The sequence below is a fragment of the Patiria miniata genome, unplaced genomic scaffold (genome assembly GCF_015706575.1).
Source record: "Patiria miniata isolate m_02_andy unplaced genomic scaffold, ASM1570657v1 HiC_scaffold_7, whole genome shotgun sequence".
NCBI classification, from domain to species: Eukaryota; Metazoa; Echinodermata; class Asteroidea; order Valvatida; family Asterinidae; genus Patiria; species Patiria miniata.
Genome location: NW_024037074.1, coordinates 5,195,875 through 5,263,691, shown reverse-complemented (window position 1 = coordinate 5,263,691; position 67,817 = coordinate 5,195,875). Strand labels below are relative to the sequence as shown.

Below are 67,817 nucleotides of genomic sequence, written 5' to 3'. Positions count from 1 at the left end.
CATTCATTTGGATGGAAAAACGAATTATGAAATCGCACTTTCCATATTGACCATTTGCGCCAAACATTACCGTGTGAGCCGGAACTTTCATTGAAATTGCCGTGTAAAAATAAAATCTACTTGATAAATCGTAATTGTTTTTATCATATCTTTATGGGGGGAAAATGGTACGGACTTCTACACACGATCGTACCCAGAAAGTTCAGACTTTTACTGAAACAGTGGCCTATAAAAAGAAATGATTAAGCTTGCCGCACCTTACCGCAAATTATTTTTAAAGGTCGGGGTACAGAGGCGAAACGAGAAAATTTTGTACAACACTGCGACCAGACTAGTCTACTACCACATGTTATTGTACGCAAATGGGAATGGTGCCAGACTTATGTAGTCTGGCACGTGGTAACAGTTATAATGCTTGCACGCACTTGGAAAGCCGAAGCGCAGGCTAGGCGAAAATGCTACGTACGTGAGTACGTATAATGCAACCATTTCCAGTTCATTCGTGCGTATACATTGTATGCGTTCGTTTCACGGAACCCACTGCAGCAGAATCTCGAGGGTTTGATACGGTAAACAAATAAAATTAATTAGAATAGAAAACACATCAAAATAGGCGGCCTCGAGCCGGCCTCGACCGATTCGCCGAGGCCGGAAGGCTCCGAGGCCGAGGCCAAGGCCGAGGCATTGAACCTCCGAGGCCAAGGCCGAGGCCGAGGCCATGAAAATCGGCCTCGAGGCCGGCCTCGAGGCCGAGGCCGGCCTCGAGACCTCCAACACTGGTGTTTTATTTTTAAAGTTTTTCCACGATTTAAGAAGAGTTATTGAGTGCTTTCTTTTTGGATGTTTTGACAGGGACTGAATAATCAAGCGTCATTATGGAGAGTTGGATACCACGATCAACCGACAGGTACGGTGGAGAATTTCATCAGGAAGGTCCGAGCTCTTGAAAGTGAAGGTAAGACATGGAAACCAACAACACTATTTGGATTAAAAGTACAAATACGGGGAAAGGTTGTGAATATCTTTTTTTTTACATTCGTATAGTTGTTTTGGGATTTTCTTTCTGTCTGTAGTTTTCGAAGTGGTCGGCATGTCACTGGTCATGTGCTCATGTGAAGCCAAGATTTTTGCTATACGAAATAGTCGGAGGTCGACTGTTCGTTCAATCAAATGGTCAGTAGGTTGGTTGGTCAGTCGGTCAGTCAGTTGGACATTCGGTTGGTTGCGTCATTGTGCGTTGATTCGTGTTACAGTTTGTTAGTTTATCATAATAAATGTCATTCCTGTTTGTCTAGAATGCGTCCAAGACATAGATCTTGTCTTTGTCTTGGATAGTTCAGGGAGTGTGGGATCTACTGACTTTGAGCAGACCAAGAACTTCGTATCAAATGTCGTGGACAACTTCAACATCAGTGCGCACGAGACCCGCGTTGGTATCATCAAGTATTCCACTAGTTCAGCTTTGAACAGATACACCGACAAAACACAGCTGGTTTATGTTGACATCTTTTAGTCACCATTGACTAAAGCATTGACTCTGCCAATCACTCGTAACATGTATTTCCAGAAACCCCTTTAAAGATCAGACACTTGAATTGCCGGGCCCATAAATCTATAGATTTCTGATTGAGGTACTTTGCTTGAATATTGCAGTGTGTTTATAATTAACAGTATCATCGCATCCGTGTTCATCTTCACCTTGCCAGAATGGTGGGACTTGTTACACGAGTTCGTCTGGGGATCAAATCTACTGCAATTGTTCTGAAGGCTTTCGAGGAATTGCATGTGAAACAAACAGTATGCTTTTTTCTTCATTTTTTTAATCAATTAACAGAAATACAATTTCCTTACTGATATAGGTAGTTTGGTCCTGTATTCAAACATTTCGTGAAGGGTTGGGTTTGGAAGAGAGAAATTCATTTCCCACCAATTTTGTATTGAAGTACAAGTTCATTTTAACCGTAAATCAAATGGCGAGGATCTGAAAGTCAGTTATATAAAATAAATATTGAGTGACTTTAAATTGTGCAATGGGTGGAATATTATCGCTTTATTAATATTGAAATCTGGACTTTTCCATTTCACTAGTGAAATAAAAAGTCCAGATTTACCTTGCGATAATATTCATCCCATTCCACTCTGAGTCACTCAGTATTTGTATAATAAATAATGACAACAAAAATAACCTAGCAATTAAACACAGAAGCCTGCGCAAGAACTAAAGGACAGACACATTTGGTTTCGAACCTTACAATGTTAAAAACCATCTTGTTTTCAGTGTACACTTGCCACATCGAATCAACCGGTAAATCGAATGAGTGTGGGGTTCAAACAGAGTGTGAAGTTGGTGACATCTTAGAATTCCTGGCACAGGTAGGCCATAGACCTTTCCTCTTCATCATTACCTACGTAAAATTGAAATCGAAAATCTTGAGCGCATGGAAATGACTCAAGGTAGTTTAGATAATAGCGACATAAACATAGTTTATGCAATGCATGGATTATGACCGACAAAGCGATTTTTCTCGAGATGCCACATGGAATTTGTCACCTATATTTATACGAAGAAAGAAAACAGTTCCATCAAACGACAGCTAGTACAGTTCGCAATTTGCCTGCACAACCGGTTAGGGTTGGGGTTGGGGTTTGTTCAAAGAATGATACAACGCGTCATGAACTTAGAGGGTACTTAAGCTCTGTGAGCAGGCTACCTGTATACTGGAGCCAGGTATTACATGCAAAAGTAAAATCCTGTAATGAGAATCAGAAATTGTTTGGATGGTAAGCATATGTGGCGATTTACTAAAAAATTACTTAATATTTACTTAATAGGCATCATCTTCATTTTCTTTAAGCGTAGGTTGTGGTACATGAAACCAATGCTCTTAAAGTGTCCGCTACGCTGAAGAACGCGACATCGAGCTTAATCAACGAAGACATTGAAGGGAATGAGCTCTCTCTGACGGCAACAGTTCTGGAGAATATAGCAAATGTAACCAATCCAAGTCTCCAGGCACAATGTCAAGATATGAAGATCCATATTCCTCATTCTCACTGATCGTTATAAATTGTCTCAATAGTGCACGCGCCATTCGCTGGGGCGGATTTCAAAGCAAACGAGCTTTAGATTCTTTTTTAAATTAAAGTGTGTTTGCATCTTGGACGTTAGAAACAATAAGTTTTGTTCTGACAATTTGTGTACAAAAGGTGAGCGTAAACGTCGTCAAGACTGTCGACAACGTTCTCAATCTGCCTAACGAAATCTTCGAAAAGAGTGATGATGATGCTGCTGGAAGGATCCTCCAAACCTTCGAGACACAGCTGACGTACATCCAGGAAAACCTGACGATTGACAACCTGTCGAACCTAGCTGTTGATGTCGTCGTACTTGGCCCAGATTTAGACACCGATTCCGGCATAAGCTACGCTAGCATCCCTAGAGGCGGGTTCCTCGATGACACACTGCAGAACAATGAGGGTCAGTTGAGTTCGGTGACCGAACCACGGGATGACGCCGAAGCATTCATTGGTCTTCCCGGAGAAGCTCTGAAATTGGATGATGAACAAGGTGAAGAAAAACATGCAACGAAGTATTTTTGTAAGAAATGCAAAGAGGGAAACAGGGACAGTTATGTCAGGAACTAAGGCGAATTGAATTGTTTTTAAATCAAAGTATGTGACAATTAATTTGTTTCATGCAGGTTCCAGGATAAATTTGCCTGTTGTTTTCGCCGTGTACCAGACCTCAAAACTGTTTCAGTTAGCCACACCCGAGTCGCTAAGCTTTCCTGACGGGAGACAACTGTTAGTGAACAGTCGCATCGTATCAGCTATCGTCGGAGACCGAGATCAAATCATTGAAAACCTGATGAGCCCTGTTGTAGCGTCTTTCATTTCTCTGGACGTTAGTGACATCGAAAACATTCGGACACAAATATGAAAATTTAAAAGAAAGCTTAAAATTTATTCCATCCAAGCCAAAAGCATACCAAAAATTTGATTCGAAATTGTTGAATGAGGTAAATATTTTTTTGTCACGAGTTTCTTGGACCCGATCCCCTTGTTTCGTTTACTGCCCATGTAAGTCTTTTTTGTTTGTTTTTACAAATACAAATTGAACAAGGTCGCATTTTGATGGTACTCAAGATATTTTTCATTTGTTTTAGACATCACTGACAGGTGAGTCAATCTGTGTCTTCTGGGACACTGCTGCCAGCAACTGGTCCACTGAGGGATGTTCTCAGTCCACGGTCAACCCTGGTCAACGTCCCGTGGCCTGTGACTGCAATCACTTGACTAACTTCGCTATTCTACTGGTGAGTCTAAAGGTGTAATTGATTTAAATTACATTCTTCTGTTTGTGGGGGTGTGCAAACCTGAGTTTTTTGTGTGGCTGTTTATTGCATGCTGTCTGTTTTTGTTTTGTTTTCTCAGAGTTATTATGGTGATATTGACAATTTTGCGTTGGATATCATCAGCAAGGTCGGCTGTGCAGTATCGATCGGGGCGCTGCTTCTGACTATTATGGCTTGCTTGGTGCATGGGTGAGAATTGTGTTATGATGGTTATGGCCAAGTTTCGCCAGTCATGTTATTTAAAGTACCAGATATTGAATAACGTGCGTTAAAAAAGTCTGTTTTCCTCAAGTTTAGGGATCATAAGAGGAATTTTACGTAGGAAAATTATTCTGTGCAACTTTCTACCCCTATTTGACACCCCTTTTTGATTTACACCCCTTTTTGATTTTTCATTAACATTAAAAAATGTTACGTGTTTTTCCTGACGACTGAGGGCGTTGTTGCTTTGTTATTTCAGGGAAACATTGTTCAGTTTAGTGGTCTTTTGTCCAAACTGCGACGAATTGTTGCAACTACAACCGCAACTACAACCGCAAGAAATCCAAAATGCTGTCAGCTTTTGGTGCAGAAGTAGCTTTAAGATGCAGATTTCTGCCTGAATTGAAATGAAATCACGCTTTTGCTTTTGAATATGTAAATTTGCATTAAGAAACCACAAAAGCAAAATACCCTTGAAAATGGCAAAACGAAAATTGAAAATAAGGTTGAGTGGGACACAAAGGTGCATTTTCAAGGAATACATTAAAAAATTATATTGCATGGGCCCTTTAACTTGTTAGGATTCTTGTCAACCGCATGTTTAAAAAAATAACGATTCTGCTTTCGATGAAACAGTGAGCTTAGAAACAACCCGGCGAAGAAGTCCGTGATCAACCTGTGCGTATCCCTGCTAGCCTTGTATGCCGTCTTTCTGGCCGGTATAGAACAGGCTCAGTCCCCGGTCACCTGTGTCATCATGGGCGCTCTGATCCACTACTTCTTTCTGACCTCCGTCTGCTGGGCCTCGGCCGAGGCGCTGAATCTTTTCTACCTGCTTGTCATCACGCGCAGGGGACTGATGACTGGATATCTGTTGAAGATGCTGCTGTTCTGTTGGGGTTAGTTTTAGATTTCCTCATCAATGACATGTACATCAGTCGCCCTCTTAAAAGTATTGTTGAAGGTTAGGCCTTGGGGTCGGCGAGTCAATAGAGTGAGACCATTCTGAACTCACTCTTCATCAGAAGTGTAGAATTGCAACAAATCTTGGGTGGAGTTCCATGCCTATACAGGTCCAATACAAAATTGCTGTACGAAACAAAATCGACATTACAGCTTTAAATGTAGACACTTTGTAGAGCGTTTTTGTTCTTCATTTTCTGGAAACCTAAGTCGTGAAACGTTTTCGAGGTGCGTTTGAAACTAACTGCTATAAAAGCTTTCAGTTATCAACGTGAAGACGGACTTTATTAAGAGGTGAACTTGCAGCTGTAATATACTCAGTAGAAACTCACAAACTTAAAGGTATTTCTAGTGGTTTATAAGGTTTGCCAATGGTGATCGTGGCCTGCACGTTCGTGGTGCCGTATTTGGTCACTGGACAGTGGGAACTCGAGGACGAATAGTAAGTATAAAAGGGTCCTTATGAGATGGATTTTTCTTAGGAACATGTTTTGTGCAGGTATTTCCTCTAGAATGTGGAAACTATTTAAAATCCCTTTTTTGGTTAATTTTATTAAAAAGTACCCTTCTTTACACTTTTTTTGTTTTTGTGGACAACTGAGGGCGCTATTTCTGTGATGTCATTTCAGCAAGGCACTGTTCAGTTTAGGGGTTTTCTGTTCAAATTGTTAACCAAAAGTTTGCTCACTGAAAGTATTTGTGAGAAAAGTTTGCTCATTGGCTTGCTCCCATACACTGACAGATTTACAAGGAATCGTCAAAGAGGAGATTTATATCAGCGAAACCGAAAAATCCTGGCAACTTTTGATGCTGAAATAAAGCTCTGTAACAGTGAGACCTTTACCTGAGATGACGTCACACTTTAGGTCACGAATACGGAAATTCGCGATGTCGCGCAGAACGCACCTGGGGCGTTGCGTTTTGAATTTAGAACTATAAAATTCTGACTCGCCGGTAGTGTTGCGCATGCCTACGTGAGGATTGTGAACGTTCAACCAATAAAACGGTAAGAGGCACTGGATTTTAAGGAGTCAACATTTTATTGTGACACTGGAAAAGTTTTTAAGACCAGCTAGCCATGTCTTTTATCATCCGTTTAATACCGGCCACATGACGGGCTCTCGACCAATAGGAATAGCTAAACTGTCTCAGGTATTTTATGAATTATAGATAATAATTGTTTCTCTTTTGTTTCTCTTTTTCGTTCGAACGCAGATTTTTTTTTCGTTCGAACGCAGATTTTTTTCGTTCGAACGCAGATTTTTTTCGTTCGAACGCAGATTTTTTTTTCGTTCGAACGCAGATTTTTTTCGTTCGAACGCAGATTTTTTTCGTTCGAACGCAGATTTTTTTTCGTTCGAACGCAGATTTTTTTCGTTCGAACGAAATTTTTTTTCGTTCGAACGCAGATTTTTTTCGTTCGAACGCAGATTTTTTTCGTTCGAACGCAGATTTTTTTTCGTTCGAACGCAGATTTTTTTCGTTCGAACGAAGATTTTTTTCGTTCGAATGCAGATTTTTTTCGTTCGAACGCAGATTTTTTTTCGTTCGAACGCAGATTTTTTTCGTTCGAACGCAGATTTTTTTCTTTCTAACGAAGATGTTTTCAATTTTTTTTTCATCTATGTCCCTTTAAAAGCTCCGTACTGTAGAGATCAAGACTGACTACTGTATAGACGAGTTTTACATTGTTGTTAATGAGAGCATGTTCTTACTCGACCTTACTTCAGTCAGATTTGCAAAAACGCCCTGTGAAGCATAACCTGCGAGAATTAAATATTGGATGGTTAACTTGATATTAACTTGAAGTTAATGTGATCGTCTTAAAGAGTTAGATATGTCACACATTGTATCCGCAAACTTATCCCAGTGTAATAATCTTCCAAAGAAGAGTGATTAAAACACACTGACCTGCCTTGCTTCATTATCTAGCTGCTTCTTAACACCTGGCAACGCACTCTACTTTTGCGTCCTCCTCCCAGTTGGCATGATGCTGCTCTTCAACGTCTTCATCTTCATCCTCCTCGTGCGTCGTCTCGTCTGTCAGCGCATCGAGTCCTCAGTAACCCGCCGTGAGACCCACCTAGATGCCTCCATCCGTCACGGTAGACTCATGCTGCCCATAAGTCTACTGCTGGGGGCGACTTGGTTAGTGGGTTTCCTGGCGGTTGAGGATGCAACCTACTTCTTCCAGTGGATCTTTGCCGTACTCAACTCACTGCTTGGCCTGGCTATCTTCCTGCTCTTCATTGTTGGGAAGAAGACGGGGAGGAAAGGGCTTGGGAAGCTGATCTGCGTCGATCAGATCAGGAAGATGACAAGCACCCAGTCATCATCTGCAATCCGTGGAAGCACGCCCCATGGCGTTGATGTCGCATCAACATAACTGATACAAATGACAAGATATACACATTGAGACGATTGGATATTTGTAAGACCAGCCCCCTCAAAAACAAAATTTACATTTTGTCGAGATCACTATGCAAAGCTTCAAATTGGCAGAAATTGAAAAGGCCTTTTTATTAATGTGATGTATGAATTGTACACTGATATAACTCTGTCTGCAGGTTGACTAGATTATGTTACGTAATCCTATATATAGAGTTCTTTTCTTTCGCGTAATTATTTACCATTTTCATTTAATTGGAGTTAGACCAGTCGAACTATATATCGTAAGTTCGGATATGCCTACAGTTATAGTGGTAACTATAGTAGTAATATTTTATACCCTCTAGCGTTGATATAATGCTTCTGTATTGGTATATTATCCAATCTTTTTTTTGTAAAATTTTAACAGCTTTTATGTTAATGAACAAGTTAACTCTACCAATTATGTTTGAGAGAAAGTATAAAGGAGCTTAAACTTGCTTAAAGTTATATTTTTTTATAAACTTAGTTTTTTCCCCCGGCATTCTCCGTGGTCTATTACACAAGGACGGATACAGAACACAATTTTTTTTTGGGGGGGGGGGGGGGGCAAACAATTTTGGTCCCCAAAAAGTGTGTCCAAAAAAATGACGGCGTGGGGTTCGGTGCCCGCTTAAGGGCCCTGAAAAAAATTCGGGTCAGTGACCTGTCTATCGATTCCCGTAAAAAGCAAAATCAGATCTTATAACAGTTTATGTTATAATGCTTTTCAAAGATTAAATCTAGAAATCTTCGGTTGCTTGTAACTACCCAAAAGCTCGAGAGCTATGTTAATTGTGCTATTTGAAGCAAAATTCTCGATTATCATGTCGTCCACTTTGAAAACGACAGACAAATAGAAATTCCTAAAACAACAACGAATGTAAAAAAAAAAGAGTTATCCACAACCTTTCAATGTTTGTACTTTTAATCTTAAAAGTGGAGATTGGTTTCAATGTCTTACCTTCACTTTCAAGAATGTCGACCTTTCTGATGAAATTCTCCACCGTATCTGTCGGTTGGTCGTGGTATCTATCTCTCCATAATGTCGCGTGATTATTCAGTCAAAACATCCAGAAAGAAAGCACTCAATAGTTTTTCTTAAATTGTGGAAAGATTAAAATAAAACAACACAAACTAGACTTGTGTTTGTGGACACACACATAGCTGTTTCGACTGTTTTAGTAACAACTGCCATGCAGGAGTTTCATCCAAGTCCAATGTAAATGTACATGAGTATTCTTCAGATGGTGGTTTATTTGTTGATCTTGTTTGCTTGGAGTTCATGCATACAATCATGACTGGTCGTCAGCCAATTGCAAATATTCTTCATGTTGCGGTCAGGCGCGGATATCCGGGAAGGGGGGGGGGGTATGTAGGGTTTGACTTAGCAGTAGTATCAAAGTATGTCCGTACTGTTGTTGTTATTGCTTTATGATACGTGGGCATTATTTCATAACGGTACCACCGCATATAAGTGATGTTTCTTTCAATTGCATTTTATACTAATTAAATACGAGAATATCCAGACAAATGATAGGGGTAGGAATAGGGATTGAAGGATGTAAAGTATTATGATAAAAGCATTGTCGACGTGATCACAGAACACTGTTTGGTAATTTTTGTAAGATCGAGTATACCGTCAAGATATTAATTAGTCTTATTGATTAAACAGCAGTGTTGGAGGTCTCGAGGCCGGCCTCGGCCTCGAGGCCGGCCTCGAGGCCGATTTTCATGGCCTCGGCCTCGGCCTTGGCCTCGGAGGTTCAATGCCTCGGCCTTGGCCTCGGCCTCGGAGCCTTCCGGCCTCGGCGAATCGGTCGAGGCCGGCTCGAGGCCGCCTATTTTGATGTGTTTTCTATTCTAATTAATTTTATTTGTTTACCGTATCAAACCCTCGAGATTCTGCTGCAGTGGGTTCCGTGAAACGAACGCATACAATGTATACGCACGAATGAACTGGAAATGGTTGCATTATACGTACTCACGTACGTAGCATTTTCGCCTAGCCTGCGCTTCGGCTTTCCAAGTGCGTGCAAGCATTATAACTGTTACCACGTGCCAGACTACATAAGTCTGGCACCATTCCCATTTGCGTACAATAACATGTGGTAGTAGACTAGTCTGGTCGCAGTGTTGTACAAAATTTTCTCGTTTCGCCTCTGTACCCCGACCTTTAAAAATAATTTGCGGTAAGGTGCGGCAAGCTTAATCATTTCTTTTTATAGGCCACTGTTTCAGTAAAAGTCTGAACTTTCTGGGTACGATCGTGTGTAGAAGTCCGTACCATTTTCCCCCCATAAAGATATGATAAAAACAATTACGATTTATCAAGTAGATTTTATTTTTACACGGCAATTTCAATGAAAGTTCCGGCTCACACGGTAATGTTTGGCGCAAATGGTCAATATGGAAAGTGCGATTTCATAATTCGTTTTTCCATCCAAATGAATGCAAAGTTCTGAATGAATGTTTTAATAATAAGAGTCAGTATTCCTCGTGGTACCAGGATACTTTTTTGTATTTTTAGAGCCATGTTGATACTTATTACATGTATAAGCACGGTTTGAAATTGACTAATTTTGCGTGGTTACAGATATACGGCCAAAACCTCTGGAATCCCTACCTCTTGCCATGATCTTAAAATTCTTCGAAGCCATTGGATTCAAATCGGATGATCCGAGAATTCATGGTCATTTTGATGAACTGAGTGAGTGATATCATGCACGCATGTTCCGTGTTACTTGGAGCGGGATTGGCCATTGCCAGACTTTGACTGGTACCGCTGTATTAACGGTGATAATGCGTGGACACTTATCCCGTTGTACGAGCGGGATTGGAACTATGCTTTGCCCGTGCGTAACGGCGGGCCATCTGGCATTGTCTGGTCGCATCGCGGTGTTTGCTCGGGCGCGCGCCTGGACAGTGCGAAAGTCGGGGGGGGGGGGGTCGTAACTTTTTGGTTATGAGTGGTAAAAACCTGACTCAAAAATCAAGTTGTTGTTTATTTAATGGGGATTCCTATGATATTAAGCATTTTGATAGGTTTTTAAAATGATATTAATAAGACATGCTAAAAGTAAACGATGTAAATCTTACAGAATAGAAACTCAAAAGTTGGCCATTTAAATTGTTGTATCTCCAAAGGGCAAACACCTATGAGACTGATTCAAACGCCATTGATTTGTTATGTAATTTGCTTTCAGTGATACAAAACTTGAGATTTCTTTCTTTAAAAAATTAAACTCCCTACAACAGGAAACCCATTGCAAGCTGTACATTTTTTAAGCCAGGTACTGCAAAACTCAGTGAATTCAACTGAAAAGATGTTAAAACTCCAACATAATCTTAGCCTTGTTTTAGTGATTTATATTTTATTATGTGTTTTGATAGCTTGCCTCGGCCTCGGCCTTGGCCTCGGAGGTGGTGGCCTCGGCCTTGGCCTTGGCCTCGTGGTTGTGGCCTCGGCCTCGGCCTTGGCCTCGGAGGTTGTGGCCTCGGCCTTGGCCTCGGCCTCGGAGGTTGTGGCCTCGACTACAACACTGTTAAACAGACTTCTTTTCGAGTGTAACAGCGCTCAATATAATGAACACGAATTGTAACAGATGAGAGAATTAAAAGGGAGAGCCTTGATTCGTGATAAAACTCACTACAAGGTAGACCCAGGTTAAGTGACATTAAACAGCCGTCTGATTGAAACTCCCTCATAACCGGTTGTTTAAGTATAGGGCTTGGCAAGGACTTCGTACTTTTCAAGATGCACGATTCAATTTGCGAAGGAGGACGGTGTAACAATGATATTAAGAAGGTGCCCGGTCAAACTTTCACAATGCGATGGTACAGGATTCATATTGCGAAGAAGCAAGGTGCAAGGTTGACATCAAGCATGATCAATGGTGTACATTGAGAAGATCGAACGTGAACATTAACAAGATGGCACATTCACATTAAGCAGGAAGTACTTCCACAATGCGATATAAAGGTACGTGCAACGTGCATATTGCGAAGGTACAACGTGAACATTAGGAAGTTGAAAGGTTCATATTAAGAACGTCAATATTAAAATGTCGTTCCAGGGCCACCGTAGACAGAGCTTTTGAAGTGCTCAGTGAATACACCTAAAATGTATTTTTAAATCTGATACATGTACATGTACATCTATATAGTAATGATCAAGGAGATCACAAACTAGGAGTCCCTATTTTCTACGAATCATTCATTATATATCATGGTTCATTGGCTCTGTCACTAACATTATTATTTCTTCTCATATAATAATTTTGGAACTGCACAGAGCCATCCCTTTACTATAATACGCCGAAGGAGATGACGAACCGAAAAGTGTACGAATGGAAATCGTTTTTTTTTTTTTTTTGTGATAGCGATTAATTATCCCTTGAGAATTGTGTGAATCGTTATTAGCTTACCCCGCGTAGCAAAATGTAGTTACAAAAATTATTGAGTTTTCAAAAAAAATCCGAGATAATGATACATTTGCGCTTTTCAAAGCTCTAAGGATATAAGTATATTACTGAAAGAGTGTTCCATCATCTATTTTGAAGAACGTATTCATTTTTTAACTAAACATAATATTTACAATACAGTGGTGTTACACATCTTACATAAAAAAAAATCATTGAAATTAATTAAGGCAAGGAATTTGGTCACGGTGTCCAAAATGTTGTTGTGATCAATTGACAATTGCGCCGTCATGCAAGGAGTTGAGGCCCGGCCAGGCTTCGGAGTACCTGCACAACTAAATATTTTGAAATTGACCTCATAGTTTAGAAGTTATCTTCAAAACAGTCTGACGCACTTTTTCTGGGGGGCATACTGTATATACGGGGCTGTATCGTATTAAAGTCCAAACGCCTGAAAAGTCCGACGCCTCATAAGTCTGACATTTCGGACTTATTAGGCGTCGGATTTATGAGGCATTGGAGTTGGCTAATCGACCTTATATCTCCGACGCCTCATAAGTCCGACGCCTCATAATTCCGACAACGGACAAATGACGTTTCGGACTTATGAGGCGTCGGACTTATGAGGCGTTGGACTTATGGGCCTTTATGTGGTTTGGAGATGAGATTAATTGTGTTTGACTAATTATAAGGCGTTGGACCATGAGGCTTCGAACTTTTGCGCGGACCCCGTCTAAGTATATACATTATTTGGAGGCTTATCTATACGATTGCAAATGTATTTGCTTATGCAGACATGATGTTTTGTACAAAGATCATAAGAATCCAATCGTATCTGGCTGGGTTGTGAAAATATTTCAAGCTGAATGCCAGTAGCTTTTTGAGGTTGTCGTGGACATATTATGGGAGGGCGTCATTTGTTTTGGTAAACTCTTACACAACTCCAAAAATGCTTTCTATTTTGTCTGCTGTATCACAACATTTTGATTTGGGACCCACTCAATGTTGTGCTTTAACGGCTGACTGACAAGTGGTTTCTTTATAAACAAGTTTTGCTTTGGACTGTTGTTTGTATGGATATTATAGGGTGTAGATATTTTACGTGTGTTAATATATTCCACAAAACAATCCCGCTTTTATCCCTTTATTGGCGCTAAAAAGAACAATCAAATTCAAGAACCAGAAGACATCAATGAAGCGATGTTTATGCACGGTACTACACTGTTGGTGTAGTTTGTGATCAAAGTCTACAGTTCGACCTAGATTGTAGGTCTTTTTTTGTGTGCCAATTTAGTAAAACGGCAATAACTGTCAATAATTAGTACAATTTGTAGAATTTTCTTTTGTACTTTACGTTGCCAGGTATTCTTGGCGTTTTAAAGCACAATATAATATGGCCAAATCCTCTTGTGTACAGCCGTTGTGCAAGTCCTCGTCCATTACAACTATACACGCGAACATTTTGAAACTATAGATGTTTACAGTTGTAACTCCGGAGGCCCGTTTCGGACCCGACATTCCCCCTCCCCCCGCCCGTATTAATGATTGACACCTTCATGTACGCAGTGTGCTGCCTGGAGGTTTGAACTAGGGAATTTGGGATCATAATGGCCATACCAGGCTCTGCCCCCCCCCCTCCCCCAAAGAAGATGCGTAGCCATACGTGAGAATGGGTCATTTGTACACTGTTAGGTAATATAGTGTGCACAAATTATTGTAGGATTTTATCAGCGCTCGATCCCCATCGAAAATGTGGTACGAGCCCTCAGGCTCCCCCACCCGCCTTCGGAGGCTTAGTGTCCAGGGAAAAAACAACCGATCTACATTTCAGCACGCCTCCCTGCAAACATTTCTGATCCACCCCAGCTGGCTCCCCTAAAATACTAAAATATAACCTTTATAGAACCGCGCCTGGGCCATACAATAGTAATTAGTATGCTTTCTACATGTGTTTCAGAGTCCTCTTTATTGTTTAACTTGTCATATCATTACCCACATTCATGAGCAAACAGAGATATTACACTCTATTATATTATGATTCTGTGATTTATTTACAGTAACGAACAGTGCGATAATTTCTTGTAAGACAATAAAGGGATCCCCGTCCCCCAATTAATATACAGTTCATTGCCTCCTGTGTGTCACTCCAGTAAACATTGTGTTATATTTCCAACAACAATGGGCCCAGTCGTCCTGCCTCAACGGCGGATCCGGGGGGGGGGGCAACGGTGGCCATGCCCCCCCCCTTAAAATGAAACAAAAAAACGAACCCCATTTTTTTTTAAAAGTGACGTTTATTTAGCTCCACTGCGCATGTCTGTCATCACGCGAGAAGCCAGGTGCGAGTAAGCTGGGGGAAGTAATCAAACGCACTCAAGACTTCACCCAAATCAAACAGCGCCCTCCTACTGAGTCTGCCATACCTTAAAAAGGCTCGTTGCTTTGTGAAATTAGGTTTGCCATCCCTTTCCATTCAGCAGGCATCTTGTAGGTTTTCCTTGGCGCTTGGTGATAGGGCTGATCCCAGTGTTGTAGTCGAGACCGGATAGTCCGAGACCGAGACCAAGACCGAGACCTGCAGATTCGAGACCGAGACCGAAATGGTCCGAGACCGAGACCGAGACCGAGACCGCTGATAATAAATAACAATAGTCGAAATAAAAAAACAAGACACGTTATTTTAGTTGAAAAATGTAACCTTTCTATTTACAAAGAATACAGACCAGTGGCAATGTTTACAAATTGATACATGACACCTTACTTGAGCAAAAAGTAGTTACACTTAAGAAATATGGGCTTTGACACGTTGTCTACACCCAATCGTGACAAAAGTAATAAGTTAAAGGTAGATGTTTCATCTGTTATAGGAACTCGGATCCTAAACTACACAGTCATCACCCCCTTGGTTTCAGCTTTGACTTCTAACGGATATTTAAAGATGCAATTTTAATTTTACATTGTGCCTCTTTTTTCCTAAAATAAATATAGGACTTAACTTCTAACAAGAATTGTGTACTTGATTTTAAAAAATGGGAGCTAGAAAATGTTGAATTAATTTTTAAGTTTTTGTCATAGAATGTGGACTTGTATACATGTAGACCCACAAGTTGCGAGGTGGTAGCCAGAATGTGCCAATATGGATTTTTAATTTTTTTCTGAACGGGATTTTTAATTTTTGAGGAATAATAGGGTACTTTAAAATGAGCAGCCAGAAAATGGGGTCTCATCATACACTCTCATGGCAACAGTGAGTGGTAACTGGTAAGAGTGTGTGAGTTCAAAGCTGGAAAATCAGGTAGAAAAATTTACTTTTTCTTCAAAATACTGTCCCAAATTAAAGAGAACATTGTGTGGGGTCGAAAATATAACTAATTTGAAGCACCTCATTCATTATCAGAATACAAAATGCAAGTGATTACGCCCACAGGGGTGGGCTAAACTACACAATCCCCGAAAATGGTTGACCCTTATTGCATAAATTGTTACAAGTTTATACTTTGCTTTATGTGGCCGACTCAACAATAAATGCCGAACTTGTTCCAAATCGTTCAGTGACTGGTACTGCTGCAGTTTTACATGTACTTTGGGGACTTTCCAACGTGCAGTCGAGTCCAAACCGACCGCGATATATAACAAGCTTGATCTACGGGCTAGCAAATGTTTTAAATAACAACGGTACTGAACGAAGTGAACACAAAGTAATCGATCGAGCTGTAAAAGCTACATATTGCCGGTCTCGACCCGAGACCAGCCAAAATATCGAGACCAAAGGGGACCGAGACCGAGACCAAGACCGAGACCACAGCTTCCGAGACCGAGACCGAGACCAGCAAAAAGTGGTCTCGAGACCGGTCTCGAGACCTACAACACTGGCTGATCCCAAAATGTACCCCACCTTCTAAAATAATGTGCGGATTTGTGTCAATCATAGCTCATGCACCAATTGGATATTCACGTTCCCAATTTGTGATCTGATAGACCGTGCCTTGATGAACTTTTTCGCAGAATCCGCGAGTGAGGTGTTATCAAGCGAATATTGACTGTATTGACACGGAGAACAGCTTATCCAGGGAGCATGGGCGTCGCTATGATTTTTTTCTAGAGAGAGCAAAGCACATAATTTCCCCAAATCCCTGTACTTTTCCAGCATATTCTCAATTTCATGGTCATTTTTTTAGAGGGTGGGCAGGGGGACATTTGCCCACCCAACCCATTTAATTAACAGCAATATGACTTCGCACATCTTTTTTTCTTCTTCTATTTGTTTTTTTAATTTGGGGGGAGGGGGTTCCAGCGTCCCACCTCCTCGCCCCCCCCCCCCACCGCCCATGCAAGGAAGAGTTGCATATTCCTAAATAGAAGTCCTCATTGGAACACCTCGAAAGATGTCAGTTTTGTTGTATATCGTCACACATAGCATTCAATACTAATATTCTAGTCCATTTGATTAAGTTCGCCATAATTGATACGAATCGTACCAGTTTTCCTCTCACATGTTAATACAGAAATTTTCCGTAAAGTAATTTTCCGAACAGTGTAGGAACCAGTATATTTCTCGTTGACTCCAAGTAAAATGTAAATGGGCCCCTGCAAAGACAAAAAACATAGAACATTAATTTTTAGACGAGCGCATATGTTGCATAAAATCTAGGGACGAGGCTCCGTCAAACTCAATTTTTTAAAGTCTTTCGATGCTGATCCTGTTCTGAGTAGCTTGCACGTGCAGCACCTGAAATGCTGTGTTTGGCAAAAACAGTTGAGGACAAATTATCAATTATCAACTCGCTCAAACATTTATAGTAGTCCTTCCCGATTGTGCAAAAAAGTCCTTGGGACGAGAACATTAATATTTTATGTTGTTAAACCCGAAGTGCAATGATAAGTGAATGTCACTTGAAAAACGGATATATTTCAAAATAATCCAAACATTATTTGAATATTTGTTTGACGACGCTTGAACAATGATGCCTCGATGTCATCAAACCAAAAGTTAAATGCCAATCAATAAAAACAAAAACAAAATAGTACCTTCTAAGAACACATTATATTTTTAGTGGCTTTGGTCAGATGATAATTTCCTTGACTCAGCCAATTGACAACCAACCGGTTCTTAACCCCATGCGTACGGGAAGCGGTCATGGCCGCGGCCGCTAATCCTCATTGGAACGCAGTTGCCAGCTGTGGTATGCCGTGGCACACGGTTAGTGGGTAGTTCCACAGCTGCTGCTTTTGTGCAGTCCCGCTACCACACAAAGGCTGTGCAGTCATGCGGGCCACTTGCTCTATGTGTGGAGGAATGTCCCCATTACACCCCGTCCTTAAGGGGTTAAAAAGAGATTATTCCACAATTTACCGCAAACCTCGCTAGTATAATTATACACTTTACCGCCATGCAAAGTTTCCAATCTTATTCAGCCATTTTAATTAATCAGATATCTATAGAAACGAAGCAGAATTTGTGGATGAGGCGTCATTAAGCGTAACATACTATTCACCGCTAGGTACAGTAAAACTATGTTCAATGGGCGTTCTATTTTCTCCCCAAATAGAACTGTCCATACAATATTTGAAGAATTGCATAATGAATTTAGCAAAACCATAAAGTATAGGTAGCACATATCATACATTTCTTTTTGAGTTTGTGAGGTTCCGAGAAGAACCATGGAATGTTCAACAATTCGGAGAGTATAGGTCTACACTGTCCGACACTTGGTGCTACCTTAAACTTTATGTTATGGAAATCTTCATGGGATCAATTTGGAAGATGGGCAGATCTAGCCTTCAGGAATCGGGAGGGGGTTGAGTGAACGGCAGACCCTGTCAGAGGGTTGCGGGGCATGCCCCATGTAAAAAAAATTAAAAATCGCTAGATTAAATTAAAGCACATGTAGCATTTAAAACAAATATTTCAGCCCATTTGTTATTTCTTCCCGCCATAATTGATTACAGTCGTACCTCACCATATTGTTATGCCGACAGGTAAACGTAGCCATGAACCATACCCATGCAGAACAGAAAAACCTATAAAAACGTTATTTTTAGATAAGCATATGTTGCATAAACTCCAACGACGCTATCGATGTCAATATTGATGTCTACTGAGTAGCTGCAGCGCAGTAAATATATTGACAAGCTTTCTTTGGGAGCAGGATATCTAGGTAATTAATATTCATGAGAATAAAGTTGGAAAAAAAGAAATTATATGAAAACCTTTTCAGCCAGGATTTTTCATTGGAAAATTATCCCCGATGCTGCAAGAAGTCTGTCGTCATCGTAACAAGTACAACATATTTTATGTAGTTTTACTGAAAGTACAATGCTAAATGAATATAACTTGGGGAAAAAAGAAGCATTTTACAATAATCAAAACATTACTATTCAAATGGTCAGTGAGTGACGCTTAACACAAAGTTTATGGTGACGTCATCACTCGTGAGGCAGCTCTTAGCGTCACGTAGAAATTAAAAATTAAAAAAGGACAATATATTTTTCAGATTTTCGGTCGGTTTACCCACAAACATACTTTGACAGTAACAAAATATACTCTGCAAGGTGTGTAAATGATGACATCATCAGACGCAGAGTTAGTCAGGGGAGAATATGAAACTGATCATCTTTCACTTGTTTAATCGCAATCCATTTTCAATGCCCAGCAAAACAATTGCTAATATCATCACAATATGGTGATATAGGCATCCGAATATTGTGACGTCATCAAACCAAAGATAATTTCCAATACAAGATAATTTCCAATATTTTTCCTGTTGCAGCCTTTGGTCAATTGATAAAATACTTAAACTGAGACATTTGCATTTGATTTGTTTAATTAATCAAATACATCTAGAAAATAAGCAGAATTTGTGGGTGAGGCCTCACAAAACGAACACAGACTGCTGTGATGCGAGGAACAGTAAAACTGTGATCCAGGTAGCGTTCTATTTTCCCAAATGTTCATGGGATCACCAATATAGAAGGCTACTTTCAATCACATGTTACATTCAGTACAATATTGTACTCCATTGTTAAGTGTGTTTAATTTTTGTGGTTGGCCATAACCGATTGCAATTGTACGTTACCAGTTTTCTCTCATCTTAATGCAGCAAATTAATATTTTGTACAGAGTAGCGACAAACCATTTTCATAACCTCAGAGCAGAATTTTATTACGCCCATGCAAAGACTGAGAAAAAGGCAATAAATCATGTATTTTTAGATAAACATATGTTGCATAAACTCTAAGGGCATTAGAGACTCCCTCAAACTCTAAAAGTCTGCTGACACTGACTCTATTTTTGAGTGTCCATAATGTGAGCGAAAGATATATGCGCTTTAACCCTAAAGGGGCCGGGTTATTTTGACCATTTCTCAGCCGGGGGGGGGGCGGATTCGGCCCCCCCCCTAAGATCTCGGCTATCGAGTGACGAAAAATTTTGAAACTATGCACATGCATAGAGCAACTCTTCCTAAACATACCCAAGAAATTTCATGACTATAGGTCAAAGGGTTTTGGAATTATGGCTAATTAATTATTCATATGTACGAATGGCAATTCTGCTCTGTGTACACGACGTATATGGGGAAATTCAGTTTTCACGGCGCATAGCGCCGGAAAATTTTTCGCTACCCGGCAACCCGTGGACCGATTTTTATGTTTTTGGTATCAAAAGATGCGCAAAGCTCGACGCTAAAAAGTCATAACAGCTCGGGTCGCGAAAATTTTTTTTTTAGAGACTATCACGGAAAATGTTGAGGGGGGGGGGGCGGATTCCGCCCCCCGGCCCTTTTAGGGTTAAAAAGTAGGTCATGTCTTTCGCAACAATGTCAAATTTGTTTGGTAGTCTATGTAATGTATTATTTATAAATGTATGTGAGCTGAATCGGCGATTATTTATGCAAAAAAAAAAAATCGGGTCTCGTCATGGATAGCTATGAATAAAACCAAGACGCGGCATCTATTTTTCTTTTTTACTCTGTGAATTTAGCCAAAAAAAACCGTCTGCGGTCACGCGCTCTGTAACGATTATGTCATGCGATATGTCGGCAATAGAGCCGGGCAATCACGGTCGTTTCCTTGTTTTGTAGATCTATGTTCACTCGGCCGTTGTTGTATTACAAAAACACTGCATCCAAATCGACCAATCACAGTCTTAGTCCAGATTTTGGAATGAAATGACGTCACGATTAATTAAAGTCGACTCCGATAGGCTGGCGCGTGTGGTCGCATAAATTTGCATTTTTTTTTCAACCGGAGATAGGGCTCTGCGGACAACGGGTGATACTCAGACTAACTTTTGGGTGATCGGGTAAAAAGCCGGTCACCGTTTTAGAATTGTTCGAGTTTTCTTCCTTTCTAATAATTCTCCCCTTCTTTTCCTCATAACTTCCAACGTCCGCAAGAACTTAAAACTTGGCATAAACATCAACTCTAGTGCAGAGGTGTGCATATTACCATAACTCGCGATGACGACATCAGTATCCCATCCGATTTTAGTTCAAAGAAAAAAAACTGACCATATTCTTTCACTTAGAACTATGGAAAATTGACAATCACGTTCATTCGAGAATCCTTTAAATAAAAAAAAAAACAGCAGTTCCTTCGAAACGCGTCAAGGGATGAAGATGAAAACTGGAATGACTGGAATTTTGTCACGAGTGAATATCTATGTATTGAATGAAATCTATTAAATCAAACAGGATAATATTTTCTTTTACATTTAAAATCGAGCTGTTTAGTGCTAGTAATTATCCAGCTGCACAGTTTTTCGCACTCTGCGGACGTGTAAGAAACAACATTGTTGTGTGTGTATTATGTACCACACGCATAACGTGTACGCTGCATTGAATAGACACGGCTTGAAATACGTAAGGGTATATGTCACAAATGCCGTCGCGTCCGATGTAAGCAACAGGCGTTTTTCGCCTTTTCTAGAGGAACGGGATCCGGAAGACATTAGGTTTGTTTTCTTTCAACCAGACCGTTGAAATAGAATAAGTAAACAATCCAAAACATGACATTTTTGGGGAACTCAGGCCGTAACACCCCTTTAATAGTCTTATTCGTGTTTTACAACACTATATAGTTACCATATGAAATGGTGCGAATACGGGATACGTACGCGGCTCCGAAAAAGTTATAATTACTTTTTAAATCACCCATTTGTGTGGTTCTTTAATCAGGCGCACCATGGGTAATGTATATGATGTAGGGTTTGTGAAATGACCACCTAATCAGAGACCAATTTCATAGAGCTGCTTAAGCACAAAATTTGCTTCAGCACAAAATTTGCTCAATAAAATCAGGCTACCGGCCAAAACTCCATGCGATTGTTATGCTAAGTAAACAACAGCTAAATTCCAGTCACAAGCAATGTACATCGCATGGAGTTTGGGTCGGTAACCTGATTTTACTAAGCAATGTTTTTTCGTGCTTAAGCAAATTTTGTGCTCAGGCAGATCTATGAAATTAGCCCTAGATGTTATGTGTGAGCTGCATATATGTTCGTTCGTTATTACTATAGAGATTTACTTCTTGTCACCGATAATCACATATGCGCATGCGTGTATTAATTATAACTTATGAGTAATGGTCCACGGGCGAACATCTGGTATAGTTTCACGTTTTTTTTGGGGGGGGGGTTGTTATTTTTTTTATTTTTTTGCCCAAATATTCAGATGTGTTTCAACAAAACTGGCAATGGATAACTGGTCCTCTGACACTTGAACCCAGCTACTACAAAGAAGTGTACTCGGCGCTGTTGTAGCGCATTCGTTCAGTAGACATCAAGTTGAAAGCAGCCAGTGCATTTCCGCCTCCTGACTTCGCTTTGGTTTTCAAGCCTGTTTCAACCTGAAATGTAAGCTTTGGATAAAAGCGGCTAGATTTGTTATGTCAGTTACTATGAAAGAAAAACGTCCCGTTTATTAAATTTGCTTATGATTAACGATAAGCTGTCACGGATATACGTTGACAATACATTTATAAAACGGCAATGATATACGCGGTAGGTTACTTTTACCGCGGCTTCTAAGCAAACTTCATAACTGATGTACGTCTTAAACGACGAAACAACCATATCGTTGCAAATTTCTTACTCTCTGTCTTTTTCTCCCTCGTTTTCCAAATTAGCAAGAATGAAGGTTTACATGTGCCTGGTTCTCCTGATGGTCGTTGGAGGTGCCTTGAGTTTCGCACCAAGAGACGGTAAGTTAGTTGGTTCAAAAGTTTCGTCATAATCCCCGGGCAACGGATTCTGCAAGTGTTTTTTGTAGCCACATTCGCGCAGCCCCGTGGGCCTATCGTATAATGTCATGCTTGAAAAAAAAAAAGTATTATTATAATTCGATTGGATAATTATTAACTTTCATCGAAGAGAAAAGAACACCCACTGTCAAAATTTTTCAAATCTCTTTGCTGAATTTCTGATGATGCCATCTAATTTGATATAGAAAAATAAAATTTAGGTTATATAACGACCAGTTGCTTACACACTGTCTTTTAGGTAGATGATCACTTTTGGCTGTTTTGGAATTTGTCCCCCAAAATTACCAAAGTTATATACCCGTACGAAGATTGATAAAAAAATGAAGCAGAACTGCGCAGCACTGTAGATAAGTAGTGCAAGTTCAAGCAGTGCTCACCGGGAATTTTGTACCTACAAACATTCAGCTACAAAATTCCCGGTGAGTACTTTTTGTACTTATGTTCATCATATATATATATATATATTTGAAGATTGTATCGTTGTTATCTTGAAGTGAAATTTGTGGATTCACCATAAAAATGTTTGTTTAATGTCATGCAGACTTTCTTCATGACAACTTTGGGAAAAGAAACTTTTCCGAAGGGGAATCTCGCGAGATGGCAGAGAGGCATGGTAAGTTCAGTGGTATTAGTAATTATACATATATACATTTTATTATTAGGAGATACAGGTTGACAGTTAGACATTTGGCCTACCACACATAAAAAGGTTTGGAAGGAACAGATGGCCAGACGTGTTTCAGTTGATTGTGTTTCTTGCAAATTTCAGGGACGTTTTATACATTAGCACACACAGCCTTTCACATTCAATCAGTTTTCCCTACATAAATCAAAAGGGCTTCCTGATAAGAGTGCATTCAATTTTGTTTGTGTGCACACAGTATTTTGCTTTAGTTACTCAATTATCTTTGAAATGTATTCAAGAGGACATTTTCATCCATAGGTTGAATTTCTACCATCTACTTTCAATCATATATCTGACAATTATCGAACCACGTTATTTTGAATTTGTTTACAATCAATTCGGGCGTTTCACAATGGGTTTTTTTGGTTCTTACTGCCTTTGGTTCTTCTGCAACATGTTTTTTTTTTTTTATTCAGGGCAACGGATTCTGCAAGTGTTTTTTTGTAGCCACATTTGCGCAGCCCCGTGGGCCTATCGTATAATGTCATGCTTGAAAAAAATAAGTATTATTATAATTCGATTGGATAATTATTAACTTTCATCGAAGAGAAAAGAACACCCACTGTCAAAATTTTTCAAATCTCTTTGCTGAATTTCTGATGATGCCATCTAATTTGATATAGAAAAATAAAATTTAGGTTATATAACGACCAGTTGCTTACACACTGTCTTTTAGGTAGATGATCACTTTTGGCTGTTTTGGAATCTGTCCCCCAAAATTACCAAAGTTATATACCCGTACGAAGATTGATAAAAAAATGAAGCAGAACTGCGCAGCACTGTAGATAAGTAGTGCAAGTTCAAGCAGTGCTCACCGGGAATTTTGTACCTACAAACATTCAGCTACAAAATTCCCGGTGAGTACTTTTTGTACTTATGTTCATCATATATATATATATATATTTGAAGATTGTATCGTTGTTATCTTGAAGTGAAATTTGTGGATTCACCATAAAAATGTTTGTTTAATGTCATGCAGACTTTCTTCATGACAACTTAGGGAAAAGAAACTTTTCCGAAGGGGAATCTCGCGAGATGGCAGAGAGGCATGGTAAGTTCAGTGGTATTAGTAATTATACATATATACATTTTATTATTAGGAGATACAGGTTGACAGTTAGACATTAGGCCTACCACACATAAAAAGGTTTGGAAGGAACAGATGGCCAGACGTGTTTCAGTTGATTGTGTTTCTTGCAAATTTCAGGGACGTTTTATACATTAGCACACACAGCCTTTCACATTCAATCAGTTTTCCCTACATAAATCAAAAGGGCTTCCTGATAAGAGTGCATTCAATTTTGTTTGTGTGCACACAGTATTTTGCTTTAGTTACTCAATTATCTTTGAAATGTATTCAAGAGGACATTTTCATCCATAGGTTGAATTTCTACCATCTACTTTCAATCATATATCTGACAATTATCGAACCACGTTATTTTGAATTTGTTTACAATCAATTCGGGCGTTTCACAATGGGTTTTTTTGGTTCTTACTGCCTTTGGTTCTTCTGCAACATGTTTTTTTTTTTTTATTCAGGGCAACGGATTCTGCAAGTGTTTTATGTAGCCACATTCGCGCAGCCCCGTGGGCCTATCGTATAATGTCATGCTTGAAAAAAAAAAGTATTATTATAATTCGATTGGATAATTATTAACTTTCATCGAAGAGAAAAGAACACCAACTGTCAAAATTTTTCACTTCTCTTTGCTGAATTTCTGATGATGCCATCTAATTTGATATAGAAAAATAAAATTTAGGTTATATAACGACCAGTTGCTTACACACTGTCTTTTAGGTAGATGATCACTTTTGGCTGTTTTGGAATTTGTCCCCCAAAATTACCAAAGTTATATACCCGTACGAAGATTGATAAAAAAATGAAGCAGAACTGCGCAGCACTGTAGATAAGTAGTGCAAGTTCAAGCAGTGCTCACCGGGAATTTTGTACCTACAAACATTCAGCTACAAAATTCCCGGTGAGTACTTTTTGTACTTATGTTCATCATATATATATATATATATTTGAAGATTGTATCGTTGTTATCTTGAAGTGAAATTTGTGGATTCACCATAAAAATGTTTGTTTAATGTCATGCAGACTTTCTTCATGACAACTTTGGGAAAAGAAACTTTTCCGAAGGGGAATCTCGCGAGATGGCAGAGAGGCATGGTAAGTTCAGTGGTATTAGTAATTATACATATATACATTTTATTATTAGGAGATACAGGTTGACAGTTAGACATTAGGCCTACCACACATAAAAAGGTTTGGAAGGAACAGATGGCCAGACGTGTTTCAGTTGATTGTGTTTCTTGCAAATTTCAGGGACGTTTTATACATTAGCACACACAGCCTTTCACATTCAAGCAGTTTTCCCTACATAAATCAAAAGGGCTTCCTGATAAGAGTGCATTCAATTTTGTTTGTGTGCACACAATATTTTGCTTTAGTTACTCAATTATCTTTGAAATGTATTCAAGAGGACATTTTCATCCATAGGTTGAATTTCTACCATCTACTTTCAATCATATATCTGACAATTATCGATCCACGTTATTTTGAATTTGTTTACAATCAATTCGGGCGTTTCACAATGGGTTTTTTTGGTTCTTACTGCCTTTGGTTCTTCTGCAACATGTTTTTTTTTTTTTATTCAGGGCAACGGATTCTGCAAGTGTTTTTTGTAGCCACATTCGCGCAGCCCCGTGGGCCTATCGTATAATGTCATGCTTGAAAAAAAAAAGTATTATTATAATTCGATTGGATAATTATTAACTTTCATCGAAGAGAAAAGAACACCCACTGTCAAAATTTTTCAAATCTCTTTGCTGAATTTCTGATGATGCCATCTAATTTGATATAGAAAAATAAAATTTAGGTTATATAACGACCAGTTGCTTACACACTGTCTTTGAGGTAGATGATCACTTTTGGCTGTTTTGGAATCTGTCCCCCAAAATTACCAAAGTTATATACCCGTACGAAGATTGATAAAAAAATGAAGCAGAACTGCGCAGCACTGTAGATAAGTAGTGCAAGTTCAAGCAGTGCTCACCGGGAATTTTGTACCTACAAACATTCAGCTACAAAATTCCCGGTGAGTACTTTTTGTACTTATGTTCATCATATATATATATATATATATTTGAAGATTGTATCGTTGTTATCTTGAAGTGAAATTTGTGGATTCACCATAAAAATGTTTGTTTAATGTCATGCAGACTTTCTTCATGACAACTTAGGGAAAAGAAACTTTTCCGAAGGGGAATCTCGCGAGATGGCAGAGAGGCATGGTAAGTTCAGTGGTATTAGTAATTATACATATATACATTTTATTATTAGGAGATACAGGTTGACAGTTAGACATTAGGCCTACCACACATAAAAAGGTTTGGAAGGAACAGATGGCCAGACGTGTTTCGCTTGATTGTGTTTCTTGCAAATTTCAGGGACGTTTTATACATTAGCACACACAGCCTTTTACATTCAAGCAGTTTTCCCTACATAAATCAAAAGGGCTTCCTGATAAGAGTGCATTCAATTTTGTTTGTGTGCACACAATATTTTGCTTTAGTTACTCAATTATCTTTGAAATGTATTCAAGAGGACATTTTCATCCATAGGTTGAATTTCTACCATCTACTTTCAATCATATATCTGACAATTATCGAACCACGTTATTTTGAATTTGTTTACAATCAATTCGGGCGTTTCACAATGGTTTTTTTTTGGTTCTTACTGCCTTTGGTTCTTCTGCAACATGTTTTTTTTTTTTTTATTCAGGGCAACGGATTCTGCAAGTGTTTTTTGTAGCCACATTCGCGCAGCCCCGTGGGCCTATCGTATAATGTCATGCTTGAAAAAAAAAGTATTATTATAATTCGATTGGATAATTATTAACATTCATCGAAGAGAAAAGAACACCCACTGTCAAAATTTTTCAAATCTCTTTGCTGAATTTCTGATGATGCCATCTAATTTGATATAGAAAAATAAAATTTAGGTTATATAACGACCAGTTGCTTACACACTGTCTTTTAGGTAGATGATCACTTTTGGCTGTTTTGGAATTTGTCCCCGAAAATTACCAAAGTTATATACCCGTACGAAGATTGATAAAAAAATGAAGCAGAACTGCGCAGCACTGTAGATAAGTAGTGCAAGTTCAAGCAGTGCTCACCGGGAATTTTGTACCTACAAACATTCAGCTACAAAATTCCCGGTGAGTACTTTTTGTACTTATGTTCATCATATATATATATATATATTTGAAGATTGTATCGTTGTTATCTTGAAGTGAAATTTGTGGATTCACCATAAAAATGTTTGTTTAATGTCATGCAGACTTTCTTCATGACTTTCTTCATGGACATTCCGTTGAATGTATTTACCCACCCTGCCCATAGAAGAGGGATGCAAGTTCAGAACCCCTGAAACACTGATAATAAACATGAATGAATAAAAACCATGGTAAGCCAATCCCTATCGATTTACCGAATTTTCCCTCATCTTCTCTAAAGTAGGTTTTGTTTTGGAAAACCACTTTCTTGTCAAGCTTTAAATTCTTACATAGCAATAATTTTAAGAATTTGAATGTAAAAACGTTTGTTACCCTGAAAAGTGTCCATCTTTATTTGTTGAGAAAAAACTTATGTTTTTTTTGTTTTTCTTTGATTATCTCCAACAGATTGGCAGTGGTTATCTAACAGCAAGGCTGTATTTTGATTAAACTTAAAGGGTTAGATTTGACATTTAATTCAATTGGCTTATTCCCTGATAATGTTTTTTCTTTCTTATTTTGTCTTCTTTACAATACTGGGTCCGTGTTCCAATCAGTTTTTCCATTGATGCTCAGACAATGCTGGTCGCTTCCGAGGGCTGATCGTGAATGGGAATTTTAAGACCGATATTGAAATCGAAGTGAAACCAGAAAACTGTGATCTATCTGTGAAGAGTGACACATTCAACGCATGGCACATTTTTATTCTTCAAAGGACGTATAGAAATCCTCAAAATCAATTCTTTTTGTCAGTTAAATGACATAATTGATATTTGTTAGCTCGAACACGGACCTAATATTATCTCCACTGTGTGATGTCTCGTAATGTCTCATAAATCTATGTACAAGTTTTGTCATTCTGTTTTTTTTAATTTTTTTTTAGCATTATCCGCGATGAAAGGCAAAACCCCTATTAAAATATCCACTAACTAAACATCCTTCATGCATTTATCGTACAAGCAGCGCTGGAATATGAAAGCGTTTGTATCCGAAGATTTTTTTGAAAAACAAAAGGAGGTTACTTTCTTAGTTTGCACACTCGTAACCAACTCATTGTGTATTTGAACCAAAGTATTCAACGGAGTGATTAAGGTAAAGATTGATGTCGGTGTTCAAAAAGCTGGGATGCACTGCATTTTGAGGGCGATCGTTGCATTTTGCATTCCAGAGCGTCTGGTAATGTCAACAGCTAAAATGGTTCAATAATACGGAATGACTGGTTCTTGTAATTCTTTTTCTCGCCTAGGACGTATTTTGATGTTATAATACTGTTTGCTTGAAGATGATAATTGACCTAAAAATTAAGAGACAGATTTACAGTATTGTAAAAAACTCAGCCATGTGTACACCATAATATTATAAACGTTCTTCATTGTCGTACAAAAACTTCGATAGGCTTTTCTTCGTGGCCTTTGTTCTTATCCCAGGTACATGTTTACTTTAAAAGATCCGATCCTCTAAAAAAGACTTTGAAATCATTCGTTATGAATTGAACGTTGTTTTTTTTTCTTATCCTTTTTATCCTTCGATGCTGCCTCTTTCGTAAACTTACTGTGACTGATCTGGCTATGTGGCAAATTAAAGGGACTATTGCAAAAATAATTGATCAGTGCCCATGAATTCATTCAAAACGTCTGTCTTTGTAAAAATCATTCGTGTTCTTTGATCGTGTTCAAACCCTTATAATACTTGCCTCATTACTTGCATACTTGAAAACGTATAAACAAAAGAGGGATCTTGAAAATGTAAAAGGGATGCCCTCTTTGTTCACAATCCGTCCGTGGAGGCCTGTGTGTATTTTTGTCCATTTATCATGACCCCACACAAGTAAAGAAGTTCGTCTGGTTTTGAGGATGTGCGAGCCTTTGCCGTCAATATACCGGTTCAAAACACTATTTTGGTGTTCCCTTGTGTTATGCATATATACTTTTTTTCATAACGATAAGAAATAAAAATATATTATTTCTAAATTAAAAAACCGTGCACAATTACAGACATGGAAACGGGTATAGAGATTCCTATTGTCCTTAATGACCGACAATAGCGAAACGAAAGACAGGGAACGGGCTTCTGGTGACATGTGAGACAGGCGCCGTTTTAGAGTCAATATTTAGGGGGGGGGGCTAGCATGGTGGATCCAGAATTGTTTTCAGGGAGGCGTGCTGAAATGTAGACCCGTTATATATTCTCCAGACCTTAAGGCCTCCGAAAATAAATATGTGGGCTGGGGGTGGGGACTCGTGCCATATTTTCAATGGGGAGCGCTGATAAAATCCTACAATCAGGCATACTGTATTAACTAAAAGTGTACAAATGCACACTTCTCACGACTATTTATTTAGGGGAGACCGTTCGCATGTACCTCACATTGTCACATTTTGCTAGTGCATTTTTTTTGGGGGGGGGGGGCTAGACAATTTTTGGGGGGTGGGGGTGGGGGTGGAGGGCTACAGCCCCCCTAGCCCCCCCCCCCCCCCATAGAACCGCTTCTGATGTGAGAATAAAAAGGAGCATTCTCATCATATGAGGGATGCCTGCAAATGGCCGGCTCTATCCCATAATCGGAGGTGCAAACCTGCAAATTGACTCCCATAGACTTCAGTTATAATTACGCGTACTTCAAAAAAATTACTCACAACTCTCCAAGGTGTTTGACACGCCCATTAAATGAAAGCTTATTTCATAACATTTTATTTTCTGTTCATTTTTTGTTCCGTTATCGATAACTTTTGAGAAAAAATTCCGTCCAAACATGATCTTCCCGAAAAGTAGTCATGTGGCCGATCGCCACTTTGAAAAATGATGTCTGCGCTCCATTGCAAAGTAGAGCAATTTTAGGTCGCAATTTCATAAGAATTTTACACAAATAGGAGTTCACACTCCCGTGAACGGTTTCCACTAATCTTTTTTACTTACCGCCAAGTTCATGGCCCACAAAATACTCCAATAGCAAAAGATTTTGAGGATGCACAAATTGTGATTTGGCCCGCGTAGGTAATTCTGGGCCCATTTACAGATCTGCACCCTTTAACACACCCGAAATGTTGTTATTTTTCCCCAAACTACTTTTAAGGCAAACAGTACAGATCCATAAATCATATTACATCAAAATATTTAAAGAACAAATTTTCTGAGTTCGATATTAGACCTGAAAATAGGTCCTCTGTATGCACCGTTACCAGGTGTAGGGCGCCCCCACCGGATGTAAATTGAATTTCCGCTCCATTTAAATCCCAAATCTCCCCCGTCTTTTTTTTTCTACACTGAAAACTTTGTTTAGTCAATCGCTGTGAACAAGTCGTCAAATACCGGGAAAAGAATGAGTAATGCTAGTGATAAGTCAGATGACGATTCATTTTAGGGTCATGACAAATCTAAGTCCATGCAATTTGAATCATATTAATTGCCGGACAAATTATATGCAATGAAGGACTAATTTCAATAACGGATTAATCTACCGAACGTCAGATGAAAAATCTGCATAGTCGAGTCGGATGCATTGACGAAGTATTTTTGACGTGACAAATTCAATGACTAACTTTATTTTATTTTTATTTTATTTTATTTATTATCCACATCCAACAGCAGAACAAACCGCCAATTACAGAGCGAGCCCGCCAAAATATGCAGACAAATTGTTTGACCAATTACGTACGCAGATGATAAATTCCTTAACTCATCTTTTTTTTTAATTTGACAACCAACCGGTTCTTAAAAGAGATTATTCCACATTTTGCCGCAAACCTCGCTAGTATATACACTACCACCATGCAACATTTCAAATCTTATTCAGTCATTTGAATTTCATTTGATTTAATTAATCAGATGTCTATAGAAACGAAGCAGAATTTGTGGAGGAGGCGTTATTAGGCGTTATTAGTTGGTAATATGTTCAATGGGCGTTCTATTTTCTTCCCAAATAGAACTGTCCATAAAAAATTGAAGGATTGCACGATGAAGTTAGCAACAACATAAAGTTAAAGTAGCACCATGTCATAAATTTCTTTTTCAGTTTGTGAGGTTCCGAAAGAACCGGTGAAAGTTCAACGTTTCGGAGAGTATAGGCCGACACTGTCCGACACAGAGTGCTACCGGTACCTTAACTTTATATTAAGGAAATCATTATGGCATCAATTTGGAAGATGGGCGGACCTAGCGTTCAGGAATCGGGAGGGGGTTGAGTGAACGGCAGACCCTGCCAGAGGGTTGCGGGCCATGCCGCCTGTAAAAAAAATTAAAATAAAAGCACATGTAGCATTGAATACAAATATTCCATCCCATTTGATGATTTTTCCCGCCATAATTGATTACAGTCTACCTCACCATAGTGTAATGCAGAAAAGTAAACGTAGCCACGAACCATTCTTTCCTTAGCTCAGAGCAGAATTTTATTATACCATGCAAAACAGAAAAACCAATAAAATATTTTTTTTTTAGATAAGCACATGTTGCATAAACTCATAAATTGATATCTACTGAGTGGCTGCAAGTGCAGCGCAGTAAATATATTGACTAGCTTTCTTTGGGAGCAGGATATCTAGGTAATTAATATTCATGAGAATAAAGCTGGAAAAAAAAACAAATCATTGAAATCATTTTCAGTAAGGATTTGTCAGTGGAAAGTTCACCCTGTTATTTATAACATACCTCCCGATGCTGCAAAAAGTCTGTCGTCATCCTGACGAGAACAACAATATTTTACGTACTTTTATCGAGGAGTACAATAATAAATTAATATAACTTGGAAAAAAATAGAAATATCTTACTATAATCAAAATATTATTATTCAAATGATCAGTGGATGAAGCTTAACACAAAGTTCATGATGACACTATCACTCGAGTGGCAGCTCTTAGCGTCACGTAGAAATTAAAAATTAAAAAAAGAAAAGGACAACCATTTTTTTCAGATTTTCGGTCGGTTTACCCACAGACATACTTTGGACAGTAACAAAATATAATCCGCAAGGTGTGTATAGATGATGACATCATCAGATGCAGAGTTAGTTTAGGGAGAATTTGAAACTGATCATCTTTTACTTGTTTGATAGAAATCTATATTCAATGCCTGGCAAAAACAATTGCTTTTGTCTTCAAGCAAACTTATATCCTCGATCCTGATTGGTCGATCCATGGCAACAACAGTGTGATATTATAATGTATCGCACGGTCCATATTGCACCCTGCGTCTTGCTCTATTCTAAGATGCGAGTGACATTCCAGGTGGATGCGCTAAACCACTTAAAGATTAATGTAAAGCGAGCTAGTTCCAACTTTAATGTGCGTCAAGTTTGCTTGAAGATAACTTCAGCATCGCGCACGCGCACGTGCAACACGGAAAATGTAGTGCGTCTGTGTCCCACATACCACTCGGCATTCGGCCTCGTGGTATGTGGGATACAGACGCACTACAAGATTTCGTGTTCCACTCGCACTCGCGGGATAACTTATAATATAATCACAATTTGGTGATGTAGGCATCTAAATATGATCACCCGGAAGCTAGTTTTTAATTAAATATATAAGTTCAACTTAAAACTTTTGTTTGATTCTTATAATCAAGCGAAAAATTTGCTGTTGGTCAACTGATGAAATACTCAAATTGAGAGATATTCATTTGATTTTGTTTAAGTAATCAAATAAATCTAGAAAATAAGCAGAATTTGTGGGTGAGGCCTCCCAAAACGAACACAGACTGCTGTGACGCGAGAAACAGTAAAACTGTGATCCAGATAGTGTTCTATTTTCCCAAATTTTCATGGGATCACCCATAGAAGGCTACTTTTAATCACACGTAATATTCAGAACAAAATATTGTACTCCATTGTTAAGTGCATTTTTGTGGTTCGCCGTAACCGATTGCAATTGCACATTACCAGCATCTCCTCATGTTAATGCAGCAAATTAATATTTTGTACAGAGACACAATGAACCGTTTTCATATTACCTCCGAGCAGAATTGTATTACTCTCATGCAAAGACTGAGAAAAAAGGAATAAAACATGTATTTTTAGATAAACATAATTATGTTGCATAAATTCCAAGGGCATTAGAGGCACCGTCAAACTCCATACTAGACTCTGCTAACACTGTCTCTATTTTTCAGTAAATATCCATGTGAGCACCAGTATGCGCTTAAAAGGTAGATCATTGTCTCCATATAGAAACCTATTAGCCGAGGCAGCAACAAAGTTCAAACCAGTAAAAAACAGCGATCACACTTTTTTTGGGAGATAAAAACCCGGTCACCGTTTTAGATTTGTAGGCTACGAGTTGTGCAGCGAAACATCCATTTTTCTAACAACTTTTGGTGTTCAAACTGCTGTTACATTATTTCTGCCTGGAATGACATCACAATTCTACTAATAAATATGTAAATTGGCATTAGCATAAAAACCAAAAAGGCGCCAAAGTACTCTTGAAAATGGCAAATCGAAAATTAAAGATGGGGTAAAATGGGACACAAAGATGTATTTCTAACGATTGCATTAAACAAAATTACATTGCATGGACCCTTTACCCCCCAAAAATGTGGGTCCTTTGAGTGAAGAGCAGGTTAATCATCAGGGGGTTCGTTCATGTATGAACGTTCCGATTGACCCAGAGGACGACCTATCATCGACTCATCGTAGAGGGTGACCTATCTCGCACTCTTAAAGGGACATTAAGGCCATGAATGCGCCCAATTGGGCTACTAAACGCGTTTTAAGCGAAACGATATTAAATAGAAAGAGCATTTAAAGTAGAATATAAATGTCCACACAACCATCCTAGTTAAAAACTGGGCGTTTTTGTGTTATTCGTGCGAGACCCATGCAAGAACGAATTTCGGGGTCCCCGAAAAATCAAGCTAGTGCTAGTTGTTATCCAGCCGCACAGTGGTTCGCATTCTGCGGACGTTTAGGAAACAACATTGTTAAACTTTTGTATTATGTACCGCACGCGCTACGTGTACGCTGCATTGTTAATAGACACGACTTGAAATACGTGTGAGTTTGGCACAAAATGTCCGTCGCGTCCGATGTAAACAACCTTTTTTTGTCTTTTCTCGGGAACGGTGAGACATTAAGTTTGTTTCCTTTCAACCAGACCTTTAAAATAGAATAAGTAAACATCCAAAACACGAACTTTTCGGGGATTTCAGGCCGTAATGTCCCGTTAATAGTTTTATTCTCGTTTTGAAACACAATGGCTATCGTTAAGAAATGGTGCGAATATACGGGATACGTACGCGGCTCGGAAAAACGTTGCTTGTTAAATCACCGTTTGTGTGGTTATTTCATCAGGCGCACCATGGCCAAAGTACATTTCATACCAAAATGTTATGATGTAGGCCCATGTGGGTTTGGTGACATAACCACACAAATAGATAACATATACCTAGCTCGTTTTTGTGAGTCGCATACATGTTCGTTCGGTATTACTATTGAGCTTTACTTCTTGTCACTGATAATCACCTATGCGCATGCGTGAATTGATTACAACTTACGAGTAATGCTCCACGGGCGAACATCTGGTATAGTTTCACGCATTTTTTTTTTTTTTTGGGGGGGGGGGGTGGTTTTTTTTATTATTGCCAATGCAGTCAGATGTGTTTCAACAAAACTGGCAATAGATTACTGCTCGCTGACGCTTGAACCAAGCTACTACAAAGACGTGTACTCGGTGCTGTTGTAGCGCGTTCGTTCAGTAGACATCAAGTTGAAAGCTGCAAGTGCATTTCCGATTCTGACTTTGCTTTGGTTTTCAAGTCCGTTTGAATCTGAAATGTAAGCTTTGGATAAACGTAGCCAGATTTGATAGTCAGTTGCTAAGAAAGAAAAGCGTCCTGGTTATTAAATTTGCTCATGATTAACGATAAGCTGTCACTGATATACGTTGACAATACATTTATAAAACGACAATGATATACGCGGTAGGTTACTTTTACCGCGGCGTCTAAGCAAACTTCATAACTGATGTACGTCTAACATGACGAAACAACCATATCATTGCCAATTTCTTACTCTCTGTCTTTTTCTCCCTCGTTTTTCAAATTAGCAAAAATGAAGGTTTACATGTGCCTGGTTCTCCTGATGGTCGTCGGAGGTGCTTTAAGTTTCGCACCAAGAGACGGTAAGTTAGTTGGTTCAATAGTTTTGTCATAATCCCGACGGTCCCACGATATTTGCAAGTATTCTTAAAGCCACATTCGCGCAGCCCCGTGGGTCTATAATGTCATGCTGGAACAAAAATATATTATTGTAACTCCATTGGATAATTATTACTTTTCATCGAAGAGAAAAGAACACCCACTGTCAACGTATTTCTCAAATGTCCTTGCTGAATGTACTATGATGCCATCTAATTTGATTTATAACGACCAGTTGCTTACACACTGTCTTTAAGGAAGACAATCACTTTTGGCTGTTGTGGAATTTATCTCCAATATGTTCCAATTTTCTATACCTATATGAAGATTGTATTGTTGTTATCTTTAAGTGTACTACGTGAATTCACCAGTAAAAATGTTGTTTTTTGTCATGCAGAATCTCTTCAGCGCGTCTTTGTGAAAAGAGTCCTTACCGAAGGCGAAGCTCAAGAGATGGTGGAGAGGGCGGGTAAGTTCAGTGGTATTAGCAATGATACATAATACATTTTATTATTGGGAGATACAGGTTGACATTTTGACGTAGTAGGCCTACTACATAGAACAAGGTTTGGAACAGAGGGACGTTGCAGTGAAGAGTTTCAGTTGATTGTGTTTCTTGCAAACTTCATGGACGTTTTAGGCATTTTCACACACAACATTTCACATCAAGCAGTTTTTCCTACCTGAATCAAAAGGGTTTCCTGATAATAATGCATTCAATTTCGTTTTTGTGCTGACAGTATTTCGCTTTTAGTTAATCTACTTTCTTTGAAATGCATTCAAGAGGACATTTTCACCCATCTCTTGAATTTTCATCATCTGCTTTCAATCAAATATCGGACAATCATCAAACCATATAAGATCTATTATAAATGCTTTAAACCCTTTTTCGAATCGGAAGAAAATCAAGACAACTCTAAAAATAAAACAAAGTGAATCTAATAATTCCAAAACAAGAAATGAAAACAAGAGGTTGGTTTGTTCTTATTGCCTTATTCTTCTCGGAAGACAATCAAGACAACTCTGAAAATAAATCAAAGTGAATCTAATGATTCAGAAACAAGAAATGAAAACAAGAGGCTTGTTTGTTCTTATTGCCTTTTTTTTATTCTTGGAACATGTCTTTCTTGATTCAGGTGAACCTTGCCAATATGGTTTCGAATGCCAAAACCCCGAAGCCTGGTGTGTTTCCCGGCAAAGTACAAGCCAGGGATATTGCTCAGTCTAATGCAAGTCCAGAACCCCTGAAACACTGGCAATCTACATGAATGAATAAAAACCATGGTAAGCCAATCCCTATCGATTTACCGAATTTTCCCTCATCTTCTCTAAAGTAGGCTTTGTTTCGAAAAACCAATATCTTTACAGGCTTTAAATTCGTGCATAACAATAGAATGTTAGTGTACATTGTGAGTAAAAATAAAGAAACCCAAATGATGGGACCGTTGTTTTAGGCCAAAAAGAGTCTCCGGTTTCTGGTATGCGCGCGCGTCGCCGTAGCCATGCGCGTCGGCAAAATCAAAAAGTGGTTTTTTTTAATGTGAGATGATGTCTCAAAACCGCCAAACTCACTGGTTTGACAGGAATCCTGCTGCTGCACTATTTTAACGTGTTTCTAGATGGGGTTACGATCGAGTATAAGCTTTATGTGGCCTCTCTGGGCTCCAACACATTTTGCACTTAATTAAGTCGGGCACCATTTGCTGTCATCAGCCGACATTTAAAGGGAAAAAAAGCAAAAAAAAACACCAAAACCGCGTCGCCGCACCACTTTTGGGGCAAGCTCCACACCAGAAACCGGAGACTTTTTTGGCCTTAGTGAAGTTCTGCATGTAGCAATTTCAAATTCGAGGATACTATATAGTAAATCCCCATTCCTAAGCTTTCTTTTGGTTCAGGAGTCATGCAAATCACTCATGTAATTTTCAAGTTACGGAATTTTAAACACAACCACCGTTTAAGGTTCTGTCCAGGGATGACAAAAAGGTAAGTGTTCTTCCAGCAAAACGAAAACAAATCACATAGGGATGTGTGTCAATTGTTTCGTTTTGCTGAAAGAACGCGCGCCTTTTTTGTGTGATCCGTGGACAAAACTTTAAAACGGTGGTTGTGTTTGAAATTCCGTAACTTGAAAAGTACATGAGTGATTTGAATGATACTTCAACTAAAAGAAGGCTTATGAATTGAGCTTTTAAATGCTAGAGTTTGAAAGTGCTACATGCAGAACCTCACTAAAACGGTAGTCCCGTCATTTGGGTTTCGTTTTTTTTTACTCGCCCTGAAAAGGGACATGCATCTTTATTCCTTGAAGAAATCATGGTATTTTTGTTTTTCTTTGATTATCTCCACAGATTGACAGTGGTTATCTAACAGCAAGGCTGTATTTTGATTAAACTTAAAGGTTAGATTTGATATTTAATCCGATTGTCTTATTTTCTGATACGATGTTTTTTTTCTTCTTATTTTTACATTACTTGGCTCGTGTTCCAATCATTTTTGGGGGGTTTCCTTTGCATAGACTTGCAAATTATTGGTAAAATCCACTACTACAATATCCATTAATTTCCTTCCTAGGATATAGCAAGGTTTACATCCGAGAATTTGATTTCGTAAGGCTTGTCCGTATTCAGAATCTGCGATATATAGCAATCGAGAGCGATCGTTTATATATTTTTTTTGCATTCCACAATATATAGTAACAGCAACATTATATTATACAGTACAACAAACAAGCAGGCATATGATGTTACGCCCAAACTGTCATATCGTCCCATCTGTCCCAACTATATGGATCCGACCAGTTAAGTCTGTCCAAACTATATTTGGGGTATTGCAATGAGGCTTAACGGACATATATTATGTTTGCATCCGAGAATTGCATTCCACAATATATAGTAACAGTAACCTTATACAGTACAACAAACAGGCATATCATGTTACGCGCAAACTATCGTATCGTCCCATCTGTCCCAACTATGGCTGGGACCATTTAAGACGGTCCAAACTATATTTGGGTTTTTTGGCAATAGCTGAGGCGTAACGGACATATAGTTCTAACACGATTGTGTCTTTTGTCTCCTAGGACGTATTCCGATTGTGTACTGTTCGTTTGCTAATATGGGAAACATACTTTAGTGAAATGAAATACACAGTCATGTGCAATGCATTGTTAAAAAAAAATAACCACTCGGATCGGCTTTTCTTTATTGAACATTTTAGTCTATAGTCTATTAAATCGCGATTTCTGTGAAAGATCCAATCCTTCAAAATGGACATTGAAATAATTCGTTATATAGTAACTGAACGTAGGCTACTTCTTATTTCTTTTTCATTATTCAATTCTTCCTCTTTCGTAAACTTACTGTGAATGATATAGCCATGTGATAAAATAAAGGGACTCTTGCACAATAATGTATCAGTGCCCGTGAATTCATTCATGTCTTCTGTTTCTGTAATAGTCATCCATGTTCCTTGATTGCGTTTTCAAACCCTTCATCACCTCATTACTGCATACTTGAACATTATAAACAAACCAAAAAAGAAATGAGAAGGTAAATGGATTACATGTTCTTCTTTTGAGGCCTGTGCAATTTTGTTTCTAGTAAAGAAGTGCGTTTGAAAGATGTGCAAGCTTAATCAGAAGATGGAAAACGGATGTCGTTTGAGAAAAAAAAGATTCACAGGCGGGATGCCGATCCCTCTCCCTCCGGGAATCGAGCCTGTAGGCCTATTTACCGGTGTGCACCCAGAGGGATGGTGGACTCAAAGATCAAAGAAGACCCTTCCCAGCCGCGGCCAAGGCCTGAGAGCAAATTTTTTTTTTGTGGCCTGAATAATCGCAAATTAAGTACCCATTCGTTTCGAGGTTCAACTCAAAAATTGCACGGACATTATAAGCTCACCTCTTTAACACTTCTTAAATAAGGCTTAATCCCATGGTTGTGAGTGTGAACAAGGGAATTACGCATTTGACAATATTAAAATGCGAGAATAACATTCTCAAATTATGTGGGATATCCTTATACAAAATGTAACAGGCCGTTATCGAATTGCTGGCTCTATCTCATAATTTGCGAACACAGGAGTGTTCAATATACAGCTTGTAAAGAGCGCCCTCACTGTGGACAGGTTTTGATTACCCATGCTTTTCACAAAGGAACAAATACCTATCCGCTGTGAACGGACGTGTCTGAGCTGGTATAGTGCCCTCTCGTGACAATGATTCTAGAAAATTCCATCGTGATTCTCGTTCTGTTCATGTGTTCCAAAAAGTCCGAAATTGTCGCAATTTCGTTTTTTAATCAATCTTAAAAAACCCAGGTTTGTAAGATCCTAGAGTAGAAACTTAACTGCCACGGGCGGATCCAGGAATTTTTGCGGGGGGATGGGGGCGCTGTTCAAATGCAACGATTATTAACACTAGATTACGGAATGGTGTACAAATACCCATATCTAAGCTGCCTCTGTCCGTATTTTTAAAAGCGCACATTATATGTACCAGTACAATTTTTTTTTTTGGGGGGGGGTGTCAGACCAAAAGGGTTGGGTCGCATTATTATTTAAGGAATTTCTATGAAAAACCCACGTTTTTTGACAGATTTTTTTTAAAACCACCCCCCCCCCCCGGATCCGCGCCTGTATACAACACAACTTTTTTCATGGCTACTGCAACTTAAAACCTTGCGCAGAGTGACCTGCTGCCCTTTGGGCCCCAGGTAACCGAATTTTTTGAGAAAAAAAAAATTTGAGGGCCAATGACGGTCACCTTCCATCTAATCCTCATTCAACCCTTGGTTGGACTAGACCTTAAAAAGAAACTTTTGGTGCGCTTTTTTTTCCGTGTAGCTCATGCCGACATGTTCAGGGCCATGCTGCAGCTGCCCAACGGCTACGACCGGGAGTTCTACTCTGCCTCACTGGCCCAACACCAGCTGCAGTTCATGGAGCGAATACCCGGCCACGTCAAAGCCCTGATCCGCCTGGTGAAGTACTTGGCTTACGAGTGCCTCCCGGACAAGCTGCACAAGTCCTACCCACTGGAGTTGATCACCGTCTACCGCTGGGAGAACGCTGGTAAGCCCCAGCGCATCAGCAAGGCCCAGGGGCTGAAGGACGTGCTGCAGGTGCTCACCAATTTGAGAGGGTTGCGGCACTACTGGACTTACCTTTACTACGCTGCACTGGCGAATCAGGCCATCACCCAGCTCGGCTATATCAAGTAAGTTTAGCAGATGTGCATCCTACATCATAACCCCTGCAAATTTGGACGGCGCAGTGTTTTTTTTTTCAGGTAATGCCAAGCAATCTGATGTCGATCGTCGTCGTCCAGTCTCAAGTCAAATCACAAGCTGTGCTTTGGCAAATAGACTGTGCCAATGGCGTCCTTTATTTGAAACTGTTCATCGCGTGTGACCTGACTTGTTATTTGACTTGTGATCGATGATAACTCTGGAAATGGGGGGGGGGGGGTATATCAGTGGGAACTGTTACATAGTTATGACTTGGGTTTTTCTTTTTAAAGAAAAGAACATTTAGTTTTCAAATATCCATTCACTTTAGAAAACCGCTGATTCCTTCTTGCCAAGTTATCAAAAAGAATAGCCATTCCGTTTGGCAATGCCTCCAAATGGATTTCGACTTTTCCCATGATGCAGTGCGCGATAACTGCCTCGTTTTCCATACAGTGAAACATTCCAATGTTGAGCACAATGATCTCGATAATCATAGCCTTAACATTGTGCTTGAAACTAGTCATGTTTTTCGCTTCTCCTTTTTTATCAACTTTAATGCAGTCCAATAGTTTTGGACCCAGCCAATCCAACCAACAACGCGTGCTGGGTTTACCAGAAGGGCAACAACATCATAATGATTGAGGAAGCTGCCCGTGCCACCCTGAAGTTCAATCTTCTCAAGGACGTCGTTGTCTCTGCCAACTGGAAAGGTTAAATAGCGACCAATAATCGCCGGAAAAAGAAAGAGAGAAAGAAAAGCCGGAACAATTCTAAAATGGTGACCGGGTTTTTAGCTGATCCCCAAAGTGTGTATTCGCTGTTAAACTCTGTTTGAACTTTGTTGCTGCCTCGGCAAATATTGGTGTCCATATGGAAGACTTGATCTACTGCTTAAGCGCATATCACGTGCTCACAAGGATCCTAACAAATAGCGTCAGTGTCAGTAGACTATAGTATGGAGTTAGACGGAGCCTTTAATGCCCTTAGAGTTTATGCGACATATGTTCATCTAAAAATACATGTTTTATTGCTTTTTTTAGTCTTTGCATGGGCGTAATAAAACTCTGCTCTGTGGTAACGAACAATAATTGTTCGATGCTACACTGTTCGAAATATTAATTTTCTGCATTAATTAGCATGGGCGGAAAAATGGCAAGGTACAATTGCAATCTTTTATGTAGAACAGACAAACAAAACTCGACTACAATATTCGTATTTGAATGCCAAGTGATCCCATAAAATTCTATTTGGAAAATTGATAACGGCACAGTGTTTCAATGCCTAAATCACAAAATCTTGGTGTGAACAATTCTTTTATTAGGCACTGAATGATTAATTGCAATTAAACACGAAACATTGAGGTGTTTAGTTTCGAATTCTCCCTTTACTAACTCTTCGTCTGGCGATGTCAGCATTTAAAAACTTTGCACAATTTCGGGAAATGAATGTCATTTGCTTTACAAATGTTAACTTGACGCTAAGAGCTATACCTATCGTGAGATGACGTCATCATGATCATTGTGTTTGGCGTCCCCCACTGAGCATTAACATAATTTTGTCGATTATTGTAAAATGTTTATGTTTCTCAAGTTACATATATTCATTTATGTAACTATTTCTGGGATTGTTTGCATTATCACGGGAGGTATATTATAAATAACGGGACAAATTGTCCACTAAGACAATGATTTCAATGAATTGTTTTTCCAGTTTTACCCTCAGGAATAGTTATTACATTGATATTGTTCTAAAAAAAAAACTACTCTGCGCATTTCTTGTGCTGCACATAATATATACTCATCACACATTGATATAATACATCAATAACGTCGTTGGAGGTTTATATTCAGCATATGCTTATCTAAAAAATAATTTAATTTATTTGTTGTGTATTTGCATGGGCATAATAAAATTCTGCTCTGAACTACCGAAAGAGTGGTTCGCGACTACACTTGTATGGAACATTAATTTCCGCGTTACGATATGAGAGGATAACTGGTGTTGTACGATTGCAATCAATAATGACGAAAAAAATGCTCAAATCGACTAAATTAACACTGTGTGATTTGGCAGCATACTCCCTTGATCACAGTTTTTCGCACGCAGCGTCGAAGCAGTCTGCTAACAGTGGAGCACTCAAAAAGAGGGGGGGGGGGGCTCAAGAGGTTGTACAAAAAAATTGACAGTGGTGATATGAATGCAGCCAACTTCCAAGTAGTACAAAAGGGGTGTACATGGCGCCACTAACGTCAAAATAGTCCTTCCCCCCCCCCAAAAAAGTAATGATTAAATGTATGAAATACATTTTTTTAGCGGCCAAACATTTTCTGGCAACATTTGTTAAAAATTAGAAATTCAAACTTTAAAACAAAATTGTGAGTCCCCCACCCATCCACTTTCTGGGTGCGCCACTGATGCGCCAATGCCCAAAGCGACTGGTACAAACATCGTGTACAAAGTACATGCAATTTTTGGGATGGAACAAGAAGAAGTAGAGGACGAAGAAAGAAAACAAATCAGAACCCCCCTACTAAAAAAAAAAAGAAAAAAGGCGTTTTTGAATAAATTCATGTGCACTGATCAATTATTTTGCAAGAGTCCCTTTAATTTGCTTCATAGCTATATCAGTCAAAGTCAGTTTAAGAAAGAGGAGGAAAAACTTGAAGGAATGTGAAATAGCCTACGTTCAATTAATAACCAATGATTTCAAGGATTTTGTTAAAGATTGAATCTTCATTTACAGCAATCACAAACTTGATAAACTCCATGATGACGATTAATAATCTGAGCTTTTGTAAAAATGAAGACAGTTTGAAATTACGATGTCTACATAAAACACTACCAAAATTCTGTTTCTTAATTGAGGTCAATTATCATTTTCAAACAAACAGTATTCAAAATAAATACGCCCTGGGCGAGAAAAAATACAATAACCAGTCGTACTGTATTATATAATTATTTTCGCTGTTACGCTCCAACCAATGGCCCCAGCTATAGTTGTTACAGTTTAGTGAGATCGACGGGGCGTAACATCGAAGTGTCACGTTTTATGATGGTATTGCTATGTTGTCGCATTACTACATGTTCTTGAATGCAACATTCGTCGATCGCTCTCAAAATGCAGTGTTATGTATATCAGCTTTTAGAACAGGGGCGTTGATCTAACCTTAAATAAATATGGAGGAGAAACTCCATTAATAATCAGGCTCAAATACACAATGCTTTATCAGGGGCTTGTGTTCTGCCCTTTCCAAAAACAAAATCCTCGGATGCAAAGGTTTCCTTATCCCAGCGCTGCTTATACGATAAATGCATGATAATAATAATACTAATAATTATAATAAGGATTACCGGCAATGAGGTAATAGGGAGACTTTTCCATAGACTTGTGCACAAAAATGTTCCGGTTTAAATGTGCCCTAACCCGATATTCCCTGGTCCTTTTTCCACGAATTTCGGTATGTTTACTAATTAGACCACGAGCAACAAATATAACCCAATTGCGACTGCAAAATGTTGTCTCTAAAGGGGGGCTGCGCAAATAGGGGGACACCTAGGTGTCTCCCTATTAAGCCCGTGTCTCCCTACTACCGAATTTTCTACGCTAACGTGTCTCCCTAATGGTACATTTGTAGGAATAATAATAATAATAATAATAATCGGCATTTAAGAACGCTCTTTTTAGCAAACTAAATCACAGCGCTGGCAAATAAAGAACAACTAAAGTAAACAAGAGCTGTTTCGGTGTGTTAATAAATATTTAAGTTAAATAATAAAAACAGGTAGCATAGACAATGAATTGGTTATTGGTGGAATAAATGGGTCTTGATCAGCTTCCTGAATTGCTCGAGAGATGTGACATTTTGAATGGAAAAGGGCAGACTATTCCACTCCTTCGCTGCAGTGACCGTAAAGGTTTTGTCACTGGCCAGCTTTGTTGAGCGTACGTGGGAAAGTCAGACGCAAAGGATTAGATCTAGAACGGAGGTTTGGTCTGATGTTTGAAATAGGATTAGTAAACAATCCAAAACATGAAATTATCGGGGATTTCAGGAGCTAGTGCCCCTTTAATAAACGAAAAGAATTGATCTGGATAATATGCGTCCTTTTAAAAATAACGATGTGCCATGCGTTGAATATTATGCCTCTTTTATACGAATAACTCACAGTTTTCATTTCGATTTCAATGTCGTTCTTAAATTCACAATCATGCATGGGCGTCGCTGGGCAAAGGAAGGAGGGGCAAGGCGGGCACTTGCCCCCCCCCCCCGAAAATAAAAAAAAGGAAAGAAAAAGGCCAAAAAAAAAGGAAGAAGAGCTGTGAAGTCATATTTGCTATTAGTTTAACAACACACATTTAACAAAAATGGGCAGCTGTACAAGCATAACATTCACTGCGTGGACTTCCGAACAAAAGAGGTCCACATAAACCAGGTAGCAGCGACTTTGTGTGGACTTGCCCACGTCCACACAAGGTTTCCGCCCTCTCTGCAAAACAGGTTTAGAGGCATTTTTAGGCTAGGTTTATCTGTGGCAAAATGAAGAGAAACACTATAAACGGAATCATAGAAAACAAATTGGGTTTGAAAGAGTTTTAACAGTATGATTAAAATGAGGGTTTTTTCACAAGTTTTGTCTTAGCTGCACGAAAAGAAAGGAATGTCCATACTAAGTATGTAACGTCAACATGTATGCAGGGGTGTCAATAGGGGTGGGGTTGGTAAGTGTCCCCCACACACCCTCGAAAAAATGATAAATTGAGAATATGCCAGAGAAACTACAAGGATTTAAGGGAGAAAGTGTGCTTTTACCCCCCAAGAAAAAAATACTGGCGACGCCCATGCAATCATGATAAGCTTTCAAGATCAGCACTGTCAAGGCATCAATGTAATAACTGGCTGCTATACGATACCAGTATTGTTAAAAAAGAAGTCTTATCAGGAAAAGAAATTGAAATAAAAAAAGCCAAATCTAACCCTTTAAATTTATTCAAGATGAAGCCTTGCTGTTGGATAAACACTGTCAATCTGTATGGAGATAAGGGAATATAAAAATACCATCTTGTCATCAAATACAGTAACGAAGGAAACCTTTTAGGGCACCAAACGTTTAGACACCAATTATTCTAAATATTTTGTTTTTCTATGCACGAATGTAAAGCTCGTGAAGGAAGTAATTTTCCAACACAAGGTTTACAATGATAAAAGATGTGAAGGATAGTTCAATAAATCCTTTTCCGGAGCCACAAGGGAATAAAGACTACTTGTTGCAACTGATAATGTAGTTACCAACTGATAACGTGTCAACAACCAATAATGTCACACAAATTGAGCGATATTGTATCACTAATCGATAATGTAACAAACAAATGACGGGTATAGTAAATGTATACATTATGAGTCAATATTTGTTACATTATTAGTTAGGACCGATCATTCAACAATAATTGACTGATAGTGTAGCATATTTTACTACAATATCAGTCAATTTTGTGTTACATTATCGGATACAGTATCGGTCAATTTACGTGGCATTATCGGTTGGTGATACATTATCCGTTGGTCACTACATGATCAGTTGTAACACTGATGATCAACATGTCATCATTCATTTTCTTTCCAGTTTTTGGTGGGTTGACCATTGACTTTTCGAGATATTCTCACCCAAAGAAGACGACCCCCATTTTCCCAAAAGCGGAAAAGTAGCCATCTTGAAAAAACTATCCCTCCACAGCATGGCAAAATAGCGCCACTTTTGAGCCCAATTGCATCAAAAAAATGCTCAAAATTGGAAGCCCCAAGTCCGGGCCAGAGGTTCATTGCCATGTCTCTTCAATTTCCCAACTTTATGGCTCTCAGAATTCTCTAATATAGAACAAATTTGAGGGCCGGTGTAACTTTTATTCATGAGCTCGGCGGATTGGTTTTGGCCTATTTACCGGTGTGCACCCTTCAGACGGGGTGGCTCAAAATGGCGGGCTTACCATTGTTCAATTCATTCATGCGGAGGGCCAGGATTGCACATGCCAAACGGCCAACCCCCTTCAATATCACAGTGGTACCGTTCCCAGGGGCAATCTTCGTCCACCAAGCACCAGTGCGCTGAAACACAAACCATCAGAAAGTGAGTGACCCGTATATCAATATTTGTGTTGACAATAGCCTACTGTTGATTGAAAATAGAGACTATCATCTTTAAATGTACCGAGGATAACTGATTTGTGTTTAATTCAGCAAAGACAAGGGGTTGGACTTACTCCAAATTTCCGGTATTGTTTTGTTTCGTATTATACTACAGCCCTTTTCACACTATAGACAAATTTCTGGGTCGACGCAGGGTTGAAAACATGCATCGTTTCACACTTAAAGAATTTCAACCCTGCGTCAACCCTGCGTCAACCCCGAGATTGATTTCGCCCCGGGTTGAACTCAACCCTGCTCCAGACCAAGGTTGAGATTTTCAACCTATGTTGAAAGTCTTGCTAGGGTTCAAAACAGTAGTAACTGAGCATGATAAGCTTGATTTGCGTGAAACAAGTGTTCAAACGATGCGGGTTGAACGCAGGATTGAAATATCCAAAATTCAGTCTGGAGCGCACGGCACTGGGTTCTCCCAGGGTTGAGTTCAACCTGGGTTGAGAGGCTCCAATGAGGAATAATGTCCTTGGAAAGACGTAACCCTGGAATATGGATTTTCGGCCAATTTTAGCCCCCGTAGAAAATGGTTTTGTTTAATAACCAGCCTTTTCAATCTTGTTTAAATTAATATATTTAATTCTCCAACGAACAAGTAGTTTTTATAACGTGGCACATACAATTGATTGTGTAATTTTTTTAAAACATGTGCTTCGATATTTCTTTTAGAAATTTCATTAAAAGTAGATGGGAAAAGTTAAACCTATGCATGAATATGTTGTCTTGAATGCATTTCGCAGAAAGAATAACCAAAAGTGAAATACTGTGTGCACAATTGTTAACATCGAAATATAATGCATCAATACAGAAAAAACCTCTTTAAGTTATTAGAAAACTGCACGAATGTGAAAGCTTATTTACAAAAACAAACAAAACTTCATTGACATTTGCAAGGAAAACAAACAGCTTTTCCCGGGACAGTATTCAACAGTATTGTAGTCGAGTACCGAGTACTGCCGAGTACTTAGGTTACGGAGTAAGAGTACGAGTACTAATACTTCCGAGTTCAAGAACAGGTCTCCGAGTACGAGTATTTGTACAATGTCCGAGTACGAGTACGAGTACTTGTATTCCGAGTACGAATACGCGGCCACACGGCAAATGGTTCACTGTGCGTATAATTTACACAGGTCTAATTTACCCAGGCCACTCACAGCTAGCTGTTAACCCTCCGGCGCAGAATCTCGCCCTTTTGGGGACCCAATTTGGTTAATTACCTTAATTAAAAAAAAAAATTCAAACCAATTCTGGTGATCTTCCATCTAATCCTAGCAAGAGACACCCTCTACGGATATATGCAGTCACCTTTAGTGTGTGACCCCGGGTCAGGCATATCTGAGCATGACAACCTGGGCTAAGGACCGATGCAATTTCTGCCCATCCGGGGACCCACCATATACACGCGCACAAAACAACTCCGACGCAATTTCTGCCCACCCGGGGACCCACCATATACACATGCACAAACAAGGTCACTTGCGAGTAGACAGTGCATGGCTTGACCACAGACTATGTATGGCAAGATTGTGTTCATGTGGATACAGTGTTGTGTAGCCTCAAACCGTGGCGCTAAATATTTGGGTCCCCGGGGGACCCCTTACTGTAAAAATGGGCTTTCTGCATCGGAGGGTTAAAGGCGTTTGTACAGGCATGCACAGAGGAAAATCGGGAAACTTCGAGCCAGTCAACCATTTCAAACTGAAAGTATCGATAAAATAAGGCCTTCAAGCTATACCCTTTTTCAAGCACGAGTACGTACTTAAATAATCGAGTACAACTTTGACATGTCCAGTACCAGTTCTTGCTGCCCGAGTACGAGTCCCGTCATTTCGAGTATTAGTACTTTGACATTCGAGTACGAGTACGAGTACGTGTACTCTAAAAAAAAATAAAAAAAATCGAGTAGTACTCCAGTACAAGTATTGAGTACGAGTACTACAACACTGGTATTAAACTGAAACACGTCTTTCCAATATTTCCCAAGCATTACATATTCACTTCTTTTATGTCGTAATGTCAACATGTGCTACTATATACTATTAATACCACTGAACTTACTGACACGAGCTGACACGGTTCTCTCTTTCTCCCCAGGATCAAAGTCTGCAAGAAGTTAAAACGGTTTTTACTTATATTTCATGAAGTGTACTTAAAGATAACAACGACATAATCTTCAATTCGTAGACACGGAATTAAGAAAATAAAGGTTGAAATAAAACTGTTTTGGTTACAAAGCCCTAACAATTCGGCCTGAAATCCCCCAAATTTTCATGATGTTTTGGATTGTTTACTTATCCTATATCAAAGGCCTGGTTGAAAGGAAACTAACCGAATGTCTTACCGTTCCGAGAAAAGACGAAAAAACACACGGTTGTTTACATCGGACGCGGCGGACAGTTTGTGGCATACGCATACGTATTTCAAGACGCGTCTCTTCAAAGTACTACCACGTTGTGTGTCACATAATACACATCACCAACACATGCACGTTGTTTCTCACACATCCGCAGCATGCGAGCAACTGTGCGGCAGGAACTCCCTTAAGTCGAGCTGTTTAGTGCTAGTTACAGTTATAACCCCCGAAATTCGTTCTCGCATGGTTCTCGCAAGATGGTTATGTGGATGTGCATATCCCACTTTCAAATGCTCTTTCCAATTAATATAATTTCGTTAAAACGGTTTTGTAGCCCAATTGGGCGCATTCCAGGCCGAAATGCAACTTTAAAGATTTGAAAATAAACCGAACAAAAACCCTTTTTTTTTTTACTAAATAAGCTTCATAACATACAAGTTTCGTAAGTTTTCGGAGGAAATTCCACAACAGCCAAAAGTGATCATCTTATTATTACTTTCTGGTGTGCATAAAACGACCCCTTTTAAAGACGGTGCTTAAGCAACTGATCGTTAAGTAACCTAACTTCTATTTTTCTAAATTTAACTAAGATAGAACATCATCTGAAATTAAGCAGAGGGATTTGAAAAACAAATGTTGACAGTGTGTGTTCTTTCCCCTACAATGAAAGCATTCCTATTAATGTGTGTAGAATATCATCAAATCGAATAATAATATAAATTCCCATGGGGAAGTGTGAATGTGGTTTTTAAGCTCTGGCAGGATGGTCTGTCTGTCTGTCTGTCTGTCTGTCGGTCGGGCTGCCTGTCTGTCTATCCCAAACAATAACCAAAGTATGATGTTCAATATATGCCATCGATGTCGCATTTTTCGGGGTCGCATTTTAAGCTCTGGCTTTTGATCGATTTCATGCTAGACTCTCATGCAACACTCCTTTCAACACGGCCAGAGCTGAATGTGCACTCGCACTTGTTAGAATAGGCTTACAGATGTCATGGAAAGCCGTTTAGATTACGGCGGAACTTTTGAAGCAACTAACTTACCGTCCCTCAGTGAGAAACCCCAGGTACATCCAACGAACATCAAGAGAACCAGGCACATGTAGAGCTTCATTCTTGCTATGATACTGAAAACGAGGGAGACAATGAAACACACGGTAAGAAACGTCCTGTGATTATTGTTGTGCCGCCATGTTAGACGTACATCAATCAGTGCAGTCTTTTGCAAAAAAAAATGTATTTCCTTTGTTTTTTTATTCGGATTAATTCGGCTGTTGCACGGTATTGTGCTTTTTATGAAGTGTGCTCAGCCACAGCGGTAAAAGTAACATAATGCGTACATCAATGTCGTTTTATATATATACATGGCAGTCATATCAACGTACACCCGAGAGAGTTTATATCGTCCATCATGAACAATATGATAACCAAGCTGTTTTGACTTTGGCCACGTTTATCCAGATCTTACATTTCAGCTTGAAACGAAGTACGGAGGCGAAAATGCACTTGCTGCTTGCAACTTGATGTCTACTGAACGAATGCGCCACTACTGCGCCGAGTACATTTCTTTTATAGTATTTTGGTTCAAGTCGGGGGGGGGGGGGGTCTGTGAACCGAGTGCGGACGATAGTCTCTGTGCCTCTGCCACTCTTTAAACAGGGGTGTGCAAAACAAAAGAAATATATTTGATTCTTAAAGGGAATGTCCATCATTGGCTTTTGCTGTAATTTTCAGAAATGAACTATTTGGGGGGTTAGTATAATAGATCAAATATTGTTGCACTGACATGTTTGACGTTTTGCGTTCGAAAATGCTGGAAAAACCAAGAAAAACAAAAATATTCAAGTAGTCTGGTTCCCTGACTCCACTAAAGATGAAATGGATCAAAAATTGTAAGGTAAGGGAACCAGTCTAGCTGGCCTGCACCCATTCATGAACATGGAACCGATAGCTAACAAAACAAAATTTAGACTAAAAAAATGGTAAATTTGGAGCAGTAATTGAAAAATAGTTAGGTTTTTGCAACGGTGGTCGGCCGACCAGCGTTGGAAATGTATACAAATATACCATTTTCTTGAAAATGGCTTCACACCAGGTGCCATAATTTTACAGGATGCTTTAGCATGTCATTTACCAACATCCTAGTAAAGTATTTCGTAACAACTTGGTAGTTTTATTTTTCGATGTTTTCAAATGTTGCATTTTCCCTTTAATTAACACTGTCTTGATTCTACAAACGTTATTTAAGTTTTTATTCTATCCAACACGTGGGTTTTACCCGATCATCCCAAAAGTGTGCGATCGCTGTTTTACTTTGTTAGAAAGTTGAACTTGTTGACACCACAAAATATAGGTTTATATGTGGAAGACATGATCTACTTTTTAAGCGCATATCTGGTGCTTACTTTCTACACACAATAGAGCTATTGTCAGTAGACTTCAGTACGGAATTTGACGGGGCCTTTTCCTTTTTCAGATCGATTTCATAGTGCCATGATAACCACGGCCGTAGCGGCGTAAGGCTGAATCAGAAAGAGTGGCATTGTTTTTTTTTTCCACGGAACGGGTACAGGCCGCGTTTGCCAATAGATTCACCAGATGGTCACTGTGTGTCGAATGTTGTATCAAATTCTAGTGTCGCTAAACCCGCCTCAGCGATCGGCGCATTACTGTTGGCTTTCTTTCTGTTTTTGGCCTGATCACTTTGGAAAAGCAACCGATAGGTGTCGGCAGAAAATGTATTACATTTCTAGCCTTGACGGTGCCGCTAACCTGTCAATCGTTTCATGCGAATGCCAGCTCATTTCATTAGACATTGCAATTTTGCCTTTGTCAATAGCCTAACGATAAAACAGGTACATAGGAGAACAGATTCCAAAACTTATTTGATGCCTTTTTTTAACCCTAAAGGGGCCGGGGCGGAATCCGCCGCCCCCCTCAACATTTTCCGTGATAGCCTCAAAAAATATTTCGCGACCCGAGCTGTTATGACTTTTTAGCCTCGAGCTTTGCGCATCTTTTGATACCAAAAACATAAAAATCGGTCCACGGTCTCGTGAAAACTGAATTTTCGCATATACGTCGTGTACACAGAGCAGAATTGCCATTCGTACATATAGATAAATAATTAGCCATAATTCCAAAACCCTTTGACCTATAGTCATGAAATTTCTTGGGTATGTTTAAGAAGAGTTGCTTTATGCTTGTGCTGAGTTTCAAAATTTTTCGTCACTCGACGGCCGAGATTTTTTTTTTGGGGGGGGGCCGGAATCCGCTGTAACGTCTTGGTAATTTCGTAGCAATGGGGCCATTTATGTAAGTAAGACCGTCTGTAAAAATTCGAACAAACACAGTTCAATTTTATAGCTCTTGCTTGATAACTCTTGCTCTTGCATGTATGTTTACAACCAACGGGTGAGCCATTGAACCTTTTCTCGATCGCTGATTGGTTCCCTAGGAAAGCGATGATGCTTGATCACGTATACAACTGTCGGGCAATCCATCATTTTCTCGATCGCTGATTGGTTCCCAAGGAAAGCCTATGGAGAAAGTAAGGAAAAGGTTAAACCGCTGAAACGAAATGGTCAAGACGTTAGTGAGAGTCTGTAGGCCATGTTGTGCCATGCACGATCCAATATCGATCACTATAGCGTCTTGGGCCATGACTAGTAGGCATTTCGCCAACAGGACCGTAGCAGTCGAGTGTGATTCCAGGGCGTTGATTTCATTTCCGTTAAAGCCAGTAGCCTATTTCTTTTTCATCAAGTATATCAATTACAGTCGGTTTTCTTCTGTTTTCGGCACTCTCTCTTTGGAGAAGTAACCGATAGGTGTTGGAAGAAAATGTATTACATTTCTAGCCTTGGCGGTGCCGCTAACCTGTCAATCATTTCAGGTTAATGTCAGCTCATTTAATTGGACACGGCAATTTCGCTTTTGTCAGTAGGCTATTAAAACTCCTCCGAGCAATCCAACCCAACTCCGCTAAGTTTGATGCCTCGTATCTATCTTCTCGGAGGAAATGATTGTCTAAGACCCGTTCAGTTGCCGACTGCTATGTTATCTCGAAAGAGGTGCAGCAACGAAAACGATGACCAGACAATGACAAAAGAAGACTCGTGTGAAACTTTCTCAATCGAGAAATCTCGAGGAAAGAAATAGCAACTCAAAATGTGACCACAAATTCCAGAAAAGTTTGGAACAAAAGATGCAAGATCCCTAAAATAAACCAGAGCATCACCCACAGCATATTGCAACCCATGCAATTTCCGGTGTGAATACTGTGTCGCAGTCTGCGCTGTGGTACTTGCAGGTGAGGACAATTCTGAGATCCGCACGCCTTGTGATGACAAGGTCAAGCTGGACAGCTCAAAAATTAAGTGATGCATTAAATTGAATTGTGGCCAAATGATTGGTCGTTGAAAGTAGACAAACAAGAAGGACGATTGAGACGAAATATTGTATTTCTCTCCCCCAACAGTGTATTGTGTCGCAACACGGAGAAAAACTTGGCGATGGGCTGCAGTCGCAGTTCAAACCGAAAATTTGCCTCACTTTTGCACAGAAACGATAGTCCAGCTGGAAACGACATCTCAAAAATTAAGAGACGCATTGATTTGAATTGTGGCCAGATGATCGGTCATGAAAAGTAGACAAACAAGACAGAAGATTGAGACAAAATATTGTTTTTCTCTCCCTCAAAAGTGTATTGTGTAGGAACACGGAGAAAAACTTGGCGATGGGCTGCAGTCGCAGTCTAAACAGAACATTTGCCTCACTTTTGCACAGAAACGATAGACCGGCTTGTTACACTATCTTAAAAATTATGCGATGCATTGAATTGAATTGAATTGTGGTCAGATGATTTGTCCAGAAAAGTAGACAAACAAGACAGAAGATTGAGACAAAATATTGTTTTTCTCTTTCCCCGTGTCAGCCATTTTGCGAGCATCGTCAACCTTTGGGGGTTGTCATCGAGTCCAGGACACAATGGTCCTGACGTTCCAGCTTGATGCTTCCTTGTTCTTCTCAATTTACACGGTGTTGAGTTTCAGCCTTCTTGTCAAGGTGACCGTTTTAGCCGATTTTCGACTAATTTGATAGATTTTTTTGCTAAAAACGAGTTTGACGGAAAATTTGACAGAACGGATTTTTTTGGCAGATTTCTGACAGAATTCTGCAAAAATGAATATTTGACAGAAAAACAGCACAATTTGAAAAAAAGGTACAGTTGTTTTAAAAAGCTTTAATCTTTTCAAACGAACCCCTGAATAATGGGACAGGTTGGCTGGTCTAGGTGCTGAGGTTTACTGGGAACCGGAGTTTGTAGTGACGCAACCGCGTTTTGCCTGAAATTTACGCAATTGAATAGCATCTATTTGTGACTATAGATCGTTGATAATGTAATTTGAACCTTGGTTAAGGCAATACAACAACATTTGCAAATGATTTTAAGTGTTTATAGTGTATTTCGAGTAATTCTTGCGAATTTGGCAGATTTTTGATAAATCTGACAGATTTTTGAAGTTCGTTTAGCAGAATTTGGCCATGACCTAACGGTCACCTGCCTGCTGCTTGCTGAGATAATTCTCTAAGCTCCACGCACCCAGTGTAGCAGGCAGGCAGTTTAAAAGTTTTTAAATTCCATTTTTATATGTGCATAGATTGTCTCCATGGCGGAAGGGATGTTGTATTAAATACGCTAAATGTGTTACCTAAGGCGCCCCACATCTAGAATATGGGCCAAAGTGGACATATTAAGTCGCAATAGCCATGAAAAACGTCGAGTTGCATACAGGCGCGGATCCGGGGGGGGGGGTGGTTAAAAAAAAAATCTCTGTCAAAAAACTTTTTTTTTTCATAGAAATTCCTTAAAAAAAAAATGCCACCCAACCATACTGCTCTGACGCTCCCAAAAATAATGATACTGGTACATATAATGTGCGCCTGTTAAAAATACGGACAGAGGCAGCTTAGATATGGGTATTTGTACACCATTCCGTAATCTAGTGTTAATAATCGTTGCATTTGAACAGCGCCCCCTATTGATATATGGTACCATCCCCCCCCCCCCCCCCCGCCCCAGTTGTTCATTTTAAGGAGGCCAAGTGTTCGGAGGAAAAAAACGTGTCTACATTTCAGATTTTGTTGCTAATAAAACAACCCCCCCCCCCCCACCTCCTTGCAAAAAATCCTGGATCCGCCCCTGGCAGTTAAATTCTACTCTAGGATCTGACAAACATGGGTTTTTAAGATTGAATAAAAGACGAAATTGCGACAATATCGGACTTTTTGGAACACATGAACAGAACAAGAATCACGATGGAATTTTCTAGAATCATTGTCACGAGAGGGCACTATACCAGCTCAGACACGTTCGTTCACAGCGGATAGGTATTTGTTCCGTTGTGAAAAGCATGGGTAATCAAAACCTGTCCACGGTGAGGGCGCTCTTTACAAGCTGTATATTGAACACTCCTGTGTTCGCAAATTATGAGATAGAGCCAGCAATTCGATAACGGCCTGTCACCTTATGTATTTGGATATCCCACACAGTGGCGTAGCACGGTCATTTTTATTGGGGGAGGGGGTAAAATTTTTCGAAAAGGGCACTTGCACATCCGTGGTAAAATGTGGACAGGTTTTTTTCCTCCGGACACTTGGCCTCCGTAAAATCAAAAAGCAGGGGGGGGGGGGAGAGGGGAGGGGCTGGTACCATATGTCGATTGGGGCGCTGTTCAAAACCGACGATTATTCACACAAAGGGTGAATAACAAAGGGAGGTAAACCCGTTGAAAAAAAGGCATTTGAATGGAAAAAGGCAGTCTTTACAAAATATTGGGGGAGGGGGTAAATACCCCCTTACCCCCCCCCCCCCCCCCCTCCCGCTGGCTACGCCTATGCCACATAATTTGAGAATGTTACTCTCGCATTTTAATATTGTCAAAATGCGTAATTACCTTGTTCACACTCACAACCATAGGACTAAGCCTTATTTAAGAAGTGTTAAAGAGGTGAGCTTATAATGTCCGTGCAATGTTTGAGTTGAACCTCGAAACGAATGAGTACTTAATTTGCGATTATTCAGGCCACACACAAAAAATGCTCTCAGGCCTTGGCCGCGGCTGGGAAGGGTCTTCTTTGATCTTTGAGTCCACCATCCTTCTGGGTGCACACCGGTAAATAGGCCTACAGGCTCGATTCCCGGAGGGAGAGGGATCGGCATCCCGCCTGCGAATCTTTTTTTCTCAAACGACATCCGTTTTCCATCTTCGGATTAAGCTTGCACATCTTTCAAACGCACTTCTTTACTAGAAACAAAATTGCACAGGCCTCAAAAGAAGTACATGTAATCCATTTACCTTCTCATTTCTTTTTTGGTTTGTTTATAATGTTCAAGTATGCAGTAATGAGGTGATGAAGGGTTTGAAAACGCAATCAAGGAACATGGATGACTATTACAGAAACAGAAGACATGAATGAATTCACGGGCACTGATACATTATTGTGCAAGAGTCCCTTATTTTATCACATGGCTATATCATTCACAGTGAATTATGTCCGTTAAGCCGCATTGCAATGCCCCAAATAATTATAGTTTGGACAGACTTAACTGCATGGTCAAAGCCATGGTTGGGACAGATGGGACGATACGATAGTCTGCGCGTAACATAATATGCCAGTTTGTTGTATTGTATAAGGTTGCTGTTACTATATTTTGTGGAATGCAATTCTCGGATGCAAACATAATATATGTCCGTTAAGCCTCATTGCAATACCCCAAATATAGTTTGGACAGACTTAACTGGTCAGATCCATATAATTGGGACAGATGGGACGATACGACAGTTTGGGCGTAACATCATATGCCTCTTTGTTGTACTGTAAAAGGTTGCTGTTACTAAATATTGTGGAATGCCAAAAAAAATATATTAACGATCGCTCTTGATTGCAATATATCGCAGGTTCTGAATACGGACAACTTATGGGGGGGGGGGGGCTCGAATATTTCTACAATCATTGTCACGAGAGGGCACTATACCAGCTAAGACACGTTCGTTCAAAGCGGATAGGTATTTGTTCCGTTGTGAAAAGCATGGGTAATCAAAACCTGTCCACAGTGAGGGCGCTCTTTACAAGCTGTATATTGAACACTCCTGTGTTCGCAAATTATGAGATAGAGCCAGCAATTCGATAACAGCCTGTCACCTTATGTATTTGGATATCCCACACAGTGGCGTAGCACGGTCATTTTTATTGGGGGAGGGGGAAAAAGTTTTCGAAAAGGGCACTCGCACATCCGTGGTAAAATGTGGACAGGTTTTTTTCCTCCGGACACTTGGCCTCCGTAAAATCAAAAAGCAGGGGGGGGGGGGGGGAGAGGGGGGGGGGGCTGGTACCATATGTCGATTGGGGCGCTGTTCAAAACCGACGATTATTCACACAAAGGGTGAATAACAAAGGGAGGTAAACCCGTTGAAAAAAAGGCATTTGAATGGAAAAAGGCAGTCTTTACAAAATATTGGGGGAGGGGGTAAATACCCCCTTACCCCCCCCCCCCCCCCTCCCGCTGGCTACGCCTATGCCACATAATTTGAGAATGTTACTCTCGCATTTTAATATTGTCAAAATGCGTAATTACCTTGTTCACACTCACAACCATAGGACTAAGCCTTATTTAAGAAGTGTTAAAGAGGTGAGCTTATAATGTCCGTGCAATGTTTGAGTTGAACCTCGAAACGAATGAGTACTTAATTTGCGATTATTCAGGCCACACACAAAAAATGCTCTCAGGCCTTGGCCGCGGCTGGGAAGGGTCTTCTTTGATCTTTGAGTCCACCATCCTTCTGGGTGCACACCGGTAAATAGGCCTACAGGCTCGATTCCCGGAGGGAGAGGGATCGGCATCCCGCCTGCGAATCTTTTTTTCTCAAACGACATCCGTTTTCCATCTTCGGATTAAGCTTGCACATCTTTCAAACGCACTTCTTTACTAGAAACAAAATTGCACAGGCCTCAAAAGAAGTACATGTAATCCATTTACCTTCTCATTTCTTTTTTGGTTTGTTTATAATGTTCAAGTATGCAGTAATGAGGTGATGAAGGGTTTGAAAACGCAATCAAGGAACATGGATGACTATTACAGAAACAGAAGACATGAATGAATTCACGGGCACTGATACATTATTGTGCAAGAGTCCCTTATTTTATCACATGGCTATATCATTCACAGTGAATTATGTCCGTTAAGCCGCATTGCAATGCCCCAAATAATTATAGTTTGGACAGACTTAACTGCATGGTCAAAGCCATGGTTGGGACAGATGGGACGATACGATAGTCTGCGCGTAACATAATATGCCAGTTTGTTGTATTGTATAAGGTTGCTGTTACTATATTTTGTGGAATGCAATTCTCGGATGCAAACATAATATATGTCCGTTAAGCCTCATTGCAATACCCCAAATATAGTTTGGACAGACTTAACTGGTCGGATCCATATAGTTGGGACAGATGGGACGATACGACAGTTTGGGCGTAACATCATATGCCTGCTTGTTTGTTGTACTGTATAATATAAGGTTGCTGTTACTATATATTGTGGAATGCAAAAAAATATATAAACGATCGCTCTCGATTGCTATATATCGCAGATTCTGAATACGGACAAGCCTTACAAAATCAAATTCTCGGATGTAAACCTTGCTATATCCTAGGAAGGAAATTAATGGATATTGTAGTAGTGGATTTTGCCATTAATTTGCAAGTCTATGCAAAGGAAACCCCCCAAAAATGATTGGAACACGAGCCAAGTAATGTGAAAATAAGAAAAAAAACCATCGTATTAGGAAATAAGACAATCGGATTAAATATCAAATCTAACCTTTAAGTTTAATCAAAATACAGCCTTGCTGTTAGATAACCACTGTCAATCTGTGGAGATAATCAAAGAAAAACAAAAATATACTATGATTTCTTCAAGGAATAAAGATGCATGTCCCTTTTCAGGGCGAGTAAAAAAAAAGAAACCCAAATGTCGGGACTACCTTTTTAATGAGGTTCTGCATGTAGCACTTTCAAACTCTAGGATTTAAAAGCTCAATTCATAAGCCTTCTTTTAGTTGAAGTATCATTCAAATCACTCATGTACTTTTCAAGTTACGGAATTTCAAACACAACCACCGTTTTAAAGTTTTGTCCACGGATCACAAAAAAAGGCGTGCGTTGTTTCAGCAAAACGAAACAATTGACACACATCCCTATATGTGATTTGTTTTCGTTTGCTGAAAGAACACTTACCTTTTTGTCATCCCTGGACAGAACCTTAAACGGTGGTTGTGTTTAAAATTCCGTAACTTGAAAATTACATGAGTGATTTGCATGACTCCTTAGCCAAAAGAAAGCTTAGGAATGGGGATTTACTATATAGTATCCTCGAATTTGAAAGTGCTACATGCAGAACTTCACTAAGACCAAAAAAGTCTCCGGTTTCTGGTGTGGAGCTTGCCCCAAAAGTGGTGCGGCGACGCGGTTTTTTTTTTTCTTTTTTGTTGTTGCTTTTTTTCCTTTCAAATGTCGGCTGATGACAGCAAATTCGGCCCGACTAAATTAAGTGCAAAATGTGTTGGAGCCCAGAGAGGCCACATAAAGCTTATACGCGATCGTAACCCCATCTAAAACCACGTTAAAATTGTGCAGCAGCAGGATTCCAGTCAAACCAGTGAGTTTGGCGGTTTTGAGACATCATCTCACATTAAAAAAAACAACACTTTTTAATTTTGCCGACGCGCATGGCTACTGCGACGCGCGCGCATACCAGAAACCGGAGACTCTTTTTGGCCTAAAACAACGGTCCCATCATTTGGGTGTCTTTATTTTTACTCACAATGTTCACTAACATTCTATTGTTATGCAAGAATTTAAAGCCTGTAAAGATATTGGTTTTTCGAAATAAAGCCTACTTTAGAGAAGATGAGGGAAAATTCGGTAAATCGATAGGGATTGGCTTACCATGGTTTTTATTCATTCATGTAGATTGCCATTGTTTCAGGGGTTCTGGACTTGCATTAGACTGAGCAATATCCCTGGCTTGCACCAGGCTGGTAAACACACCAGGCTTCGTGGTTTGGGCAATCGAAACCTAATTCGCAAGGTTCACCTGAATCAAAAAAGACATGTTCCAAGAATAAAAAGGCAATAAGAACAAAAAAGCCTCTTGTTTTCATTTCTTGTTTCTGAATCATTAGATTCACTTTGATTTATTTTCAGAGTTGTGTTGATTGTCTTCCGAGAAGAAGAAGGCAATAAGAACAAACCAACCTCTTGTTTTCATTTCTTGTTTTGGAATTATTAGATTCACTTTGTTTTATTTTTAGAGTTGTTTTGATTTTCTTCCGATTCGAAAAAGGGTTTAAAGCATTTATAATAAAACGGAAAAAAATCATAAAATCGATTTCATTAAAGGCAAATGCAGAGATACACGGCTGGTGCAATGGAGAATTGAATGAGCAATTTTGATGAATTGAAATTATAGAATGAATTCTAGACTGCAAAAATCGATTGTAGACAATTTCAAAATCTTATTATGGTTTGATGATTGTCCAATATTTGATTGAAAGCAGATGATGAAAATTCAAGAGATGGTTCAATGCATTTCAAAGAAAATAGATTAACTAAAAGCGAAATACTGTCAGCACAAAACGAAATTGAATGCATTATTATCAGGACACCCTTTTGATTAAGGTAGGAAAAACTGCTTGATGTGAAATGTTGTGTGTGAAACTCCATAAAACGTCCCTGAAGTTTGAAAGAAAGACAATCAACGGAAACTCTCCATTGAAACGTCCCTCTGTTCCAAACCTTGTTCTATGTAGTAGGCCTACTACTTCAAAATGTCAACCTGTATCTCCAAATAGTAAAATGTAGTATGTATCATTGCTAATACCACTGAACTTACCCGCCCTCTCCACCATCTCTTGAGCTTCGCCTTCGGTAAGGACTCTTTTCACAAAGTCGCGCTGAAGAGATTCTGCATGACATAAAACAAGATTTTTTTTACTGGTGAATTCACGAAGTGCACTTAAAGATAACAACGATACAATCTTCATACAGGTATAGACGTTTTGTACAATTTGGGGACAAATTCTACAACAGCCAAAAGTGATTGTCTTTCTTTAAGACAGTGTGTAAGCAACTGGTCGTTATGTAACCTAAAATTCATTTCTCTAATTCAAATTAGATGGCATCATGAGAAATTCAGCAAAGGGATTTGATGAAATACGTTGACAGTGGGTGACGAAACTTTTGAACCAACTAACTTACCGTCTCTTGGTGCGAAACTCAAGGCACACCCAACGACCATCAGAAGAACCAGGCACATGTAAACCTTCATTCTTGCTAATTTAGAAAACGAAGGAGAAAAAGACAGAGAGTAAGACATTTATTTCGTCATGTTAGACGTACATCAGTTATGAAGTTTGCTTAGACGCCGCGGTACAAGTAACCTACCGCGTATATCATTGTCGTTTTATAAATGTAGTGTCAACGTATATTCGCGATAGCTTATCGTTTAATTGTGAGCAAATTTAATAACCAGGACGGTTTTCTTTCTGAGCAACTGACTATCTAATCTGGCTACGTTTATCCAAAGCTTACATTTCAGGTTGAAACAGACTTGAAAACCAAAGCAAAGTCAGAGTCGGAAATGCACTAGATGCTTTCAATTTGATGTCTACTGAACGAATGACGACAACAGCGCAAAGAACACGTCTTTGTAGTAGCTGGGTTCAAGCGTCAGCGAGCAGTCATCTATTGCCAGAAACACATCTGACTGTATGGCCACCCCGACCCACCCAAGACTGCGTGAAACTATACCAGATGTTCGCCCGTGGACCAGTCATAAGTTGTAATTAATTCACGCATGCGCATAAGTGATTATCAGTGACAAGAACTAAAGCTCAATAATACCGAACGAACATGTATGCGACTCACATAAACGAGCTAGGTATATGTTATCTATTTGTGTGGTTATGTCACCAAACCCACATGGGCCTACATCATAACATTTTGGTATGAAATGTACTTTGCCCATGGTGCGCCTGATGAAATAACCACACAAACGGTGATTAAACAAGCAACCTTTTCCGAGCCGCGTACGTATCCCGTATATTCGCACCATTTCTTAATGATAGCCATTGTGTTTCAAAACGAGAATAAACTATTAAAGGGAAAAAACAACATTTGCAAACATCGAAAATAAAACTACCAAGTTGTTGCGAAATACCAATACTAGGATGTTGGTAAATAACATTCTAAAGCATCCTGTAAAATTATGGCACCTGGTGTGAAGTCATTGTCAAGAAAAATAGTACTTTTGTGTACATTTCCAACGGTGGTCGGCCCACCACCGTTGGAAAAACTTTAACATTTCTGTTTTTCTTGGTTTTTCCAGCATTTTCGGACCCAAAACTTCAAACATGTCAGTGTTACAATATTTGATCTATTATACTAAGCCCCCAAATAGTTCATTTCTGAAAATTACAGCAAAAGCCAATGATGTACATTCCCACATTGATGGGCATTACGGCCTGAAATCCCAAAAAATGTCATGTTTTGGATGTTTACTTATTCTATTTCAAAGGTCTATCTGGTTGAAAGGAAACAAACCTAATGTCTACCGTTCCCGAGAAAAGACGAAAAAGCCCGGTTGTTTCCATTTGACGCAACGAACATTTGTGTGCCAAACCCTTCCGTATTTCAAGTATACTATTATTGAATGCTTCGAGTGGTGTAGTAAAACTAGCCTCCCGAGGTGATCCATGGACATTCTATTTTCCCGAGGCGAAGCCGAGGGAAAAAAGAATGCTCCATGGATCACCGAGGGAGGCTAGTTTTACTTCACCACGAGATAAAGAATTCAATATTTGTTTTATAACACTTCACCCACAGATTCTGCTTGGTTATAATATTTTAAATTATTTAAATCTGAACACAGTTGAAATAAACTTCAATTTCAATACAAAATTGGTGGAAAATGTATTTCTCTCTTCCAAACTACCCCTTCGCGAAATGTATGAACCCAACTCTGTGGCGCGCTCTCTTTGGAACAAAACGCGCTGCGTGCAACGCGCAACGCGCACACCAGCATGCATTTGCACACAAATGCCGCGACGTCGAAATAGAACTTTGGTTGCTAATGGTATAGTACTTTGGTTGCTACGGGTAAAGTACTTTTGACCGTGCACAGAAAGATAGCAAAATTAGAAAGTAACATGTGACTCGCTCTCGGCCAATCAAGACACAGAATCTGTGGGTGAGGTGTTATAAGTCCCATTTTACCCCATCTTTAATTTTCGATTTGCCATTTTCAAGGGTACTTTGGCGCTTTTTGGTTTTTAAGCTAATGCCAATTTACTTATTTATGAGTGGAAATTGATGTCATTCCACGCAGAAATCTCAATGTAACAGCAGTTTGAACACCGAAAAACGTTAGAAAAATGGACGTTCCGCTGTACAACTCGTAGCCTACAAATCTAAAACGGTGAACGGGTTTTTATCTCCCAAAAAAGTGTGTGATCGCTGTTTTTTTTTACTGATTTGAACTTTGTTGCTGCCTCGGCTAGTATAGGTTTCTATATGGAAGACAATGATCTACCTTTGAAGCCCTTATCTGGTGCTCACATGGTAATTAACTGAATAATAGAGCCAGTGTTAGCAGAGTTCAGTATGGAGTTTGACGGTGCCTCTAATGCCCTTGGAATTTATGCAACATGTGTTTATCTAAAAATACATGATTTATTGCTTTTTTTCAGTCTTTGCATGGGCGTAATAAAATTCTGCTCTGAGGTAAGGTTTTTATCAGTTGACCAAAGGCAACAACAGGAAAAATATTTTGTTAGATTATAAGAATCATACCATTATATTAACTTATAATTAAATTATAATATAATCACAATTTGGTGATGTAGGCATCGAAATATGATGACGTCATCAACCCGGAAGTTAATTTTCAATTAAATATATATTAAGTTCAAATAAACTGTGGTGTGATTCTTATAATCTAACAAAATATTTTTCCTGTTGTTGCCTTTGGTCAACTGATAAAAACCTTAAACTGAGAGATTTGCATTTGATTTTGTTTAATTAAGAGTTATCACAAGCCCTGCTCACTTCATTGGTGGGATAATATTATCCCAGAGAAACCCCACTGCATCACGAGATAATATTATCCCAAGCCCTGCTGACTTCACTGCTGGGATAATATTATCCGAAAGAGAGACCCCACTGCATCACGAGATAATATTATCCCAAGCCCTGCTGACTTCACTGCTGGGATAATATTATCCCAGAGAAACCCCACTGCATCAAGAGATAATATTATCCCAAGCCCTGCTGACTTCATTGCTGTGATAATATTATCCCAGAGAGACCCCACTGCATCAGGAGATAATATTATCTCAAGCCCTACGGACTTCATTGCTGGGATAATATTATCACAGCGGAACAACACTGCATCACGAGATAATATTACCCCAAGCCCTACTGACTTCATTGCTGGGATATTATCCAAGAGGAATACCACTGCATCACGAGATAATATTACCCCTAGCCCTGCTCATGAGTTCATTGCTGGGATAATACTATCCAAGAGAAACCCCACTTCCTCAAGAGATAATATTATCCCAAGCCCTACTGACTTCACTACGCGGATAATATTATCCCAGAGAGACCCCACTGCATCAAGAGATAATATTATCCCAAGCCCTGCTCACTTCATTGGTGGGATAATACATATTATCACAGAGAGACCGCACCTCACCAAGAGATAATATTATCCCAAGCCCTGCTCACTTCATTGCTGGGATAATATTATCCCAGAGAGACCCCGCTTCATAAAGAGATAATATTATCCCAATCACTACGGACTTCACTGCTGGGATAATATTATCCCAGAGAGACCCCACTGCATGAAAAGATAATATTATCCCAAGCCCTACTGACTCCATTGCTGGGATAATATTATCTCAGAGAGACCCCACTTCAGCAAGAGAGAAAATTATCCCAAGTCCTAAGCCCTACCGACTTCACTGTGCGGATAATATTATCCCAGAGAGACACAACTTCACAGACATATATTATTATCCCAAGTCGTACTGACTTGAAGCACTACCAGTTGATGCGTAATACTCACTCCATTGATAACAATGCATGGACAGGCAATACCCATCTCATGTCGGATCGTCTACTGCTACTTCAGGTTTCTTCCCCCCACCAGAACTCCGTTTCTGAATTGTTCCTTAAATGGAGAGGACATTTCTCGACATTTGATGACATAAGGTAAGGAGAGGACATTTCTCGACATTTGATGACATAAGAGGACAGTGCCATTTTTAACACAAAGTTTCATCTCCGTTTCAATGTCAGAGAAGTAAAAATGACTGTCACTGTTTTAAAAAAGCATGGAAAAATTATCTAAGCACAAATTACACGATTAAATGCAAAAAACAGAGTTCACATTGGTTCACTTTGGTAATACTTGCTGTTTCAAATACATCTAGAAAATAAGCAGTTTTTGTGGGTGAGGCCTCCCAAAACGAACACAGACTGCTGTGACGCGAGGAACAGTAAAACTGTGATCCAGGTAGCGTTCTATTTTCCCAAATTTTCATGGGATCACCCATATAGAAGGCTACTTTTAATCACACGTAACATTCAGTAAAAATATTGCACTCCATTGTTAAGTGTGTTTAATTTTTTTGGTTGGCCATAATCGATTGCAATTGTAGGTTACCAGTTTCTTCTCATGTTAATGCTGCAAATCAATATTTTGTACAGAGTAGCAACAAACCATTTTCATTACCTCAGAGCAGAATTTTATTACGCCCATGCAAAGACTGAGAAAAAGCAATAAAACATGTATTTTTAGATAAACATATGTTGCATAAATTCCAAAGGCATCAGAGGCACCGTCAAACTCCATACTAGACTCTGCTAACACTGTCTCTATTTTTCAGTTAATTACCATGTGAGCACCAGATAAGGGCTTCAAAGGTAGATCATTGTCTTCCATATAGAAACCTATACTAGCCGAGGCAGCAACAAAGTTCAAATCAGTAAAAAAACAGCGATCACACACTTTTTTGGGAGATAAAAACCCGTTCACCGTTTTAGATTTGTAGGCTACGAGTTGTTCAGCGGAACGTCCATTTTTCTAATGTTTTTCGGTGTTCAAACTGCTGTTACATTGAGATTTCTGCCTGGAATGACATCACATTCCACTCATAAATATGTTAATTGGAATTAGCTTAAAAACCAAAAAGCGCCAAAGTACCCTTGAAAATGGCAAATCGAAAATTAAAGATGAGATAAAATGGGACACAAAGATGTATTTCTAATTATAACACCTCACCCACAGATTCTGTGTCTTGATTGGCCGAGAGCGAGTCACATGTTACTTTCTAATTTTGCTACTATACCATTAGCAACCAAAGTACTTTTTCCACGGCACGGCATTTGTGTGCAAATGCATGCTGGTGTGCGCGTTGCGCGTTGCACGCAGCGCGTTTTGTTCCAAAGAGAGCGCGCCACAGAGTTGGGTTTAAACATTTTGCGAAGGGGTAGTTTGGAAGAGAGAAATACATTTTCCACCAATTTTGTATTGAAATTGAAGTTTATTTCAACTGTGTTCAGATTTAAATAATTTAAAATATTATAACCAAGCAGAATCTGTGGGTGAAGTGTTATAAAACAAATATTGAATGCTTTATCTCGTGGTGAAGTAAAACTAGCCTCCCTCGGTGATCCATGGAGCATTCTATTTTCCCTCGGCTTCTCCTCGGGAAAATAGAATGTCCATGGATCACCTCGGGAGGCTAGTTTTACTACACCACTCGAAGCATTCAATATTTTGTATACTTGAAATACGTAAGGGTTTGGCACACAAATGTTCGTTGCGTCAAATGGAAACAACCGGGCTTTTTCGTCTTTTCTCGGGAACGGTAGACATTAGGTTTGTTTCCTTTCAACCAGATAGACCTTTGAAATAGAATAAGTAAACATCCAAAACATGACATTTTTGGGGATTTCAGGCCGTAATGCCCATCAATGTGGGAATGTACATCATTGGCTTTTGCTGTAATTTTCAGAAATGAACTATTTGGGGGCTTAGTATAATAGATCAAATATTGTAACACTGACATGTTTGAAGTTTTGGGTCCGAAAATGCTGGAAAAACCAAGAAAAACAGAAATGTTAAAGTTTTTCCAACGGTGGTGGGCCGACCACCGTTGGAAATGTACACAAAAGTACTATTTTTCTTGACAATGACTTCACACCAGG

The 67,817-nt window shown here is 39.4% G+C and overlaps 2 protein-coding genes and 2 long non-coding RNA genes across 4 annotated transcripts in view; 2 read left to right on the top strand and 2 right to left on the bottom strand.

The window, feature by feature from the left end:
• LOC119718902 (adhesion G-protein coupled receptor G7-like) overlaps positions 1-7,941 on the top strand; it is a 9,976-nt gene extending 2,035 nt beyond the window's left edge. Inside the window, exons 3-12 of the mRNA XM_038188331.1 lie at positions 853-955; positions 1,296-1,433; positions 2,279-2,373; positions 3,208-3,568; positions 3,702-3,904; positions 4,167-4,316; positions 4,435-4,544; positions 5,193-5,455; positions 5,883-5,961; positions 7,452-7,941. Coding sequence (XP_038044259.1) covers positions 853-955; positions 1,296-1,433; positions 2,279-2,373; positions 3,208-3,568; positions 3,702-3,904; positions 4,167-4,316; positions 4,435-4,544; positions 5,193-5,455; positions 5,883-5,961; positions 7,452-7,905 — 1,956 coding nt within the window. The 3' untranslated portion in view covers positions 7,906-7,941. The remainder of the gene's footprint in view (positions 1-852; positions 956-1,295; positions 1,434-2,278; positions 2,374-3,207; positions 3,569-3,701; positions 3,905-4,166; positions 4,317-4,434; positions 4,545-5,192; positions 5,456-5,882; positions 5,962-7,451) is intronic.
• A 14,535-nt stretch (positions 7,942-22,476) lies between these two features.
• LOC119718899 lies at positions 22,477-41,704 on the top strand. The gene is made up of 9 exons (XM_038188330.1): positions 22,477-22,546; positions 23,148-23,219; positions 24,271-24,342; positions 25,393-25,464; positions 26,517-26,588; positions 35,614-35,688; positions 36,102-36,173; positions 40,550-40,922; positions 41,497-41,704. The coding sequence occupies exons 1-9, from the start codon at positions 22,477-22,479 to the stop codon at positions 41,648-41,650; spliced, it is 1,032 nt and encodes a 343-aa protein (XP_038044258.1). The 3' UTR covers positions 41,651-41,704.
• A 3,715-nt stretch (positions 41,705-45,419) lies between these two features.
• Positions 45,420-51,012, bottom strand: LOC119744618. The gene is made up of 5 exons (XR_005273580.1): positions 50,950-51,012; positions 50,526-50,608; positions 49,188-49,232; positions 46,919-47,036; positions 45,420-45,962 (listed from the first exon to the last, which is right to left on the bottom strand). It is a non-coding gene; the product is annotated as an uncharacterized LOC119744618 (long non-coding RNA).
• Positions 51,013-61,435: 10,423 nt separating this feature from the next.
• LOC119718869 lies at positions 61,436-62,215 on the bottom strand. The gene is made up of 3 exons (XR_005269855.1): positions 62,136-62,215; positions 61,803-61,877; positions 61,436-61,509 (listed from the first exon to the last, which is right to left on the bottom strand). It is a non-coding gene; the product is annotated as an uncharacterized LOC119718869 (long non-coding RNA).
• Between the last annotated feature and the right edge of the window lie 5,602 nt (positions 62,216-67,817).

What these genes read in the sequence shown, in the direction of transcription:
- LOC119718899 (XM_038188330.1), top strand. Translation starts at nt 22,477, where the DNA reads ATGAAGGTTTACATGTGCCTGGTTCTCCTGATGGTCGTTGGAGGTGCC. An exon ending in CGAGATGGCAGAGAGGCATG is followed by an intron (nt 24,343 to 25,392) that starts GTAAGTTCAGTG and finishes AATGTCATGCAG; the next exon opens with ACTTTCTTCATGACAACTTT. An exon ending in CGAGATGGCAGAGAGGCATG is followed by an intron (nt 26,589 to 35,613) that starts GTAAGTTCAGTG and finishes TTTTCAAATTAG; the next exon opens with CAAAAATGAAGGTTTACATG.